This window comes from Poromitra crassiceps (genome assembly GCF_964638095.1).
Source record: "Poromitra crassiceps genome assembly, chromosome: 14".
Classification (NCBI taxonomy): domain Eukaryota; kingdom Metazoa; phylum Chordata; class Actinopteri; order Beryciformes; family Melamphaidae; genus Poromitra; species Poromitra crassiceps.
In genome coordinates, this window is record NC_139633.1 from 8,815,057 (window position 1) to 8,875,734 (window position 60,678).

The window sequence follows — 60,678 nt, forward strand, 5'->3', positions numbered from 1 at the left end:
GCGTTTGGTTCTGCACTTTGGGTCTATGAACCTTCTTCCAGAGAGAAGAAGAAGCTGAAATTCACTGTGCAGAGGGAGGGAAGCATCCTTTAAAATAGAGCCAGTTAGCCGCTGTAGCTGTCTGGTGCACAGAGACTCTGGAGTGAGCTGCAACTCCACAATCAGCTTACTGGACCATGTCTCAAGATGGTCCAGTAGATGAAGGCCGTCCAGTAGATGAGGCCACAACTATTCCATTGTATGTGTGCATGCCAATAGAGCAGGCGATGCTGCACAATACTGCATTGTAATACATGACTGCAACGCTGTAAACACCATGGGAAGAGGAGGAGGTAGCAGCAACACTATGTAGTGTTGCCCCCCTGGAAAGTGCTACAACTGCATTGTCTAAATTGCACAGTTAGTGTGTTAGATTAAGGGTGTTAAGAAGGTGGACAGCTTCAGGCTATGTGCTGTTCTGAAACCTGGATGTTTTGGTCTTAACACTTCTGAATCTTGTCTGAGAGGGCAGGAGGTTAAAGAGGTTGTTTGCTGGGTGAGACGGGTCCCTTAACATTTTCAGGGCCTTCTTTTTAAGCCTAGCCTTGTATAGTTCTACTAGGGGAGAGATTGCATCTGATGATCTTGTATGCACGGTGCACCTCTCTATCTAACTGTCTCCTGTTGTCCTCAGCAGACAAGTTTCCAAACCAAACCATTATATAGCAGTATGTGAGGATGCTCTCCACTGCTGCTCTATAGAACTGGCATTCACAGAAACACCAAACTTCCTCAATTGTCTCAGAAAGAAAAGTCTCTGGTGGGCTTTCTTCAAAATATTACTGGTGTTGTCTCCCCAGTTCAGAGTGGAGGAGACTTCCTGCTCTCTGATAGAAAAGGGTGGAGTAACAGACACAGATACATCAACAGATACATCCACAATGTAATGTTGTTGTTGTTGTTGTTGTTGTTGTTGTTGTTGTTGTTGTTGTTGTTGTTGTTGTTGTTGTTGTTGTTGTTGTTGTTGTTGTTGTTGTGGGTTTGGTATTGAACTCATCAGGCAGGCTGGGATCAGCATCAAGACTGACAGGTTTTGATTTATAGTTAGTTATGAGTTGAAAGGCCTGCCCTCACCCTCTGCTGTCTTTGGAGTTACGTTTATTTTCTAGCTTATCTTTATAAAGTGCTTTAGCTTTCTTTACTGCCTTTTCAAATTCATATTTGGATGTCCTATAGAGATTCTTGTTACCCGATTTGGAAGTTGTGTTCCAAACACCACATAACATTTCAAAGATAAAAGTGGGTAAACATTAACAAGAGCATATTGGGGCCCCAAAGGTGCTACTTAGCAGCATATAATGTTAAAGAGTGTCAGGAGAAAGACCAGGAGGTTAGCCCTGCCATCCTCTTACCATTAGTTCAGACAATCATCATAAAAGAAAGATAGATCTGAAAAGAAACGGAGCCGCATCTGTCAAACAATGAGAAACAATACACTTTATTTGTTCCTCTGAATAATGGCTGCTGGAACAAAGCTATCCTTATAGCGTTAGGTTCTGCACTTTGGGACTATGATCCTTCTTCCAGAGAGAAGAAGAAGCTGAAATTCACTGTGCAGAGGGAGGGAAGCATCCTTTAAAATGGAGCCAGTTAGCTGCTGTACCATCAGCTGGGAGTCCCAGCTGATGGGGACAGTCACCACTGTCCCAGCCTGGGACAGTGGTGTAGTCACAGTAGTTGTCAACTGGGACACAGGTGTGTCAACCAGGACAGTTTGTAATGGTTGTGTTGTTGTCGTCATCCGGGACAGTAGTTGTCTTGTCAACCGGGTCAATGGGGAATCTAAGTCCTCTCACTCCTCCTCAGCCTGGGGAAAGCAAGAAAGCAGGGCCTTCCTGACAACTGTAGTAGTTGACATCTTGTCAACCAGGACAGTGGGAATGGAAGTGGTGCCAGCTGGGACAGTGGTGTAGTCAGTCAAGTAGGCTATAATATCTAAAACTCATTTTTAGCTCTTACAAACTGATATTCCTTAATCTGTATCAAGAGCTCTGTCAGACTCAGAGCTAAAAGATACTTTTAAAATGTAAGAAAAAATTAACGAATAAAAACATTTGTTTACATTTGAAGGACCCTAAAACAGTTGCATAGTAGCCTATACCTTTAAACCCGACTCAACGGGTTTAAGCTGCAGTTTGGTTGTCAAATAATAGTGTTAGTTGTTCAAATGTAATGCCGTGGTTTTGTCTCACTGTCCATTTCAGGTGAGGAACCACATTCTCACCTACTCACAAACACACACACAGACACACACACACACACACACACACACACACACACACACACACACACACACACACACACACACACACACACACACACACACACCACACCCCACACCCCACACACACACACACACACACACACACACACACACACACACACACACACACACACACACACACACACACACACACACACACACACACACACACACACACACACACACACACACACACACACGCATGCACAAAACACACACACGCATGCACAAAACACACACACACACACACACACACACACACACGTCACACACACACACACACACACGCATGCACAAAACACACACAAACACACACACACAAACACACACACACACACACACACACACACACCACACCCCACACACACACACACACACACACACACACACACACACACACACACACACACACACACTGGCTATACGATGTGCAGCTACTTGTAAGGACATGTAATGTCAACTCGGCTGTGGCAGTGTGTAAAATAGGCTTATAGGAGCCTCTGGCAGCGTGTTCACACAAACCTCTGAGCACGCACTGCTAGATTGGACTTTTATAACTCCTGTAATAACTCTCTCTCTCTCACACACACACACACACACACCACACACACACACACACACACACACACACACACACACACACACACACACACACACACTACATTTTCAGGGAAATCCCCCCCCCCCACCCCCAAATAAATACTGTGTACACAGCATTTCAGAAGGAAACACTTTTGTTGCTTGTGGTTCAACCTGACTCAATATCTCAGTCTGAAGTGGCTGATGGATTCCTGCCAGTTTGCTGCCTCTTCTGTGTCAGTGAGAAAATGACACCTGTCCAACAGGTTCAGCTCACCCCCCCCCCCCCCCCCCTCTCTCTCTCTCTCTCTCTCTCTCCGAGTTCATCATTTCCTTGTTCGGTGTGGCGCAGATTATTTTATCCAGCTAAAGGTATTGTAACAGCACTTTACTGACAAAGTTACTCTACTGACTCTTTAATGTTATTAACTTATTTAGACTAAAAAGAAGAACTCTCATATTGATGTGGAAAATTGAAGTTCCATTGATTGGCATTTAATAATCAATAAGCTATAATTGCATTATGCATAATTAATGGTATGAGTTATTAGTCATAATGATGTATCTTATAGTATGAATATGAAATAGCTGTTTACTTTTTGTATGTTTAATTGGGAATTTAACATGGGAATTAAAAAAAAAAAAAAAAAACTTCATTTCACACATATTGAGCTTTACCAGTTACAATTGGTTCTGCTACAATTTTGGTCTTGTTACAATGTGCCTAACATGGACGCAGACTTGGCCAGTTACAATGCGTCTAACTTGTCCTGCTGCAAAAGTGGTATAGCTTTACCAGTTACAATCGGCTAACTTGGTTCTGCTACACATTTGACCAGTGATTATATACAATGTCATTTTGAGAAACCCACAACATGCAAACCATTTCAGATTATTTTAATATCAGACGACAGCTTGGTAATGAATTATGAAATCAATTCAGACTTAGCTGCTCTGTCATAGATATCCTGTATCGTGACGCCAGTTGTGGTGAAAATTCCATTTTATATCACATATGCTCTATGCTCTCAAAGTTTTGTCTGTGTGAAAACCCCAGATTATCAAAACAACTCAATGCTCTTTTCCAACATGATAGTTTTAGTGGTGTTAATGTTCAAAACGTCTAAAAGTATAAGTAGTTAGTAATTAGTTGTGTTGCTTTCTGCCTCCAGGTTTGAGGGGAAAACTGCAACAATTCCATTCAGGAGTGTTGTGTATGTGGCCTAACTACACAACTAGACATTAATCAAAAGACTTGAGAAGGGCACTCAGTTTAACGACGTTTTAATGGTCGATACTCAGGGTGAACAGGCAGAGAGAGAGATCAATCCGCGCCTCATTGCGCATGCAACAGGATGTTACTACACAACATAAAGTAGTCCCTTATTATGTAGGCTAGACAGACACTACAAGGAGCTATGCCTTACTAGGATGCTTTGTTTTGACAATTTATGAGCAAAAACACAAGTTCAACATTAAATATGCTTCATCAACAATATTGTGGAAACTATATTTTAATAGTCAAATGGAAGAGTTAACTTCTGTCACATGTTTCTCTTCAGTCATGCAGAAACCTTTTTGATATTGCAGACTGTGACGTCAGACAGATTTTAGATGTAGACTCTCATTCTCACTCTGTCATTGAATTTTAAAGCCATATAAATTACTCCTCCATGCATTACATCTGATTACATCTGTGTGAGTGCTGATCTGCTGTTTACTTCACTGTAGATGATGTGGTTATTGTCTCTATCTAGTGGACAGATGGTAGTACTCCACTCCATCACCTGAACTGTGGTTACTCTGCCTCAGACCTTCAGGCAGAGCCAGATTAACACCCCCAGGGGCCCCGGGGCACTGAAGCTCCCAGGAGCCCCCCTACCCATCGTCCGGATGTTTGGATGTTTTTTCGCCATATTTAGAGGAATATCTAATTTTAAATTAACATTAGTATTATACTGTTATGTTATTATTCCGTTTCTGAGATTCAGTTTCTCACTCACTCATAGGCGATTCTAGGCTTTGCAAAGAGGTAGCACCAGCAGGATAAAGATATTAGCCTGACTGGGGGGTTTCTAGGGGGGGCACCCCCCTGGACAATTTTTTTTTGTACATTTTAAAGTAAAATGCATGAATCTGATGCACTCTGAGAGCAAAAGGAAGAGGCTAATCTTCACATTAATATCCTCTTCACTGTGCTGTGGCTTTACAATGATGAAAAAATAATTGACATTACATTTCCAATACAAGACAGCAGAGGGTGCCGCAGCACCACAAGCACCCCCACTTCCCGCACCCCTGGTCACCACTTGCCCATAGGCATCCAATGAGACTAAATCATCAGACTTAATCTTCTTGGAAACACATTTTATTTGTCCTGATTGGTCTTAGATTTGTGTCATAGTTCTGTGGAGCTCAACATGAGCCCGACCAAACAAAAAACAAAAAACAAAAAAAAAATTTTTTTTTTTTGGAGGGCCCCTTCACCCCGAGGGCCCCGGTTGCTCTATGGTTAATCCGGCCTTGCCTTCAGGTTAGACCGCCTTGATGTCAGACTAGAATAGACTTGCTTACCATGAAGTTATGAGGCTGCACCCTCATATCAAATGAACACTCCCAGAACTGAGAGAGGAAAATAAGCAGCATCGGTCTTCTCTCTCTCTCTCTCTCTCTGTCTCTCTCTCTGAAGGCAAGAAAATCTCTGACTTGATCTGGATGGTTTGAATTTACCAGGAAGAATACATCTTCGAAGGTAATGGTGACTACATTTGTCTTTGATTGTTTGTTGTCTGTCAACGCGTGAATGAACTTCTGTCTTTATATACCTGTTGTTCTGTTCAAGTCAAGTCAAGTCAAGTTTATTTGTACAGCCCTAATTCACAAGCATGTCCCAGTCGGCTTCACAGAAAATATGTTGAAGTTAGCTGTGTATGTTTTTGTAGATCTATCCTGTAATAAAAGCTTGTAGTAATGACTGAGTCCAGCTAACAGCATGTTGGTGTGTTTGTGTGAAGGTGTTGTTGGCTCCACTATGAGTCAGCGTGAGGAGAGAGAGGAGGGGCTCTCTCTGTCTGGAGAACATGACAGCCGGACCAAAGCTAAGAGGTAAGATGATGATTTCTTAACTGTCCATGACTGTTCTCTATCTCACAGCTCAGCAGTGACATCATTATAGCTCAGCAGTGACATAATTACAGATCAGCATCAGCAGTGACATCATTACAGCTCAACAGTGACATAATTACAGATCAGCAGTGACATCATTACAGCTCAGCAGTGACATCATTACAGCTCAGCACTGAGCACTTACATTACAGCTCAGCAGTGACATCATTACAGCTCAGCAGTGACATCATTACAGCTCAGCAGTGACATCATTACAGCTCAGCAGCATAATTAACCCTTCATTATCCAGAGTCAAAGCTCTGTCTCTGTTGTGTTGAAGCCCAGGCCAGCAGGAGAGAGCAGAGTCCCCTGTAGCCAGCTGTGCGTTCATGAAGAGTACCTGGTCTATCGATCATCCTCCTGATATCAAAGATGAACAGCAGTCTACTGAGCAAAGGTAAGAACGGAAAACAGATGAGTTTATTATTTGATTCTACTGGACAGAGAAATAAGTCATGATACTCTGTTGATTTATTTTCTTCTTTTATTACAATTATAGTGTCCTCTAGAAAGAGAGTGGCGTCAGCGGAGGACCAAAATGTGTGACTCATTAGCCAATGAACAGCCAGGAAGGGGTCTCGCGCTACTTTTGAATGCTAAAATAAAGCTGATAATGTACAATTTGATTTAAAAAAAAATCAAAGTACAACACAAACTGTCCATTTTGCTGCAACTCGACAGTGCTGCTTAATCCAGGACCTTACTTCCTGGAACTCTTGAGTAAAAAACTGGTCCATTGGAGTGGAGATGTCGCGACTTTTCTATATACACGGCTCTGCAATTAACTATCCAGATTGCAGAAGGGTTTTGCTTAACATATTTTCTTTTGCAGCATTGCTCTGCCTCACATCCATGGAGTTAATAATAATTGATTGGATTTATATAGCGCCTTTCTAGACACTCAAAGCGCTTCACATATCAGGGGGAGGGAGGGGGGGGGAACTCAACTCAACCACCACCGATGTGCAGCACCCACCTGGGTGATGCACGGCAGCTGGTTTGTGCCAGAACGCTCACCACACATCAGCTATCACGGTGGAGAGTTGAGGGGCGGCTTTAGCTCAGGAGGTAGAGCGGGTCGGCCAATGACGCAAGGGTTGGCGGTTCGATCCCCGCTCCCTCCCAGCTGCTGTCGCTGCGTCCTTGGGCAAGACACTTAACCCTCCTTGCTCCCGATGGTGTGTAGGCACCCTGCGTGGCAGCCTGCCGCCATCGGTGTATGAATGGGTGAATGTAGACTACCTACTGATTGTAAAGCGCTTTGGATAAAAGCGCTATATAAATGCAGGCCATTTACCATTTAGGACTGAATGTGCCAATTAAGTAATGAGGGATGATTAGGTGGCCATGATTGAAGGAAGGCCTGTTTGAGAATTCAGCCAGGGCACCGGGGTGACACCCCTACTCTTGCGAAGAGTGCCGATGGGATCTTTAATGACCACAGAGAGTCAGGACCTCGGTTTAACGTCTCATCCGAAGGATGGTGCTCACTCACAGGACAGAGTCCCTGTCTCTGCCCTGGGGCATTGGGGAGATTATTCATCAGATCAGATTATTCATCAGACCATTCGGACCAGAGGGGAAGAGCACCTCCTACTGGTCCTCCAACACCACTTCCAGCACCAGTCTCCCATCCCAGGAGTATCCTAGGCCAGGTCTGCTTAGCTTCCCAAGGAAAGCCAGTAATGTAATGCAGGAGCCACTGGTGCTGACATTAGTGACATGAGTTGCAGATATTCATACCAGAGCTGCTCAGTACAACCACAGCCTTCTGCTGTTGGTCACTGAGCAGCTAACAGAACAGTCTGGGGGTTGAGATCTTTGTTCAAGGTCTAATTGGTGGTAGTTGCACAGGGTGGAGAAATAATTATTCACTCTGACTTTCAAAGTTGGTACTGGGATTCAAACTGGCAACCCGCTGGTCAAAACCCTGCTTCTCTAACATGTTTACTGCCACCACCCTGTTTTATCAATCCATAGCAGGATTCAGCAGGAGAGAGCAAACTCCCCTGTACCCAGCTGTGCGTCCATGAAGAGTGACCGGTCTATGCATCATCCTATGAGTTTCAAAGATGGACAGCAGTCTACTGAGCAAAGGTAAGAACTGAAAACAGATGAGTTTGTTATTTGATTCTACTGAACAGAGGAAAGAAGTCATGATACTCAGTTGATTTAGTTTATTCTTTCAAAACATCACATCCAATAATCATAGCAGCATTTACAGTAGGGATGTACGATATTTAAGGGACCGATAAATGATCATCCGATATGGCCATTTTGCGTGTGCTCGTGACGTCACAGCTGCACCTGGTGCCAGGCGCACTGAGCAAAACATGGCTGCTGCCGGCAGTGTGTCTGTTTTCCACAGTTTCAGATGATAACAACACTATTGCAATTTGCAATCCATGTCCTGCACGGGTTCTGAGAGGAGGGGAAACATCTGAGCTGACATTACGTTAAACCAAACCTGACAAGGATGCAACTGATTTGTTTAGTGTTCATGTTAGCTGCTGTGGCTAGCGAACGCTAGTTCAACTGGCGTGGCCTGCTCTGAGGCACTCAGGCTGATCAAACATCCCGTATTCAAAGCACTTCATACTCCCAGAGTTGGCGTAAATAGAATCCTCTTTACCCGAAATGAAACCTCCAGAGATTGTGTGTTTAACTCCCAAAAACAATCCACTAATGTTATTAACCCCTTGTAGACGATTGTCACAAATTTGCCTCAAACTGCTTAAGGGCTTAAGCTAGCTGGGAGTCCCACTATGAATCAAATAGGGACTTTGGAGTTGAGCTATATGCAGACCTGGACAGAGCCATCATCTGCTTGGAGACCAATAATAAGGAAAAGAAACACACACATTACATAAAAAAAAATCTGTCAACATTCCATACTGTATTTTCTTTAATCTTTAATCTTTCCATATCTGCCCCATTCACTTCAATAACTGCCCCCAATGCAAATTTTGAACAGATCAGTAACATGACAATAAAAGTCTAAGGGCCCTAATTGTGGGCGTGTCGGCCCGCTGCGCTTCACATCATCTCAGCGCAAACCTCCATAGGCCTGTTTATGCCCATATAGGATTGACAAGGTGAGATCACTCCCACCAGTTTCTTTCTTGCTGAGAGCAAGCAGAGAAACATAGAAAGAGAGAGGGGGGGGGGGGACGAGAGAGGGAAAAGAGAGAGGGCCGCCGCGCAATTACGCAGTGATGTCCCAAAGCGTGCGCTTACTGTGATTAGACGTTTCGTTCATATAGGTTATAACATAGGCCTACACATCTAAAAATATTTGTTTTACTTCGTTTCGAACTCAAGCTCTCACTAGTGCCTACTTCGCTGCGTACGCAGCATTATGGAAGACTGTCATTTTTGCTCCAAAAATTACTTTACATTAAAACCTGACCACGCCCCTTTAGGTGACGTGGTGCCCCCCTGGGCTGACTGGGCCTCCCACCTCGCCCCCGTGACTACGTCACGGCCAGTCACCCCAGGGGCCGCCACTCTTCGCTTCTTCCAGCCAGCGTGAGGACGTCGTTTTCTTAAGCTCCGCAGTTAGCTCTAAAGTCAGTGCTCTTCATAGCTTGGACAAATAGACTCGCTTCGGTTCATTTGCCCACCTTCGAGAGGTTCGCGTGGACGAGATAAATCAGGATTCGGGGACCCGTTCCTGTGCTCTTCACCAGCGGCATCGGATCAAGTCATCCAAAGCTAAGAGTATCTTCTTTGCTAACTGTTATATTACTGCCGCTGCGCAGTGCATGTATTTCTGCCGCCGCGCAGTGCATGTTTTAACGTTTCCCCGGCTGGGTTAACGTTGTTAGGCTCGAGCGCAAGACTCAGGTCTGCACTCATAACTTTTAGCTAGGTTGCACACGTGCAGAATAGCTTGTACCGTTAAGCACTAGAACAACAGGCTAATTAGCACAGTTGTCACAGTTAGCTGGCTTGCATCCGTGCGGTTTACTTCTGTTGCTAGGTACTGTAGGCGCCAGCTACTAGCGTTAGCGCGCGCACGTTCCTCCGGCTGGAGTAACGTTAGATAGATAGCTAGCTAGTCGTCTCGTGCAGCTAGCAGCTAGCTTAGCACTCCAGCATCTTCACCGTTGCAAGCGACTGTAGACAGTCAGCTTACACGGTTAACTCCCGCTAATTCTGGTACAGTCGGCGGGGCTTGTTGGCCGGTTAGCTTCTGCTCACTCGCACAATGAACCGGGCGGCTGACATGAGACAGAGGGAGACAGCCAAGAGCTGTGTTAGCTGTGAGGCTACTTTGGCGATCCAGGACCGCCACAGCCAGTGTGTGTTTTGCCTCGGGCACAACCATGCTAGCGACGCCCTGTTGAAGTCAGACTTCTGCCGGGCATGCGAAGGCTTTACCCTGGCCGTTTTACGGGAGAGAGCGATGCTCTTTGTCCAGGTGGGCCCGCGGCTTAGCCACGCACCTCCCGACGGAGGCGCGTGCGGTGGGCCTGACCGCTCGGAGGAAGAGGAGTTACCTGAAGAGCAGGGCTCCCCGGTCCTACCCGAACGGCAGAGTTTGAACTGGGGGGACGAGCCCATCGACCCTGTGTTAGAACAGGGGGGGTTTTTCCCCTATGACCCCTTCATTCCCCCCCAGGACGCCCCCCAAGAGGAGTTGTCTGGCGGGGAGGAATGGGACCGCGCGACCGCGGCCACCTCTCTGTTAGGGACCCGTTCGGAGGCTAGCCTCAACGAGCCCTATCAGAAGCAGTTTCTGGGGGTAATGTCTAGGGCTGCAGCTAAGCTTGGCATCGCTCGGGCCGAAACACCTCCGCCCCTCGATTCAGTGCTGCGGGGTTGCTATTACCAGCCACTCCAGGCACCACAGACACCCCTCCCGAAGCCACGGCTGCCCGTCTGTATAGACGTGGTTCGCGCGGTGCAGTCAGGATGGGAAAGGCCTCAGGAGGCCAAGCCGCTCTGCGCGGGCATGGCTCCATGGTCGGCCGTAGAGGGGGCGGATAAACTCGCGTTAGCCGCGATGCCTCCTATCGAGGACATGGTGGCCAGACACCTGGCCCCTAACTCCGTGAGGCCTACTTTGCCCTCTAAAGCATGCCAACTTACAGCCAAGTTGGCCGAAAAGGCGTACTTGGCGGCGGGGCAGTCCGCCGCCATGACCAACAACCTGGCCATTCTGCAGGGCTACCAGGCGGTGCTCCTGCGGGACATGCAAGGTGACCCTGCCCCCGAGCTGTTTACAGAGCTCAGGATGGCCACGGATTACGCCATGCGTATGGTAGACTGCCTGGCGCAGAACAGTGGGAAGGTCATGGCCTTCTCCGTTCTCACCCACCGCCACCTGTGGCTAAATCTTACCCAGCTCCCTGAGCAGGATAAGAGGAGGCTGCTGGGGGCTCAGATCTCCCCGGGGGGCCTGTTCGGCTCCTCCGTGGAAGACTTGGCCCAGCGGTTGGAGACGCGTCAGAGGAACGCGGCGGCGGTCAGCTCCTTCTTGCCCAAGCGGGCTGAGGGGGAGGACCGCCGGTTCCAGGTCCAAGCGCGCGCGCGCAGAGTCGTCCTCCGGGGCCTCCGCCGCCGCGGGCCTTCTCACCGGCTAGGGCGCCCCCAGTGGATGCGCCCCACCCAGCTGCGGTGGGCCCATCATTCGTCCCACGGCAGGCCAGGGTACGCGGCCCCCGCCCCCCAAAACGAGGAGGTGCGCGGGGAGCGGGTAACCAGTCCCATACTTAGTCACCTCCCTGGGAAAGGGGGGGGGCTATGAGCCCACTGTCGTTGGAGCTCAGCGCTCAACTTCGGTCTGGGACTCAGCAGGGGCCTACCCAACCCAGCTCGCCGGGGCTTGGCTTCAGGGCCAGCCTTCGGCTTGTAGCTTTAGGGACAAGCCCACCGTCCTCGGTGCCCAGCGCCCGAGTCCAGTCGGGAGCTCTCCCTGGATCGCTTATCCGCCGTCAGGAGGCCCCCGGGACAAGCCCACCATCGATGGTGCCATGGGCCCATCGTTGGTCGGGAGCTCTCCTGGGGACCGCGCGAGCGGACGAGTCTGCATCCGGCGGTCAAAAGAGAGGCTTGCCTCCTTACTCCCCCCAGCCGGCGAAAGCCGCACGGCTGGGGGGTTTCGCCGGTTCAACACGCTCACAGGGCACGTCAGTAGGCGGAGCCCGCGTAAGAAACCGGCAGGGGGGCTTAGCCTCGTTTGTCCCGCCCCCCCCCCCCCCTTTTTTTTCTTCCCCAACCAAAGCACCGGGTCCCCCGGTGCCCAACATGCCTCGCCCCAGAACAGACGGCGATCTTCCTGGGGCTCGAGTTGAACTCCCGGGCTATGCGAGCCCGCCTTTCGCGGGAGCGACAGGCGCGCACGGTGCGGACAGCGAGGACATTAAGTCGATGCTCCTCGGTGTCAGTGCTTCAGTGCACAGTCATGTTGGGCCTGATGGCCTCGGCACTGCATGTGCTCCCCCTGGGAGGCTACACATGCGTCCGTTCCAGATCTGGTTCCTTGCGTTGCGCTTGGATCCAGCCACGGACCGTCATCGCAGGGTGCCTATGACAGGTCAGGCCCGCCTGGCTTCGGCCATGTGGGCAGACCCCCGTTACCTATCGAGGGGCACTCGATTGGGCCCGGGCCCGCTCAGGCTAGTGATTCGCACCGACGCCTCCCTCTGGGGCTGGGGTGCGGTGTGCGGGCTTCTGTCGGCGAACGGCCGGTGGGAAGCTCAGGAGCATCGCCACATAAACGTCTTGGAGCTGGAGGCGATCCGCCTCGCTCTGCTTCATTTCCAGCGAGTCATACATGGATGCCATGTGCTGATTCGCTCGGACAATATGGCGGCGATCGCCCACCTGAACAAACAGGGCGGTGTGCGGTCGAAGACTTTGAACCGGTTAGCGGCGGAGATTCACCTGTGGGCGTATCCCCGTCTCCTGTCAGTGTCGGCGGTCTATCTGCCGGGACGGCTGAATTACGGCGCCGACCTGCTGTCTCGAGGCTACCCCCGTCACACGGAGTGGTGCCTCCACCCTCAGGTGGTGGAACAGATTTGGGCCAGGTTCGGTCGTGCCCGCGTCGATCTCTTCGCATCGCGGCGCGCGACGCACTGCCCATTGTGGTTCTCAATCCAGGAGGACAGCCCCCCGTTGGGACACGACGCGTTGGCGAACGCATGGCCACGGGAGGGGCTCTATGCGTTTCCACCGATCCCCCTGATCCGTCAGGTGTTGGACAGGGTGAGGGAACAGCGTCTCCGGCTCGTTCTAGTGGCCCCGTTCTGGCCCAGGCAGACGTGGTTTGCGGACCTGGTCTCCCTGGCGCAGGGCCCGCCGTGGGCATTGCCGGTGCGGCCGATCTCCTGTCCCAGGCGGAGGGGGAGGTGTTCCACCCCTCCCCAGGCAGGTGGAAGCTAGCAGTTTGGCTCCTGAACGGGACCAGTTGCTAGCACAGGGCTTGCCTGACAATGTGGTGCGCACTATTCAGAGTGCTAGGGCCGCTTCGACCTGCACTCAGTATGCGTACAAGTCGGGGCAGTCCCCGCAGTCGCTTAAGGTGTACGTAGCCGTGATTTCGGCTTGCCACATGGGGATCGAAGGGACCCCCGTGGGGGTTTGCCCTTTGGTCTCGCGCTTCATGAAGGGGGCGCGTAAACTGCGCCCGCCGTTGCGGTGCGTTTTTCCCAAATGGGACCTGGTTACGGTGCTGGACGGGCTAACGGGTCATCTGTTGAGCCCTTGGACTCCGCCGATTTAAAGGTTCTGTCCTTAAAGACTGCGCTGCTGCTGGCCTTATCGTCAGGGAAGAGAGTCAGTGACCTGATTGCCCTCTCGGTACAGCAGGCCTGTATGGTTTTTGGGGACGATGGGCGCAGGGTTACGTTGCGACCTAACCCGGCGTACCAGCCCAAGAATATTAATGCCAGCTATAGGTCTATGGTAATAGACTTATCGGCATTCTGTCCCCCGCCGTTCAGTTCGGGTGAGGAGAGACGTTTGCACATGCTGTGCCCCGTGAGGGCGCTCTCGGCCTATGTGGCTAGGACGCGCTCATCACGCATTACAGATCAGCTGTTGGTTTGCTTTGGGCAAAGGGCTCAGGGCGGACCCCTTTCCAAGGATCGCTTATCACACTGGATAGTGGAGGCGATCGCGTTGGCATACTCTGCCGTGGGCAAGGTTCCCCCGGAGGGTATCAAGGCGCATTCTACGCGAGGTGTTGCGACATCCTCTGCGTTATTGCGTGGTGTGTCGGTGGAGGACATGTGTGCCGCGGCCTCATGGTCCTCTCATCACACTTTCGTCAGGTACTACAGTCTCGACGTGTCCGGTTCGCAGTTTGCGCACGCGGTGCTGTCGGTGGCAAGAAAGTAGTATCGATCGTTGCCACTCTAATATGTCAGACGGTTAGGCATAAACGTTGCCATATGGCCGTGGTTCACCGGTGCCTTTCGGGTCGCCCTGTCGGGTACTCCCGGCAGCAAGGTCGGTTGAATGGAGGCACTAGTGAGAGCTTGAGTTCGAAACGAAGTAAAACGTTAGGGTTGTGCTACAACCCAGGTTTTACGAGTGAGAACGAGAGCTCTCACTACCCAGCCTTGCTGCGTCGATGCGTCTCTGGGTGCGTCGGATCTCAGCTGGCTGGAAGAAATGAGTGGCGGCCCCTGGGGTGACTGGCCGTGACGTAGTCACGGGGGCGAGGTGGGAGGCCCAGTCAGCCCAGGGGGGCACCACGTCACCTAAAGGGGCGTGGTCAGGTTTTAATGTAAAGTAATTTTTGGAGCAAAAATGACAGTCTTCCATAATGCTGCGTACGCAGCGAAGTAGGCACTAGTGAGAGCTCTCGTTCTCACTCGTAAAACCTGGGTTGTAGCACAACCCTAACGTTTCTTTGATAGGGTAGGAATGTGTGAGATTTTACTTCTAGCCTATTTCAATAGCCTATGTCAGAATTGTCCACTCTGGTTAAGCCATTGACTGCGGTCACGCCATCCGCGCTGTGGAGAAGCTGGTCTTGCATGCGTGCAATTGCAGGGAAAGAGGTTACTCTACTGGCCAGACACTACAGGTGTTGTGCCAAAAAGTGGGTCAGTGCCCTGGGTGTTTTGGGGCGGTCGGCCAGCGTGGGGAGAGGCAGCTTGGCCGTCACAACTTTCTCAAAAACAATCTACTGTTACCTCACTGCACCACAAACCTGTATGTTCGGGAATTATGTAGCCTAATAAAACCATGACAAACAAATTCTCATTTTTAAATCAAGGAGTGTTTTTTCTGCATTGTAGGCTATAGTTGAGAATCAACGTGGCATTCCGAGGAGAGAAGAGTGTGGGCAGTAATGAGGGATGATTAGGTGGCCATGATTGGAGGAAGGCCTGTTTTGGGGAATTTAGCCAGGGCACCGGGGTTACACCCCCCAGGGCACCGGGGTTACACCCCTACTCTTGCGAAGAGTGCCGATGGGATCTTTAATGACCACAGAGAGTCAGGACCTCGGTTTAACGTCTCATCCGAAGGACGGTGCTCACTCACAGGACAGAGTCCCTTTATCTGCCCTGGGGCATTGGGGAGATTATTCATCAGATCAGATTATTCATCAGACCATTCAGACCAGAGGGGAAGAGCACCTCCTACTGGTCCTCCAACACCACTTCCAGCACCAGTCTCCCATCCAAGGAGTATCCTAGGCCAGACCTGCTTAGCTTCCCAAGGAAAGCCAGTAATGTAATGCAGGAGCCACTGGTGCTGACATTAGTGACATGAGTTGCAGATATTCATACCAGAGCTGCTCAGTACAACCACAGCCTTCTGCTGTTGATCACTGAGCAGCTAACAGAACAGTCTGGGGGTTGAGATCTTTGTTCAAGGTCTAAGTGGTGGTAGTTTCACAGGGTGGAGAAAGAATTATTCACTCTGACTTTCAAAGTTGGTACTGGGATTCAAACTGGCAACCTGCTGGTCAAAACCCTGCTTCTCTAACATGTTTAGTGCCACCACCCTGTTTTATCAATCCTTAGCCAGCTCCAGCAGGAGAGAGCAGAATCCCCTGTATCCAGCTGTGAGTCCACGGACAGTGACCGGTCTATAGATCATCCTATTAGTTTCAAAGATGAACAGCAGTCTACTGAGCAAAGGTAAGAACTGAAAACAGATGAGTTTGTTATTTGATTCTACTGAACAGAGGAAAGAAGTCATGATACTCAGTTGATTTAGTTTCTTCTCTCAAAACATCACATCCAATAATCATAGCAGCATTTACAGTAGGGATGTACGATATTTAAGGGACCGATAAATTATCATCCGATATGACCATTTTGTGTGCACTCATGACGTCACAGCTGCACCTGGTGCCAGGCGCACTGAGCAAAACATGGCTGCTGCCGGCAGGGTCTCTGTTTTCCACAGTTTCAGATGATAACAACACTATTGCAATTTGCAATCCATGTCCCGCATGGGTTCTGAGAGGAGGGGAAACATCTGAGCTGACATTACGTTAAACCAAACCTGACGAGAATGCAGCTGATTTGTTTAGTGTTCATGTTAGCTGCTGTGGCTAGCGAACGCTAGTTCAACTGTCATGGCCTGCTCTGAGGCACTCAGGCTGATCAAACATCCCGTATTGAAAGCACTTCATACTCCCAGAGTTGGCGTAAATAGAATCCTCTTTACCCGAAATGAAACCTCCAGGGATTTTGTGTTTAACTCCCAAAAACAATCCACTAACGTTATTAACCCCTTGTAGACGATTGTCACAAATTCGCCTCAAACTGCTTAAGGGCTTAAGCTAGCTGGGAGTCCCACTATGAATCAAATAGGGACCTTGGAGTTGAGCTATATGCAGAGCTGGACAGAGCCATCATCTGTTTGGAGACCAATAATAAGGAAAACAAACGCACACATTACATTAAAAAAAAATCTGTCAACATCACATAGTGTCTTTTCGTTCATCTTTAATCTTCTTATGTCTTCCCCATTCACTTCAATAGAACTGGCCCCAATGCAAAATTCGGACAGATCAGTAACATGACAATAAAAATCTAAATTACTAGGCTATGCCTTTTGTCATTGTGTTTCATCTGCAGACTAAGCGGTTCAGTTTGATAAAAGCCTTTATTTTTTGTATTGATTAATTGAGTGATACACTAAAACAATCATATCATATTATATCAGAAGTGTTCTTTGTTTTGTGGTCTGTCAGTTAGATTTGGTTAGGTCAGAGCTATGGAACAGTCTTTTAAATAATAATAATAATAACAATAATGGTAATAATAATAATAATAATAGTAATTTATTTCGGTCATTTGTCAGTTTTACATAAATGCACTGCAGTAATAATGTACATTAAACAATAAGGGGACCGAAAAGGTGTAGGCTGAAGCCGTAGCTTATGTATACCTACCCGTTTCACATTTCAATACATCAAACACAAAATAAGACATTTGCAAGAATCAATTAACAATGAAAAGCAATATTTACATTAAATCGTAGAATCATTAAGATAGTTTTATATACCGTACTTGGTTATACTAAGGTTTTGTATATATAAAGCGCTCTAAGTTTAAACATTTTTCTGGCAACCTGCTGGTCAAAACCCTGCTTCTCTAACATGTTTACTGCCACCACCCTGTTTTATCAATCCATAGCAGGATCCAGCAGGAGAGAGCAGACTCCCCTGTACCTGCGTCCATGAAGAGTACCTGCTCTATGGATCCTCCTCCTGATATCAAAGATGGACAGCAGTCTACTGAGCAAAGGTAAGAACTGAAAACAGATGAGTTTATTTGATTCTACTGGACAGAGAAAGAAGTCATGATACTCTGTTGATTTAGTTTATTCTTTTATTACTATTAACTAGTGTCCTCTAGAGAGAGCGTGGCGTCAGCGGAGGACCAAAATGTGTGACTCATTAGCCAATGAACAGCCAGGAAGGGGTATCACGCTACTTTTGAATGCTAAAATAAAGCTGATAATGTACAATTTGATTTAAAAAAAATAAAAAATAAAAAACTTTCAAAGTACAACACAAACTGGGGAAGAAAAAAAAATCAATTTTGCTGCAACTCGACAGTGCTGCTTAATCCAGGACCTTACTTCCTGGAACTCTTGAGAGTAAAAAACTGGTCCATTGGAGTGAAGATGTCGCGACTCTTCTATATACACGGCTCTGCAATTAACTATCCAGATTCCAGAAGGGTTTTGCTTAACATATTTTCTTTTGCAGCATTGCTCTGCCTCACATCCATAGAGTTAATAATAATTGATTGGATTTATATAGCGCCTTTCTAGATACTCAGAGCGCTTCACATATCAGAGGAGGGAGGGGGGGGGATACTCAACTCATCCACCACCAATGTGTAGCACCCACCTGGGTGATGCACGGCAGCCAGTTTGCACCAGAACGCTCACCACACATCAGCTATCACGGTGGAGAGTTGAGGACTCAATGTGCCAATTAAGTAATGAGGGATGATTAGGTGGCCATGATTGAAGGAAGGCCTGTTTTGGGGAATTTAGCCAGGGCACCGGGGTTACACCCCCCAGGGCACCGGGGTTACACCCCTACTCTTGTGAACAGTGCCGATGGGATCTTTAATGACCACAGAGAGTCAGGACCTCGGTTTAACGTCTCATCCGAAGGACTGTGCTCACTCACAGGACAGAGTCCCTGTCTCTGCCCTGGGGCATTGGGGAGATTATTCATCAGATCAGATTATTCATCAGACCATTCGGACCAGAGGGGAAGAGCACCTCCTACTGGTCCTCCAACACCACTTCCAGCACCAGTCTCCCATCCAAGGAGTATCCTAGGCCAGACCTGCTTAGCTTCCCAAGGAAAGCCTGTTACGCTGTGTGTGTGGACCCAAGTGCAGAGACGACGGAGGCCAAAAGCAGTTTAAGATTTTACTTTGAAACAGAGCAAAACAAACAGAAAAGCACAATGTGCTAGCAAACAGGCCTGACCTACACAAAGTCGAGCGGCCGACAAACTAAACTAAAAAGTCTCTCTGGAGCAGGAATAGTCCAACGGCAGCTTATACATCACCAGAGTCTCCAGAGTGGCCAGGAACACAGGAACAGTGAATTTACGATCAGCAGTGAGCCTGACATTCACGCACAGTTAAATACTCTCAACACAGGTGGCCGTGATTCCTGCTGATTACTAGGCGAGGGAGACTCTCACAGGTGAAGATAATCAGGGCATTTAGAGACAGGCCAAAGCCTGGGTGTTACAAAGCCAGTAATGTAACGCAGGAGCCACTGGTGCTGACATTAGTGACATGAGTTACAGATATTCATACCAGAGCTGCTCAATACAACCACAGCCTTCTGCTGTTGATCACTGAGCAGCTACCAGAACAGTCTGGGGGTTGAGATCTTTGTTCAAGGTCTAAGTGGTGGTAGTTTCACAGGGTGGAGAAAGAATTATTCACTCTGACTTCAAAGTTGGTACTTGGATTCAAACTGGCAACCTGCTGGTCAAAACCCTGCTTCTCTAACATGTTTAGTGCCACCACCCTGTTTTATCAATCCATAGCCAGCTCCAGCAGGAGAGAGCAGAATCCCCTGTATCCAGCTGTGTGTCCATGAAGAGTGACCGGTCTATAGATCATCCTATTAGTTTCAAAGATGAACAGCAGTCTACTGAGCAAAGGTAAGAACTGAAAACAGATGAGTTTGTTATTTGATTCTACTGAACAGAGGAAATAAGTCATGATACTCTGTTGATTTAGTTTCTTCTTTTAAAACATCACATCCAATAATCATAGCAGCATTTACAGTAGGGATGTACGATATTTAAGGGACCGATAAATGATCATCCGATATGGCCATTTTGCGTGTGCTCGTGACGTCACAGCTGCACCTGGTGCCAGGCGCACTGAGCAAAACATGGCTGCTGCCGGCAGTGTGTCTGTTTTCCACAGTTTCAGATGATAACAACACTATTGCAATTTGCAATCCATGTCCTGCACGGGTTCTGAGAGGAGGGGAAACATCTGAGCTGACATTACGTTAAACCAAACCTGACGAGGATGCAACTGATTTGTTTAGTGTTCATGTTAGCTGCTGTGGCTAGCGAACGCTAGCTCAACTGTCGTGGCCTGCTCTGAGGCACTCAGGCTGATCAAACATCCCGTATTGAAAGCACTTCATACTCCCAGAGTTGGCGTAAATAGAATCCTCTTTACCCGAAATGAAACCTCCAGGGATTTTGTGTTTAACTCCCAAAAACAATCCACTAACGTTATTAACCCCTTGTAGACGATTGTCACAAATTCGCCTCAAACTGCTTAAGGGCTTAAGCTAGCTGGGAGTCCCACTATGAATCAAATAGGGACCTTGGAGTTGAGCTATATGCAGAGCTGGACAGAGCCATCATCTGTTTGGAGACCAATAATAAGGAAAACAAACGCACACATTACATTAAAAAAAAATCTGTCAACATCACATAGTGTCTTTTCGTTCATCTTTAATCTTCTTATGTCTTCCCCATTCACTTCAATAGAACTGGCCCCAATGCAAAATTCGGACAGATCAGTAACATGACAATAAAAATCTAAATTACTAGGCTATGCCTTTTGTCATTGTGTTTCATCTGCAGACTAAGCGGTTCAGTTTGATAAAAGCCTTTATTTTTTGTATTGATTAATTGAGTGATACACTAAAACAATCATATCATATTATATCAGAAGTGTTCTTTGTTTTGTGGTCTGTCAGTTAGATTTGGTTAGGTCAGAGCTATGGAACAGTCTTTTAAATAATAATAATAATAATAATAACAATAAAGGTAATAATAATAATAATAATAGTAATTTATTTCGGTCATTTGTCAGTTTTACATAAATGCACTGCAGTAATAATGTACATTAAACAATAAGGGGACCGAAAAGGTGTAGGCTGAAGCCGTAGCTTATGTATACCTACCCGTTTCACATTTCAATACATCAAACACAAAATAAGACATTTGCAAGAATCAATTAACAATGAAAAGCAATATTTACATTAAATCGTAGAATCATTAAGATAGTTTTATATACCGTACTTGGTTATACTAAGGTTTTGTATATATAAAGCGCTCTAAGTTTAAACATTTTTCTGGCAACCTGCTGGTCAAAACCCTGCTTCTCTAACATGTTTACTGCCACCACCCTGTTTTATCAATCCATAGCAGGATCCAGCAGGAGAGAGCAGACTCCCCTGTACCTGCGTCCATGAAGAGTACCTGCTCTATGGATCCTCCTCCTGATATCAAAGATGGACAGCAGTCTACTGAGCAAAGGTAAGAACTGAAAACAGATGAGTTTATTTGATTCTACTGGACAGAGAAAGAAGTCATGATACTCTGTTGATTTAGTTTATTCTTTTATTACTATTAACTAGTGTCCTCTAGAGAGAGCGTGGCGTCAGCGGAGGACCAAAATGTGTGACTCATTAGCCAATGAACAGCCAGGAAGGGGTATCACGCTACTTTTGAATGCTAAAATAAAGCTGATAATGTACAATTTGATTTAAAAAAAATAAAAAATAAAAAACTTTCAAAGTACAACACAAACTGGGGAAGAAAAAAAAATCAATTTTGCTGCAACTCGACAGTGCTGCTTAATCCAGGACCTTACTTCCTGGAACTCTTGAGAGTAAAAAACTGGTCCATTGGAGTGAAGATGTCGCGACTCTTCTATATACACGGCTCTGCAATTAACTATCCAGATTCCAGAAGGGTTTTGCTTAACATATTTTCTTTTGCAGCATTGCTCTGCCTCACATCCATAGAGTTAATAATAATTGATTGGATTTATATAGCGCCTTTCTAGATACTCAGAGCGCTTCACATATCAGAGGAGGGAGGGGGGGGGGATACTCAACTCATCCACCACCAATGTGTAGCACCCACCTGGGTGATGCACGGCAGCCAGTTTGCACCAGAACGCTCACCACACATCAGCTATCACGGTGGAGAGTTGAGGACTCAATGTGCCAATTAAGTAATGAGGGATGATTAGGTGGCCATGATTGAAGGAAGGCCTGTTTTGGGGAATTTAGCCAGGGCACCGGGGTTACACCCCCCAGGGCACCGGGGTTACACCCCTACTCTTGTGAACAGTGCCGATGGGATCTTTAATGACCACAGAGAGTCAGGACCTCGGTTTAACGTCTCATCCGAAGGACTGTGCTCACTCACAGGACAGAGTCCCTGTCTCTGCCCTGGGGCATTGGGGAGATTATTCATCAGATCAGATTATTCATCAGACCATTCGGACCAGAGGGGAAGAGCACCTCCTACTGGTCCTCCAACACCACTTCCAGCACCAGTCTCCCATCCAAGGAGTATCCTAGGCCAGACCTGCTTAGCTTCCCAAGGAAAGCCTGTTACGCTGTGTGTGTGGACCCAAGTGCAGAGACGACGGAGGCCAAAAGCAGTTTAAGATTTTACTTTGAAACAGAGCAAAACAAACAGAAAAGCACAATGTGCTAGCAAACAGGCCTGACCTACACAAAGTCGAGCGGCCGACAAACTAAACTAAAAAGTCTCTCTGGAGCAGGAATAGTCCAACGGCAGCTTATACATCACCAGAGTCTCCAGAGTGGCCAGGAACACAGGAACAGTGAATTTACGATCAGCAGTGAGCCTGACATTCACGCACAGTTAAATACTCTCAACACAGGTGGTCGTGATCCCTGCTGATTACTAGGCGAGGGAGACTCTCACAGGTGAAGATAATCAGGGCATTTAGAGACAGGCCAAAGCCTGGGTGTTACAAAGCCAGTAATGTAATGCAGGAGCCACTGGTGCTGACATTAGTGACATGAGTTACAGATATTCATACCAGAGCTGCTCAGTACAACCACAGCCTTCTGCTGTTGATCACTGAGCAGCTACCAGAACAGTCTGGGGGTTGAGATCTTTGTTCAAGGTCTAAGTGGTGGTAGTTTCACAGGGTGGAGAAAGAATTATTCACTCTGACTTCAAAGTTGGTACTTGGATTCAAACTGGCAACCTGCTGGTCAAAACCCTGCTTCTCTAACATGTTTAGTGCCACCACCCTGTTTTATCAATCCATAGCCAGCTCCAGCAGGAGAGAGCAGAATCCCCTGTATCCAGCTGTGTGTCCATGAAGAGTGACCGGTCTATAGATCATCCTATTAGTTTCAAAGATGAACAGCAGTCTACTGAGCAAAGGTAAGAACTGAAAACAGATGAGTTTGTTATTTGATTATACTGAACAGAGGAAATAAGTCATGATACTCTGTTGATTTAGTTTCTTCTTTTAAAACATCACATCCAATAATCATAGCAGCATTTACAGTAGGGATGTACGATATTTAAGGGACCGATAAATGATCATCCGATATGACCATTTTGTGTGCACTCGTGACGTCACAGCTGCACCTGGTGCCAGGCGCACTGAGCAAAACATGGCTGCTGCCGGCAGTGTGTCTGTTTTCCACAGTTTCAGATGATAACAACACTATTGCAATTTGCAATCCATGTCCCGCATGGGTTCTGAGAGGAGGGGAAACATCTGAGCTGACATTACGTTAAACCAAACCTGACAAGGATGCAACTGATTTGTTTAGTGTTCATGTTAGCTGCTGTGGCTAGCGAACGCTAGCTCAACTGTCGTGGCCTGCTCTGAGGCACTGAGGCTGATCAAACATCCCGTATTCAAAGCACTTCATACTCCCAGAGTTGGCGTAAATAGAATCCTCTTTACCCGAAATGAAACCTCCAGGGATTTTGTGTTTAACTCCCAAAAACAATCCACTAACGTTATTAACCCCTTGTAGACGATTGTCACAAATTCGCCTCAAACTGCTTAAGGGCTTAAGCTAGCTGGGAGTCCCACTATGAATCAAATAGGGACCTTGGAGTTGAGCTATATGCAGAGCTGGACAGAGCCATCATCCGTTTGGAGACCAATAATAAGGAAAACAAACGCACACATTACATTAAAAAAAAATCTGTCAACATCACATAGTGTCTTTTATTCGTTCATCTTTAATCTTCTTATGTCTTCCCCATTCACTTCAATAGAACTGGCCCCAATGCAAAATTCGGACAGATCAGTAACATGGCAATACAAATCTATATTACTAGGCCATGCCTTTTGTCATTGTGTTTTATCTGCAGACTAAGCGGTTCAGTTTGATAAAAGCCTTTATTTTTTGTATTGATTAATTGAGTGATACACTAAAACAATCATATCAGAAGTGTTCTTTGTTTTGTGTTCACAGTAGTGATGTCAGTTAGATTTGGTTAGGTCAGAGCTATGGAATAGTCTTTTAAATAATAATAATAATAATAATAATAATTTATTTCGGTCATTTGTCAGTGTCACATAAATGCACTGCAGTAATAATGACAATAAGGGGACCGAAAACATGTAGGCTGAAGCTGTAGCTTATACCTACCCGTTTCACATTTCAATACATCAAACACAAAATAAGACGGTTGCAAGAATCAATTAACAACGAAAAGCAATATTTACATTAGATCGTAGAATCATTAAGATAGTTTTATATACTTGGTTATACTAAGGTTTTGTATTTATAAAGCACTCTAAGTTTAAACATTTTTCTGGCAACCTGCTGGTCAAAACCCTGCTTCTCTAACATGTTTACTGCCACCACCCTGTTTTATCAATCCATAGCAGGATCCAGCAGGAGAGAGCAGACTCCCCTGTACCTGCGTCCATGAAGAGTACCTGCTCTATGGATCCTCCTCCTGATATCAAAGATGGACAGCAGTCTACTGAGCAAAGGTAAGAACGGAAAACAGATGAGTTCATTATTTGATTCTACTGGACAGAGAAAGAAGTCATGATACTCTGTTGATTTAGTTTATTCTTTTATTACTATTAACTAGTGTCCTCTAGAAAGAGAGTGGCGTCAGCGGAGGACCAAAATGTGTGACTCATTAGCCAATTAACAGCCCGGAAGGGGTCTTTGCGCTACTTTTGAATGCTAAAATAAAGCTGATAATGTACAATTTGATATAAAAAAAAAAAAAAAAACTTTCAAAGTACAACACAAACTGTCCATTTTGCTGCAACTCGACCGTGCTGCTCAATCCAGGACCTTACTTCCTGGAACTCTTGAGTAAAAAACTGGTCCATTGGAGTGGAGATGTCACGACTCTTCTATATAGACGGCTCTGCAATTAACTATCCAGATTGCAGAAGGGTTTTGCTTAACATATTTTCTTTTGCAGCATTGCTCTGCCTCACATCCATAGAGTTAATAATAATTGATTGGATTTATATAGCGCCTTTCTAGATACTCAAAGCGCTTCACATATCAGGGGAGGGAGGGGGGGGGATACTCAACTCATCCACCACCAATGTGTAGCACCCACCTGGGTGATGCACGGCAGCCAGTTTGCACCAGAACGCTCACCACACATCAGCTATCACGGTGGAGAGTTGAGGACTCAATGTGCCAATTAAGTAATGAGGGATGATTAGGTGGCCATGATTGAAGGAAGGCCTGTTTTGGGGAATTTAGCCAGGGCACCGGGGTTACACCCCCCAGGGCACCGGGGTTACACCCCTACTCTTGTGAACAGTGCCGATGGGATCTTTAATGACCACAGAGAGTCAGGACCTCGGTTTAACGTCTCATCCGAAGGACTGTGCTCACTCACAGGACAGAGTCCCTGTCTCTGCCCTGGGGCATTGGGGAGATTATTCATCAGATCAGATTATTCATCAGACCATTCGGACCAGAGGGGAAGAGCACCTCCTACTGGTCCTCCAACACCACTTCCAGCACCAGTCTCCCATCCAAGGAGTATCCTAGGCCAGACCTGCTTAGCTTCCCAAGGAAAGCCTGTTACGCTGTGTGTGTGGACCCAAGTGCAGAGACGACGGAGGCCAAAAGCAGTTTAAGATTTTACTTTGAAACAGAGCAAAACAAACAGAAAAGCACAATGTGCTAGCAAACAGGCCTGACCTACACAAAGTCGAGCGGCCGACAAACTAAACTAAAAAGTCTCTCTGGAGCAGGAATAGTCCAACGGCAGCTTATACATCACCAGAGTCTCCAGAGTGGCCAGGAACACAGGAACAGTGAATTTACGATCAGCAGTGAGCCTGACATTCACGCACAGTTAAATACTCTCAACACAGGTGGTCGTGATCCCTGCTGATTACTAGGCGAGGGAGACTCTCACAGGTGAAGATAATCAGGGCATTTAGAGACAGGCCAAAGCCTGGGTGTTACAAAGCCAGTAATGTAATGCAGGAGCCACTGGTGCTGACATTAGTGACATGAGTTACAGATATTCATACCAGAGCTGCTCAGTACAACCACAGCCTTCTGCTGTTGATCACTGAGCAGCTACCAGAACAGTCTGGGGGTTGAGATCTTTGTTCAAGGTCTAAGTGGTGGTAGTTTCACAGGGTGGAGAAATAATTATTCACTCTGACTTCAAAGTTGGTACTTGGATTCAAACTGGCAACCTGCTGGTCAAAACCCTGCTTCTCTAACATGTTTAGTGCCACCACCCTGTTTTATCAATCCATAGCCAGCTCCAGCAGGAGAGAGCAGAATCCCCTGTATCCAGCTGTGTGTCCATGAAGAGTGACCGGTCTATAGATCATCCTATTAGTTTCAAAGATGAACAGCAGTCTACTGAGCAAAGGTAAGAACTGAAAACAGATGAGTTTGTTATTTGATTATACTGAACAGAGGAAAGAAGTCATGATACTCTGTTGATTTAGTTTCTTCTTTTAAAACATCACATCCAATAATCATAGCAGCATTTACAGTAGGGATGTACGACATTTAACGGACCGATAAATTATCATCCGATATGACCATTTTGTGTGCACTCGTGACGTCACAGCTGCACCTGGTGCCAGGCGCACTGAGCAAAACATGGCTGCTGCCGGCAGTGTGTCTGTTTTCCACAGTTTCAGATGATAACAACACTATTGCAATTTGCAATCCATGTCCCGCACGGGTTCTGAGAGGAGGGGAAACATCTGAGCTGACATTACGTTAAACCAAACCTGACGAGGATGCAACTGATTTGTTTAGTGTTCATGTTAGCTGCTGTGGCTAGCGAACGCTAGCTCAACTGTCGTGGCCTGCTCTGAGGCACTGAGGCTGATCAAACATCCCGTATTGAAAGCACTTCATACTCCCAGAGTTGGCGTAAATAGAATCCTCTTTACCCGAAATGAAACCTCCAGGGATTTTGTGTTTAACTCCCAAAAACAATCCACTAACGTTATTAACCCCTTGTAGACGATTGTCACAAATTTGCCTCAAACTGCTTAAAGGCCGGGTTTACCGTGGGGAACATGAATATATATTAATTCTTAAAAAATCTTAAATTTCGAATCCGTTGAAATTTTTGAAATTGCTTGTTCACAGCCAGAGAAAAAAAAAAATGGGCCAGGTGACGCGTTTCGACGCGAAACGCGTCACCTGGCCCAATTTTTTTTTTTTTTTTTTCATTTTTTTTTTCATTTTTTTTTTCATTTTTTTTTCATTTTTTTTTTCTCTGGCTGTGAACAAGCAATTTCAAAAATTTCAACGGATTCAAAATTTAAGATTTTTTAAGAATTAATATATATTCATGTTCCCCACGGTAAACCCGGCCTTTAAGGGCTTAAGCTAGCTGGGAGTCCCACTATGAATCAAATAGGGACCTTGGAGTTGAGCTATATGCAGAGCTGGACAGAGCCATCATCTGTTTGGAGACCAATAATAAGGAAAACAAACGCACACATTACATTAAAAAAAAATCTGTCAACATCACATAGTGTCTTTTCGTTCATCTTTAATCTTCTTATGTCTTCCCCATTCACTTCAATAGAACTGGCCCCAATGCAAAATTCGGACAGATCAGTAACATTGCAATACAAATCTATATTACTAGGCCATGCCTTTTGTCATTGTGTTTTATCTGCAGACTAAGCGGTTCAGTTTGATAAAAGCCTTTATTTTTTGTATTGATTAATTGAGTGATACACTAAAACAATCATATCATATTATATCAGAAGTGTTCTTTGTTTTGTGTTCACAGTAGTGATGTCAGTTAGATTTGGTTAGGTAGCTATGGAATAGTATTTTAAATAATAATAATAATAATAATAATAATAATAATAATAATTCATTTCGGTAATTTGTCAGTTTCACATAAATGAACTGCAGTAATAATGTACATTAAAGCAGCTACGAGCAACTTTTTCGATTGTTATTAAACAGTATAATTACAATATTGATGCATCACATCTTACCTATAATAGTAGCTGAGACCAAAGCCGTGTGAATCGGAGATTGCTCCCTTAGATGATTATTAAGCCTGTGTCTGTCTAAACTCGCGTCAACAGGGGGCTCTCTCTCTCTCTCTCCTTACCGCCGGACCGGCTAAACCCGGAAGTGAAACCTGGAAGTGAAACGCAGCTGCCTGCCTTCACCCGTTTGCGCTGCCTAGCAACATAGCATAAACAATGTGAACGCCACGCATACTCTCGCGAACATCTCTCGTTATATTCTAACAGGTTTTTGGAAGTTATTTTGTGGTTATATGGCCGAAGTGGCTGCTGCAAACCGTTTCATTTCACTTCCTGATCTTCCATGGCCACAGACAGACTAACACTGGCCGATTCACTCGGGCTTCAAGCGAGACTACTCTGCGTTCGTCTCGTCAACTATTAGAGGTAAGATGTGATGCATTGATATTAAATTTATACTGTTTAATAACAATCGAAAAAGTTGCTCGTAGCTCCTTTAAACAATAAGGGGACCGAAAAGGTGTAGGCTGAAGCCGTAGCTTATGTATACATACCCTTTTCACATTTCCAGGGCCGGTTCGTCCATATAGGCGACATAGGCGACCGCATATGGCGTCACCTTGTGGGGGCAGCAAGATGAGGCAGAAAAAACAAACAAACCCACACAATAAAACCAAAATAAAATAATGTGGTTAGTGGTTGCTGGTTGGTTGGTCACATTTTCTGCCGTATAGTCATTTGCTGAGGAATGGGTCAATGTGGCGCTGCACCAATGACTGGGCTTCATGCACCTGCAGCACCCGCCTACCTGCTCCCGCGGTGGCCGCCCTCACCCCAACAACTCCACAACGAAGACAAAGCGGAAAAAAGCGCCAGTTAAACAGCATGTCTAACCCTAAGTGACTAAAATTGTCTGGTGCCCAGTTTAATAAGAAGCGAGTGCAAAAGGAGCAAGCACTGGAACAGCAGAGGGGTTCCTTGTTAAGGTTTATTGAACCCAGGTCTGCCGCGGCTTGTAGTGACAAGTCTGACAACAACGCCATCGGAGACGGGAGGGATCCACCAAGTCCACCGGCACCACCGGAGATGGAGGCCGCTGCCAGCAGCAGCAGCAGCAGCAGCAGCACATCGACTACTACTGCTACCGTCCATGCTGCTGCTAGTGCTAACACCATCGCTGTCGCTGCTGGCCTGGCCCTCGCCCGACCTGATGCACCTTCAAGTTCGCTGGCGCCGGAGACAGCTAGCAGCACTGTGCTAGCTGCTATTGCTAGTAGCACTAGCAATACCGCTGTTGCTAGTACTAGTAGCGACGCTGCACCAGCACCGGGGAGTAGCAGGGAAGAAGACGCCCCTTCTTCTTCACATCCACCGCCACTGGCGGAGCCTGTCAGATGCGCTGCCTGACCCGCCGTGATCGTGAGGAAAGCCCCTCCGGCTCCACCGGAGACCGTGACCGGGAGTAGCAGGGAAGACGCCCCTTCATCACCGCCACCGGAGCCTGCCAGGTGCGCTGCCTGGGACGCGGCCGCCATTATCGTGAGGGAGGAAGCCCCTCCACCGGAGACTGTGGCCGGGAGTAGCAACGAAAACGAGGATATAACTGGACAACAAGATGATGATATTTTGAACGTTACTGATTCTGAGCATGAGGATAATGTCACAGAGTGATATGTGACTGTTATGTATTGTCAATTCTACAACAGCATGAGTGAATACTGGATTCTGATTGGCTAGCAACAGTGGTAAATAGGCCAACAATCTACAGTTCGGCTCCAACCGCAGTATCACTCCGCTCCCTGATGAATGAAGAACACCTGTGCTGACTCCGCCCACTGTTAGCCTGTCAGTCTACAAATCTCTAACAAGGAAATGTCCGATTTCGTAGTAACGTTTGATTTACTGGGTGGATTGAGTTTTGAGCAGTGGTTAGATGAAGATGAAGGTGAAGTGAACAAAGAACGACATGGTGAAATTGGGGAGAGAGAACTGGCTGAGCTTGAGTTGTCACGGAGTGAACCTGGGACTGTCAAACAAACAAATTGGGCAATGCGATGTTTCCAGACCTGGTGTGCTCAAAAGAATCTTGCACCTGACTTCGAGAACAACAGCAAGGAAGAATTCAACCTGGTTGTGTATGGAACTATATTCTGTGGCGGAAGGATAAATGTATTCTGAAACCAGTAATGATTGTAAATAAATGAATTGAATGTTACAATTGTGTATTTTTTATATTATGTGGTAGCTATTGTAGAAAAGAAATTTACCACTCGAGGAAGGGGGTTGTGGCCACATTTACCACTGGTACAGGGTTTATGGCATGTGGCCACAACCCCCTTCCTCTCGTGGTAAATTTCTTAAACACCCCCTTGGGTAATTATGATATGTTAATATTACGTCTTTGCATCAGAGGTCAAAGCAGGAAGCGGGAGTGGCTTAGAGATTATAATCATTGATTTCAGGTGCGCAAGCTCTCTGCCACCTCTCTGCCATTTTGCTGCTAGTCTGATCAGGAAGCATGTAGTGCTCCTGTGGTCCAATTTTCTCTAGTTTTCCTCTCTGTTTCCATGTGTATGGGTGTGAGTGTGTGTGTCAGACTATCCTTTATTTAGCATCCCTAATCTACTGAACGGGAGCTGCCGATGGCCAGCTCCACACTATCGATTGGGTTGGCCCTACAGACCGGACTGTTGAGATGTCATCGCCCAAGCAGTGAAGGTAGGCCGCTCCCATCACTTTTGAGACTTCTGGCTTGAGGTATCTGAGCAAAGACGTATTGTGTTGATGTGACAAGGTGTGGATTGTATTAGACAATAGCTTGATTATATTTTGGGACGAGACGCTTTGTCACAATAATATAATGGTACAAGGTGAAGAGGATTTTGATGACCCCAGCAAATGGCCAGAAATAATAATGAAAGGACTTCGTAAAGGAAATCTTGATTGAGAGGGGAACGTATCAAATCAAAGGAATGAATTGATTTCCCCAGGGACAGTGCAAACAGAAAGTTTTCTGAGTATGATTATAGTCGCAGTTTGGCAAATGGAGAGAGACTGGAAAGGCCCTGGCTCGTTTATTCAGCAAGCAAGGATGTCACATTTTGTTTCTGCTGTAAGCTTTTCTGTGGAAATGATAGAAAGTCAGCTCTGGCGAGAGATGGTGTTAAAGACTGGAAAAATATGTCTACCATCCTTAGCGGTCATGAAAAGTCAAATGACCACATATAGAGTTTTCATAAATGGAGAGAGCTAAATATAAGATTGGCTACACAAAAAACCATTGATGCACATCATCAGAGGAAGCTGGCTGCCGATACACTGCACTGGCGAAATGTATTGCAGCGGTTGATCAGTTTGATCAGGGTAATGGCTGCGCAAAACCTGGCATTCCATGGTGTAGCACAGATACATTGTTTGAGCATAACAATGGCAATTTCCTCAAACTAGTGGAGACAATCAGCCTTTTTGACAGCGTTATGGCTGAACACATTAGGAGAATAACTTCAAAGAAAACACACTTTCACTACTTAGGCAAAGACATTAAAAACAAAATAACAATAATGTTAGCCTCACAGATTAAAAAGGAAATTAAAACGATGCTGAAGACAGCTAAATACTACTCTATAATTTTAGACTGTACACCTGATGTGAGTAACAGAACAGATGACTGTGATTGTCCGTTTTGTTACAACAGAGAGAAGTGTGGAGATCAGAGAGAACTTTCTGGAATTTACAGAGCTAAATGATTGTACAGATGTGGGGATGACTGAGCTTCTTATTGATAAACTTAGGGAGCTAGATATTAACGTCATGGACATGAGAGGTCAAGGCTACGATAATGGATCAAATATGAAAGGCAAACACAGTGGCGTTCAAAAAAGAATGAGACACATTAACCCAATGGCTTTTTTTGTGCCTTGCAGTGCGCACTCGCTTAACTTAGTAGTTAATGATGCAGCCTCATGTTGTCTGCCAGCAGTAGACTTCTTTTCAACGATCCAGGAGATTTATAACTTCTTCTCTGCTTCCACCTCTCGGTGGCAGGTGTTAGGACAGCACATAGGTGAGCGTGGCCTCACAGTCAAGCGCTTAAGTGACACTAGATGCGCAAGTCGGGTTGATGCGCTCAAACCCATCCGACACCAGCTAGGTGATGTATATGATGCGCTGCTGTCACTAGCAGAAGATGAAAGTCTAATGGCTCATTTCCACCACATTTTACAGCCCTGCACAGCCCGTCACCACTCGGCTCTACTTGTTTCAACCCGATGGACGTTTTGCTTCCACCGCTGGTCATCTGCCCCCGCCCACACCTGGTCGTCATAGCGACCGCATATCTGCCCTCCGCCCATATTCCGAAGTAGGCTATAACATATAACGTTACAATTAAATCCATACACAGAACTTTTAAACTGTTTATGAAATACTGGTGCCTCTAAATGACCTACAGTGTACATGGGCAAATGTGACAATCGGCCAGGAGAATGGATATCACTTTGTTGTTAGTCAAAACTCACATGCGCTGCTCGAGGGACGGGGGTTGCGCTAGAGTGAAGCCTGTACCCCGGCGGCCTCTCACCAGGCAAGACCGCGGCTTCACCAGAGCCCCGCCTGCGGCCTAGCGGAGCCGACGCAGCACTCAACTACAAGCGCTTCCTGAGCAGCGGACTTTTGGACGATTGAAACCACCGCCACGATTTTATTTCAACAGAGGCGAAGGCAGCAACACAAAAGACTGATGGAAAAGCATAACAGAAGAGAAGGTAAGCCCACTAAACTGGTATGCAGCATTGCATTGACAGTCAGTAGGATAGACAGAGTAAACACGATTCTGCCTGACCAATCAGTCGTCTACAATGTTTTCACGTCACCGTATGGTACCGGGTCCACAGAATAGAACCCCGACGAGGCAGTTACGAAAAGTAGCACGACTCAACCCCAACTCAACTCGGACTGTCCCCGTTTTTGATCGGTGGAATGAGACAAAAAAGCGAGACGAGCTGGACGGGGCCGCGTTGATACCAGCGGTGGAAATGGGCCATAACTGGCACCTGTGGAGCTAAAACCAGATGTGAAGCCAGAGGCCTTGCATCCAAGATCAAAACCTACCCATTCATGTGCTCATTGATAACGTGGTATGATATTTTAAATGAGCTAAATATCACCAGCAAAACACTACAGGCAGTTAATCTTGATCTACCTCGAGCAGTGGCACAGCTGAACACGACAAAACAGTTTATAGTTGACTCTCGCACAGACGACAACTTTGAGAGAGTGCTGATGCGAGATCACTGGCGGAGGATTTGGAAACAGAGGCCGCTTCCCCCCACTATCTGCAGTGCGCCCACGAAAGAAGAAAAAAACGTTTGACTACGAAGGAGATGATGACCCAGTGATAGATCCACAAAAGGAGTACAAAGTGTCTTTCTTTAACAAAATACTGGACTGCGCTACCAATGCTGTGGAAGAACGGTTTTCTCAGCTCCAGGAGCACGGGGATATATTTGGGGTGTTATATGATATTGCATCCATCAAGGATAAAAATGTTCTACAAAAATGAACAACACTGGAAAAAGCCCTGACACACAGCAACTCCAGAGATATTGACAGACAGGAACTTTTTGCGGAGTTGAGGGGCTTGAGCAGATGTCTATCAGCTGGAACTAAACCACTAGATGCACTGAAGTTCATCTGTGAAAATGACATGGCATCCGTTTTTCCAAATACTTTTATAGCATTACGAGTGCTTCTCACCCTCCCCGTTTCAGTTGCCTCGGGAGAACGCAGTTTTTCCAAGTTTAAACTACCGTAAATTCCGGACTATAAGCCGCGGCTTTTTTCCCGTTTTTTGGCCCCTGCGGCTTATATAACGGTGCGTCTTATCTATGGATTTTTTCAGAAAAAAAAAAAAAAATACAAATAAAATCTCTCTTTTTTAGCACTCTTTCTAACTATAAATCCACTTCTGTTTTAATTTCCTCTCTTGCCCTCTTTTCACCACACCGCGGACACTGTGTGCACTGTAAAAATAAACAACGGTGGTGTTGTGTTATGTTGTTTTGTTGAAATGTTACGGTAATACGGTAAATGGGAGCTTCCTCAAACAGCCATTCTCTTTCCCGACAATCCCCTCTGTGCCTGACCACTTACATATGGTAATTACGGTAAGCAAACGGCCACTCGGCCATCAACTCCCTCCCCCGACTACCAGGAGAAAATCACAAACTTCGGCGAATTCACACAAAGGAAGATCAAGGAATATTCCATCGAACCGGAGCAGATCATAAATATGGATGAAGTGCCTTTGACGTTCGACCTGCCACTCACTCGGACTGTTAACAAGAAGCGCCCTGGAGGATTCTTTCACCAAAAAAAAGCTTTGCTCGTTCTCGACAGCATGAGAACGAGCAGTAGAAGCAACACTCTCACTTACCATGGGGAAGGTACGACGCAGCTTTCAAGTTGAAAGCAGTCAATCTCGCATTAAAAGAGGGAAACAGCAGCCGCGCGTAACCTGGGCATCGATGAGTCAATGGTGAGGCGTTGGACGGTGCAGCAGGAGGAACTGTCTCAGCACGGAATATTATAGGAGTGTGAAAACATCCACAATCACCAACGGGTTCCAAAACGCTGGACTGCTGCGGGATGAAGAGGATGACGACGCCACAGCTGGCGCTGAGGGCCGTCAGAGGCTTCAGAGGCTGTTCGATGCCGACAGTGACGAAGAGGAGTTCGTTGGTTTTGAGTGACAATGAAGGAGAGAGGAGAGTGGTTGACGAAGCCACCCTGAACCTGTTCGTTTCCGACACTGAAGATGAGGACTTTGGTGGTTTCAGTACGCAGGAAGAAGAGGAAGACGAGGATTAGTGACTTGACTTCTCTGGTTACAGGTTTGCTGCACATATAGCCTATTGTTGTGTGATTTTGTCTGGGGATTAGTGACCTGACTTTTGTTTTGTTTTGTTGAAATGTTAATAAATGGGAGCTTCCCCAAACAGCGATCTCTTTCCCGACATTCCTCTCTGTGCACGAACCCTTTCATATGGTAATTAAACATCAAAACACCCGCGGCTTATAGACCGGTGCGGCTTATAGAAGAAAAAAATAGTCAATTTTGGTCCCGCGGCTTATAGACCGGTGCGTCTTATAGTCCGGAATTTACGGTAATAAAGAATTACCTTCGGAGCACAATGAAACAAGATAGACTGAATGGACTGGCCACCATTTCCATTGAACATGATTTGGCACAGAAAATCGACATGGAGGAGGCAGTTAGGACCTTTGCTGCGATGAAGGCATGCCGTGTACACTTCTGAAAGGTAAGAATATTAGGCTATTCGCTCTCTCTAGTTGTAATACAGAAATCTGCTGTTTATATAACAATATCATGCTTGCTGCGCATGCGCACATTGTGTGTGTGTGCACACAGTGTGTGTGTGCACACAGTGTGCGCGCACATGAGAAAGTTATGTGCTATTGTGAAGCTGTGTTATTGTGAAGCGTTAAATAACTTGCGCCGCCGTGCGCACCTTGTGTGTGTGTGTGTGTGTGTGTGTGTGTGTGTGTGCTTGCTTTACGCACAAGGGTGGGTGCATAGGAGAGATTTATTTGCTCTGACTATATTATATTGAGGAGCTGAAATCAGATGATTTTGACTTGGGAAATATCTGTGCTGTGTTGACTGCTGTTGGAGACAGGTTATTGAGCTAGGCTGTTTGTTGCGGTGCCTTAACTCATTGAGTGCCATGGACGAGTATGTTTGTCATTTCGTTTAGTACCGTAGAGCAGTGGTTCTCAAATGGGGGTCCGCGGACCCCCAGGGGTCCGTGGCACTTTGCCAGGGGGTCCGCGAAAAGTTTGCAAGTAAAAAAAAAAAAAAAAAAAAACTTTTTTTTTTTTTTTTTTTTTTTAATTAAAAAATAAAATGCTACATGTTACTTATTCCTTCTCAAACTACTTCCTACATGGTGCTAGTCTATCAAAATATCTTGGCTGTCATTGATTGTGTTGCATAGTGGTTTTCTGTACTGTTGACAAATTGTGATATTGTAAGTCGCTTTGGACAAAACAAAAGTGTCTGCTAAATGACGTAATGTAAATGTAATGTAATAAAAAAAAATATATATATATTTTTTTTTTGCAAAATCTTCATAGTTCAACGAAAATAGTTTATGCTTTAAATCTAAAATGGTTCATGGATTACATTCTAATAACAAACCTATCAAATTAAAAGTCAAGCACGTTACCGTGGAAACAATTAAGCTTAGCCCAAAATCACAAATCAGAATGAGGGGGTCCCCGGTATATTTTCTATCTTGTAAGGGGTCCTTGGCTGATAAACATTTGAGAACCTCTGCCGTAGAGTGCCAAGGACGAGTATGTTCGTCAATTGCGTTTTTTGACAGTGGGACGTGGATCAAAGCATCAGACATCTCCTGTACAAATATGGGAGCTATTGAAGGTGTATAACCTATTTTACGGACTCATCAGGTGGCGACAGTGCTCTCCAGATTAGAGAAATGTCCGAAATATAGCCTGAAAAAGCCCCCTGATCAAAGAGAAAGCGCTCATGCTGCAGCCCAGAGCCATGTAGATTGCTCTGGCTGCAACTGACGGTGCCTGGCAACAGCAGTCAATCCGCGCAACTGAGTCAACTGAGCTCCTCTGCCTCTGTCTGTCTGTCTGCATAGTTTCTTCACACGATTAGCCGCCAGAAAGGCAGCACCCGACGCCGAAGTGCCAACCCTTTCCCTGCAGTCCGGCTTGGCATTTCCTTGTCGCGCTGCCTGGGAGGCGGCGCACAAAAAGCACTCCGAAAATAGACGCTGGGTGCGTGAGGCTGTGTGTTACTAGTGTGGGGAGGAGTTTGTAGCTGAGGGGGGGAGAGGGGGGTGGGGCACCCAGGGCAGCACACAACTACACCACGTCACTACATCAGAAAATATTAGCTAGAGTCAGTGAATGTGCTTGAAATGCTGCATTTCACAAAAGGCTGAATATCTCAGCTTCTAGATAGAAATGCCTGTATTTGCTGTTTTTGACCTATCTTCTCCGGCTGATAACTAAAGAACGGAAAATGGTATCAATAAACTTTTTTTTTTGCTGATGATACAATAGAGTCTCCTTGTTCTTTTTGCGTGTTCGGTGTTTACATAGTAATATCACACAATATTCTGTGGGCCTCGAGAAATCACTGAAAACGCTCTGAAACTCTGGCACTGGGAGCGTCCGTTCTCCAAAAGTGGCTGGCACTCAATGAGTTAATTGAATATTTCTGCACGCACGCAAAAATGCGCATATTGTGGTATGGCACGTTGCAAAATAGGGCGGCATTATTTGTTCTCGCCTTAGGCGGCAGAAATGCACGCGCCGGCCCTGCACATTTCAATACATCAAACACAAAATAAGACAGTTGCTAAATCAATTAACAACAAAAAGCAATATTTACATTAGATCATAGAATAATTAAAGGGGGACTTACCCCCCCAGGATATGTGACAAAACGGCATGCTGCTTATTTGAAACAAGGCCAGGTCGAAACCTGGCATAGCCCCGGTGCATGGTATCGTCACGCATTTTTTCCAAAGGTGGGTTGTATCATTTTAGATAGTTATTGTCATGCTAATGCCTGTGCAAGTGGTCATTTTTCGGATCAGTTTGTTTTTAAGTACTTATTTGACATATAAAAAGGGATGATTGACAGCTGTTGCAGCCAGTCTCAAGCCATCATCTACAGGCTACAGGCTCTTCACCTTATAGATCTGTTTTAGATAGAGAAGACACTGCTTGGTAAAACAAAAGGAAGACACTGCTTGATGTGTCTACCAGACTGTATATCGATGGACCGCAATAAAAAGGACATTGTTTTGAGAAAGCTGCGCGAAGTTGGTTGGGGACTTAAGTAAGTTCAGAAAATAATGTGTTTTATTAGTTACTCCAGCTACGTTATCGTTTATTTTAATACACAATGGTTTTAATGGAAGCAGACTAGCATTAACCGCTTGTCTGTTTTGCCGGTTTTTGTCGGCTTCATATTACTCTAACCTAACAACCGATAACGATAGCTGGAATAACACAATAATAGACACATATTTTCAGAACTTACCAGGTTTTCCAACTACCTGCATATGCCAGGAAATGTGTTTTATAATGTTAACTCCCGGGTCTAACCATAACATGGGGCCTACACAAGTGTAGACAACAACCAGCCAATAGCTAATCGCTAACGCGTTAGCGTTAGCTTAACAGACACTGGAGGTTTTATTTTTGGTATTAAAGCAATAAACGTTTTTATATAGATATCTCAGGGAAGTGCTTTGACTGTGGGGATGTTCGTTCAATCTTCACAAGCTCCTCTCTTAGCTGTTGTAAGGATATACAGAGAAGAGACCAGGCAGGCTGGCTAACATTGTGTAAAACAGAAGGAACACACTGCTTTATCTGTCTACCAGACTGTATATCGATGGACCGCGTTAGCTAGCTAATTAGCCATGTTAGCTGCCTCAGTAGGTAACGTTAGCCTATAGAGAGTATTTATCTGACGTTTATGTTAGCTACTCCTCAAACCTGCGGGTGGAAATGGTTTATGTGATGCGATGTATGTTGAAGCAAGACAGCGTTTTAATGTACCTTGAATTTGACAAATTACGACGGGTCGTGCTCACGCAGATCTAAGCCCTGGCCATCCTAGGCTCAACGCGAGACTCATCAGTCATTCGGATGAGTCTTGCGTTGAGGCTATGGCCATCTGTATTTTTACAAACGCCGAAATATTCCCATACAGCCGACGTTTTTAGATGGGGGAAAGTTCAGGGGGGTCCTTGCGTTCTCCTGCTTTATCACACACATGATTGTAAACACACAGGGACAACTCCTCACAGCTCCTCTCTACTGTGCGTCTGGCATGCAGCAAGGGGGAGGGGCTGCATTCTGCAAAGCGACCTGGGCACGTTGTTTTGGGGAAACAGCTGATACCGTGAGGAAGGTATGACGGCAAATCTTAGTGGGGCAGCGGCGCCCTCTAGTGGCCGGCTGCCATTTAGTTGCCTAAAAAGGTGCATAATTTGTCTGGCGACATGCGGGAATGTAAGGCCCCTGGTGCATTACCAGCACCGGGGCCAAAAACCTATGGTAACAAGGCCAGGTCGAAACCTGGCATAGGGCCGGTGTGCTCAGTAAAGTGCAGAACTCTGCCAAGCTGTATTGAGTCATTTGTGTAGTGTGCCTGTGCTGTAGTGTAGCCTATGTGGGTTAATAATCCTGGGTTTAAGCTTCATTAACATGAAGTGCCAGATTTATGGTTAATCTAGTAATATATATTATTTTCACACATAAATGTAGGCTATTGAAATGTAGGCTTATTATGTGGTGTATTCCCAGCCTCCCCCCCCCCATACGTGTAGGCTAGGTGTTTTCTTTACAATGAATTCGTATATCATTAATAATTGGGATTATTGTAAATATTAGGATAGGTGAGATCAGATGACTGCTTACCATGTAAAAGCTTTAATAACACTGGAATTGAGGGCCATAGACTATGGCCCAAAATTCAAATATAACACTATGGCCCATAGTGTTATTAAATATTGTACATGGTATGCAGTCATCTGATGTCCCCTCCCCTAAACGTTACATGTCATGACTTGCTCCTTCCTTGGCAGAGATCTGTGCTCGAGCACATTGCCTCGTGTTTCACTGTAAACGAGTAGGATATTGTGACAAGCAAACTTTTTCAGTGAAACAAGTTCGCTTGTCACACAATACTCGTTTGACTTATTTGAGGGCATGTATGTTTATCGTTCACGTTCGCTAACCTGTCGGTCTTTAAACTCTTTGAACAGGTCGGGGTGCCTGTCGGCAAGATGTTTAGCCAGGTTCGATGTGTTTGAGCCTTTCGCTTTGGTCGCGTTGAAGCACCTTTTACTTCAGGAGCAACTGCACGGCCGGGCGTCAAGTCAGCCAGAATGTTCTAGTACGTCATCCGCTTTGTTGCTTTCAAAATAAAACGCTTATTGTAACCTTATTTATTTTGAGTAATGCGTTACAGCCACAGTTTCACGCCATATAACGTCACAACGAGTATTTTGATACAAGGTTTGCTGCTTCATTCATTGAAATACCTTTTCTCCTCCAACGTGCATCAATAAGCTATTTACTTTTGTTTAAGTAACATTATTTTGAAAGTTTTAACCGGAAGTTTTGCAGCTCTTCCCGAAAAAAGCTGCCTGGAGATATTCTCCCGAATGAGAAGCACGCTTCTTCATAGCGCACGCCCGATAAAACTCATTCAAAACGTTGCACTAGTTTACTGACTACACTGTCGTTTCCCATAACGTTAGGCACAAGAAATGTGGAGAAAGAATCACTTTTTGGGAGACAATGGCATCATGGTGATCACTATTCAGCAACAATGGACATGTATTGGAAATGAAATGCCTTCCCTTGTTTCACAACTTGTCTGCTCCAAAGCGCTACTCCAACTGGAGATACTGTCTAAAGGTAGGCTTTAGAATGATGTTAGCTTAGTGTCACCTAATATCATCACAGTCAGTCCCTCTCCTGACAAAAAAATGCTCCAGGTAGCGCTTTTTCCATGCAAAAATGCAAACGTTATGTGTGAACAGCCCCAGGCCTGCGGGAAGTAGGGGTGCTGCAGGTGCTACAGCACCCCCTAGATTTTTTCAAATTTTTTCAATTTTTTTTTTTTTTTTTTTTTTTTACAAATGTAATTTTGCAGTGCACTATGTTCCTTTCTTGTTTAAGAATGTTTCTGGAAATGAAAATGTAGCCTATTTAAATAGAATTATCAACAATAACAATCAAGGAAGTTACATGCTTGTAGGCTAGAGAAGAAGAAGAAGCGCGCATGCACGCACATGTTGTGTTGAACCAACCAACAACCAATACGAATTGTTTAAAGAAATGTGAACTTGACATGCTATTTTTATAGCCTACTCAAAAATGCACCTCCCACTATACAGCAAAGAGAGGAGTCAATGTTTCTTGATATATGCCATTCAGATCAGAATAATTAGTCTAGTCATTAAGTTTGCTGATAATATTTCTATCATGTTAAGTCTGTGTCATGTTAACTGGTGTATTCAGAGCAAATAGGGAGATATAGAGCATTATCATCATGCTATATATCTCCCTCTTTGCTCTGAATGAGTGAGAAAAGGAGAAAATACTGAATAATTACATCACAACAGTATCCTAATGGTAATTTAAAATGAGATATTCCTCTAAATATGGCAAAAAAATGTAAAAAAAAACGTAATTTTTTTTTGCGGCGGGGCCCTTGCGGGCCCCACCGAGAGTCCCTTCCTCCCAGCACCCCCTGCTTAAAATGACTTCCAGCGGCCCTGAACAGCCCCATACACAGCAGATTACCCCTGCTCAGACATTACCATAGTAATCACACAGCCCGCGCCCCCCGCGCGAGTGCTCGAGCACTCGTTCATAATAGACTATTTAAATTGCTTAAAATGCCCATCCCTAGAAGCCGCTGCCATTTTCGCTGTGTCTGTCCTCCTGTGTGTCGGGAGTCGGCACGCCCACACATGAAGCAGACAGAGTCAGAGAGAGCTTTTTTCACTTTTCAGCAGTCACCATTGGTTCAAGGCAACGATGTGTTTATTAGCCAGAGGTGCATTACCGCCACCTACCGGACTGGAAAGACATTTACTCGGCCAGGATCCGTGCGCAAATGCAGCGACAGAGTCGAATGTATGGGCCCTGCTGTGCATGCACACCGGCCCCAAAAACCAATAAATGAACGTCTCCTCTTTTCTCACTATACTCTTTGGCTGTGCTCAGGTCAGGATTATTTTTCCGGAAATCGACGCCATGACAGTTTCCCCGCAGTTTCCCCAAAACATCACAAGACAAAGTTATGAGAGCTACAAAATCTTTATAAATATCAACAACTAGCCAACGCTGGTGGCCTGTATGGAAACAGCGTTGCTCAAAATGGTTGAAAGTTATATCAATTTGGTCATTCAGTGGCGAACTAGAAATTGACTCCATTGACTCCCATGTATGTGTATGTAGTGTATGTAAGTATCGTTAAAAGAGCCTGGTGATGCGAGCCTCGTTATCGCAGCACAGCACAACAGTCAGGACAAACCCCCCGCTCTCAACACGCTCATGTAATCTATCTACGTTATTCCCTTGTCCAACTTGTCATATACACCGCCATGAAGTCCCTTTTTAATTTTCGTTTCTCCCTTTTTCGTGATTCTTGTCAAAAGGTGTAGTGCACCTCTGCTTTTCCTCTCGAGCGCAGAGCTGCAGCGGGGCGCAGAACATTCTCCCCCTCCCTCCTCCTCAGACCCCGGCTGCTCACCCTATACAGTACAGGCGAAACAGCCTCCTGCCTGGGGTGCTCTGTAGGCCTCACAAAACAACAAACAACAAACACAAACAACAATCGCTGGTGTGCGATTTTTCAGCACACTTTTTTCAGCACAATCAGTGTCTGAAATTCGGTACAGGATTGCGGGAATCCCGCATCTGTTTTGGCGAACCGCTGCATACGACTGGACAAGCTGCTTGTCACAGACAGGGGCAGAGCATCAGTGCAGCGTCAGTGCAGCAGCAGGAGCTGAGTAGCCTATAAGTCGGAGGTGAATGTCACTTCACCTGCCTTCTCCTCCGCGTCAAATGTGAACCAGGAAAATACATTTTAGGTTGTAGGCTGCTTTTGTGAAAAAGGGGCACAGAAGAGTCCTCCTCTCTCTCTTCTCTCTGCACAATCAAAGTGGTTGAGTGGTTCTCAATGTGGGGTCCGGTGACCACCAGTGGTCCTCGAGAGGATTCCAGGATTCTCTGTTATCTCTCAACCTAATATATATGGAATTCTGGACAAAATCATATCTAGGCTACATAAAAATAAATAAAAAAAATAAGATTTGCATCTGAGAGACCAAATCTCATCATATGGGGGTCCATTGCCCCAATGTGAACTAAATTAGGGCTCCTTAGTATGAAAAAGGTTGTGAATGATTTACAGCAACACAATGCCATTTCCTTCCTTTTATGATAGTGGCGTTTATTGATAGTATTGTGTTACATAGACATAACCCTCCATTGTACGTGCAAGAATTAAGGAAGAAACATCCACTTTTGTTTGTTGTATTGATTTCCAGAAATAATTTGATTGGATTAATAGAGATCTTCTTCAGTAGAGGCTGCTAGATTCTGGAGTCAATGGGAAATTCTACCATGCCATTAAGTCGCTCTATCAAGCACCTGTTGCCCATGTCCAGGTTAATGAATACTCTACTGGATGGTCCCCTCAACAATTTTGGGTGAAGCAAGGAGATGTTATGTCTCCATCTTTATTTTCTATTTTTGTCAACGATTTAGGTCTTCAAATTAAAGCATAAGGTAAGAGAATCAAGGTGGATGAGCAGACCGTGGGAATATTACCGACATTGTCTTTCTTGCTGAGCATGAAAATGATTTACAGTCCATGTTGTCCATTGTTGTTGAATGGTGCTGGAAATGGAGGCTGAGGGTGAATCAAGACAAAACACAAATTGTGCACTTTAGACCCGCACCAAGGGACTGTTCGTTATTTATGAGAGGGGGGGTATGGTGCAGAAAGGGGGAGGGATATCAAATATTTTTTTGAGTACTGGGGAGGGACTTGTGTTTTTTATTTTGGCTTTAGGGAGGGCTATACAACATTCATTTTTTGTATTTTGTATATATTTTAAATGCGTTTTTTCGTTCCAAAATTCGTGTTTACTCCCCTATTTATATCTATGGTTTACCTGTATGGTGACTGGACTTGGTATCTCCCATTCCTTCCTTTCACGTAAACCGCTGCTCCTATGCACTGTGTACAGGCCCTCACTCGGTCCTGCTGTTTGCTTGGTGCATTGACTGGAAACGTATTATCATCGCTTTATATTGTTTCAGAGCTGGAATTGTTGACACATATGCAGTTGGCTAGGCTCAGGGCCGGTTCGAACATATAGGCGACATAGGCGACCGCCTAGGGCGGCACTTGTGCGCCTTCACTTGCAGCTCTCCAAATATTCTCCAGCGCTCTGCCTCTCATGCTCTTCCCCGCTAGATCCATTCTCTCGCCGCTGTCCGCGGCACGAACCGCCCGCCCTACTGTGCATCTGATTGGCCTACCCTGATATTCTTACCCTAACCCAACCAATCATCACTCCTCATGCCTAAACAAGCACTACTACTAGCCAATCAGAGGCAGAGGAGGGCGGGTCATCATGTCTTCTCCATCCCGCTTGAATGAGGAAAAGGGACACAGAGTAAATTAAATGACATAGCCTACAAGTAGACTAATTTACATCATTAACTTTGGGTTAAGGTAGCCTAGGCCATGTGCTCATATGTGTGTACCAGTAGGCTATTAGTGTAATCAGTAAATAAGCGCGATATTTCTAACGTTGTTTCTGGGTTCCAAAACAATCTGTTTCCCTGTGCAGCGCGCAGTGCGCACTTTGCCTGCCCATTCATTGGAGAGACCAAAATTGCAAGATACAATATCTGAAGTTTCTCAAAGTTGAAACTACCTCTGCAGTAGTAGCCTACAATGAAACAAGACAGACTTAATGGACTGGCAACAATCTCCATATAAAATGAACTGGCAGAGAGAATCCTAATAGAGGATGATTGGATTTATTTAAAGACCTTTGCTGACGCAGCCCCCGCTGGTGTCCACTTCTGAAAGGTAAACAAGCTTTATTTGCCAACAGCTCGTAACAACAACTTGCCTTTGTTAAGTTGTGAATCTGCTGATGATATAGGCTATAGGCTAAATACATTGTGAGTCTTATATTACTGTGGTTGCGCCGCCGTGCGCACATTCCGTGTTTTATGCACATGAGAAAGTGGTAGATAGCGTTGTACAGTGGGTGGTACCAAATACAAGATAGCGGGAAAAAACAACACAGAAACTGAAAGTGAGGATTTATCCTTCAAGATGAAAAACGTACACCAGGATTTGGTACAGAAAACCTATAGGCTACTTTCCCCCCAACTCCAGGGATTTCGTTGTCATGCGACCATCAAATGGTAAGTGTTATATGGCCGCCGTGCCAATATTGTGGACGCTGCTCCTACAGTATGCACTGTGTACAGGCCTATTCAGTACATTTGGGAGAACGGTCATTAATATGCACGTGTCGGTATGTTTTGTGTGTGTGTGTGTGTGTGTGTGTGTGTGTGTGTGTGTGCAGAATAGGTTGTTTTGGTCCTGCAGTTTGCTTGGTGCATTGACTGGAAACGTTTATCATCGCTTTAGCCTATATTGTTTCAGAGCTGGAATTGTTGACACATATGCAGTTGGCTAGGCTACTGTAGGCTTTATAACTAGGAGATGAGGCCATATTGGGCTTTGTAGCCTACTATTAACGTTATATGCCCCCCGCCCCCTCTCCCCCCCGATGTCGGGCGCTATCAAACGTAGCGTTCTTCAGTAGGCTACTACCTTTGGTGTGAATATGATAAAGTGTGGTTATTTATGGTGGAGGGAGGGTGATGCATTTATCTCCAGTCACTCAGGGAGGGACATGGGAAAATATTTATAGATCTGGGGAGGGTGAAGGAACAAAACGAAAACAAAGTCGCCCCTGCACCATACCCCCCCCTCTCATAAATAAAGAACAGTCCCCAAGGCCTAGGAGTTATTTTGTATTTAATTTTGGATCAATAGTATTAGCATATAAAGATCAGTATACATATCTGGGGTTGACATGGATGAGCATATGACATTTAAGGAGGGAGTTAATGTTTTAGCAGCTAAAATGTAAAAATGTTTTAGCGGATTGAGCTAAATTAGCTCAATCCGTGGGCAGAGCCCTGGGATCTGTGTTGAACAAGGTTAAATATTGTGGTAATCTTGGTTTTCATACTTACACGCAACTGTATAATTCATGTGTTTGTCCTGTGTCGGATTATGCTTCTGGTGTTTGGGGTTCCCGGGAACACCTAAGCTGTAATACTGTGCATTATAGAGCTATCCGTTATTTTTTAGGAGTTCATAAATGCACATCAGTTCTGGCCATCAGTGGGGGTATGGGATGGGAATCTCCAAACATCAGACATCACGGTCAAATGCTGCGATTATGGAACAGACTTGTGAGGATGTCTGATCAGAGACTGACCAAACAGATATTTGACTGGGACATTGCCCATAGCCATCCCTGGACAACTGAACTGAAGTCTTTATTCTATGAGAATGATTTATCATTTATTTTCCATAATAGATTAGTTTGTGACATCCGGGAGATAAATGGTCCGTTGACTTATGGTCTAAGCCTAAGTTAAGAACCTACCGTCTTATAAAAGACAGTTATTCTGTAGAGCCTTATGTCAAGTTCCATCTGGACAGAAGGAAAAGGTCCTTGTGTGCACAGTTACAATCTGGAACTTTGCCCTTGGCACTGGAGACTGGTAGGTTTAATGCTACCCCTGAAGAAGACAGACTTTGTTCGCTCTGTGACCTGGGTGAAATTGATAATGAGATTCATTTTCTATTCTATTGTACTGTCTATGATGAGGTAAGGGAGATACTGTTCTGTAAAATGTCCTCTATTTATGATGATTTTTTTTAGATGGACAATTATGAAAAACTTGAGTTGTGTTTTAAGAAACGCACTTTCTTTATTGGAAACTTTATTTCCCAGGCATGGGAGCTAAGGCAGAATGTTCTGTTCAGGAAATGATGTAATCATTTTTGTTCTTTGCTGCTGTGGTGTATGTTATGCTGTGATTTAGTTTTATTACTGCTGCGTTGGCATATGTTGTACTGTATAATGTATACTTTGTGTGCCTTGTAAGCCCATGAGGGCTGGGCACTGTCAAGTGCATGACACATTGAATTAAAAAAAAAATCATCAAATCATCATCATGTAGCAAGCTACTGCCCAACACTAGAAACAATTAAGCTTAGCCCAAAATCACAAATCAGAATGATCAGAAAAATCTTGTAAGGGGTCCTTGGCTGAAAAACATTTGACAACCTCTGGCTTAAGGGCTTAAGCTAACTGGGAGTCCCACTATAAATCAAATAGGGATTTTGGAGTTGAGCTATAGACCTTATTCACAGCGCGGCCATCTTGGATTACGTCATCGCACAGGGTGGCAACGCGTCTGAGACTGCGTTACAACCCATGTAAACAATGGAGCGGTGGTCCCAAAACCTGAGTTCTGTTCCACCAATTTCTTTTGACAAAATTGATAAATGGGCAGATGACAATGTCAACATCCCCAAAAGGATTCAAAAGAAGGGCTACAGTAACTGGATTGAAGGGTACATCCACGATATTCAAGGTAAATTAGGGTGCAACGTTACTGTGTACAAAGACTTGCTATCTGTGCAGTGCTTGCTCCGCCATCATATTAACTTCACTTATCGTGATTTTTGCATGTTAAAGGGATAGTTCGGTTTGTTTGAAGTTGGGTCCCATCAGCTAGTCAGATACACTAACGTAATTAGGTACAGTGTTCTGGACGCTGAGCGCAGTGTCTAACGAGATCCGACACCCAGAGGAGCAGCCTCGCGCAGCCTCACCAGCTTTTTCTCTCTCAGTACTGGGGGTCAACAACTAAAACGTAATTTAGCCACCTAAAACACCTAAAACAACGCCCACCTAAACAAATCGATATCTGTGTACATGCACGCTCTATTTTGACAATTTTCAGCGCTTTACTTTTCCGCAAAACAGCAGTTTCATTCGGCACTGCTTTTTCTCCCAGCCGTACAACCACCGTATTCCTCCGCTAAAGCCAGAACAGAGCACAGAGCCGCGGTTTACAAAACAGGAAGAAGAGAGATAAAACACTGACTTACTTTAGAGACAACAAGTCACCTGGCCTCTCTGGTCTGGGTCGTTTTCCACAATTTATCCTGGGAATGGTGAATAAGGTTTGCAGCCAGGGCACCCAGGCATTTAGACAGCAGGCGCATCTCTCTGCCTGTTCACTCTCTGCAAAAGTTCCTCTTCTGTATTCTCTCTGGTTCATAATTGTATCCTCTTGTCACCAAGGTGAATGGCATATCATCCTCGCTATCAAAATCACTCATATTTTCGTCCGTGTATTCTATTTGTTGTGTCTTCAAACCGGGAGAAATAAAATAGCCTACCCCCAAATAACTGCGGAGTAATCCAGTGCTGCGGCTCTGACCTGGCTTTTAGTGGAGGAATACGGTAGTTGTACGGTTTGGAGAAAAAGCAGTGCCGAATGAAACTGCTGTTTTGCGGAAAAGTAAAGCGCTGAAAATTGTCAAAATAGAGCGTGCATGTACACGGATATCGATTTGTTTAGGTGGGCGTTGTTTTAGGTGGCTAAATTACAGTTATAGTTTTAGTTGTTGACCCCCAGTACTGAGAGAGAAAAAGCTGGTGAGGCTGCGCGAGGCTGCTCCTCTGGGTGCCGGATCTCGTTAGACACTGCGCTCAGCGTCCAGAACACTGTACCTAATTACGTTAGTGTATCTGACTAGCTGATGGGACCCAACTTCAAACAAACCGAACTATCCCTTTAATCATGAATCAATCTAACACGATTAATTTGTAATCTGACAACTTTAGTAGCGCTAACATTGCTGACATCGTCAGTTAGCTGTAAGTAGATATTGGCCACTTGTAGGTGCTATGACGTTTCCATGCTAACATTGTTTTATTAAATGGATGAATGAGCGTTATTCTATCATTAGTAGGCTACTTTTCAGATAGGTTTAACGTTGAAGGATACGTTCATATCAAATTACATAGCCTGGAAGCAAGCTCCCAGGCTATGTAATTTGAAGCAAGCTATGTAATTTGAAGCAAGCTTCCAGGCTATGTAATTTGATATGAACGTATCCTTCAACGTTAAACCTATCTGAAAAGTAGGATACTAATGATAGAATAACGCTCATTCATCCATTTAATAAAACAATGTTAGCATGGAAACGTCAAGTGGCCAATATCTACTTACAGCTAACTGACGATGTCAGCAATGTTAGCGCTACTAAAGTTGTCAGATTACAAATTAATCGTGTGAGATTGATTCATGACATGCAAAAATCACGATAAGTGAAGTTAATATGACGGCGGAGCAAGCACTGCACAGATAGCAAGTCTTTGTACACAGTAACGTTGCACCCTAATTTACCTTGAATATCGTGGATGTACCCTTCAATCCAGTTACTGTAGCCCTTCTTTTGAATCCTTTTGGGGATGTTGACGTTGTCATCTGCCCATTTATCAATTTGGTCAAAAGAAATTGGTGGAACAGAACTCAGGTTTTGGGACCACCGTTCCATTGTTTACAATGGGTTGTAACGCAGGCTCAGATGCGTTGCCACCCTGTGCGATGACGTAATCCAAGATGGCCGCGCTGTGAATAAGGTCTATATGCAGAGCTCGACAGAGCCATCATCTGCTTGGAGACCAATAATAAGGAAAACAAACACACACATTACATTAACAAAATCTGTCAACATCACATAGTATCTTTTCTTTAATCTTTAATCTTCTTATGTCTTCCTCATTCACTTCAATAGAACTGGCCCCAATGCAAAATTCGGACAGATCAGTAACATGACAATACAAATCTAAATTTAAATTGTGACAGACCGGTCGGTAAGGTTTTACAAGAGACTTTATTTAGCAAGTGGCATGCATGGCAAGTACTTTGGCGTATGACTCCATTGTAAGATGGCGCTCCTCTTTATGCGAGAGGGCGGCATATTTGGGCTAGAGAGAATCCCCCCAAAAGGAAGATCTAATTTCCAGAAGTTAATTGGCCCTTAACTTGGCGTCTTACAGCGACTCCAACAGCTTCCCAACTTGGCCTGGCCTTCAGCCTTGGTGACTTAGTGACTTATGGCGTCTTAACTTAACTTGGCGCTTCCGGACTTGGGTGACTTAGGGGTTTATACGGCGACTTAGTGACTTATGGCGTCTTACAGCAACTCACGGCTGGCGCTTCCCGACTTGGCCTGGGTGATTTAAGCCGCTTTCAGACATGCCTTGGAATTCGGGAGTCATCTAGAGGGCATCCGGATGGTGGTGTATGTGCGAACACGTTTTGGTGAGCTATGCGCGCTCCCGCAATCCTCCTCCTATCCGCAGGTAAGTGTACCTCGAGCCCTAGTGGCAGGAGCGGATTGCTCCCCCCCCCCCCCCAGGGCTCCGTGAAGTAGCCAGCTTAGTGAGTGCATGAGGACAGAGACAGAAAGCCAGCGTGACAGATTATTATTATTATTATTATTATTATTATTATACAAATAGTCCATGTGAATGAGCAAGCAAAAAAAACATGCTGTTTCAGTTTTTCCAAATGAAGCTCAAACCTGCTCCGTGTGTGTCGGCCAACAGGCTACATGTTGCTGGATTGAAAGGCTCATGGCTCTGATCTCATTTCATTTCTGCATAGCTTCGCACAGCACACACATTTAATTCGCATTTTTGGACGCGAGGGTCTCCTGCTTCCCAGTATTGACATCGCTAGGTAGGATATCTGCCATCTGGATGTGGTTGCGTTCATGCCTTTGATTTAACGTTTACACAGCATTTGTGAAGATTCAATTCCAAGAAGCGTCAAGTCAGGCAGTATAAAAACGAAAACTTCCAGGTATAACCTTCGCAATAATGGCAATTAAATAAAGTAAATGCACGTGTAATGTTTTTTTGTGTGCGTTTCGAAAGATACAGAACAGAGATAAACTGGAAACTTCGAAAAGTCAATTTTAACCCCTAGTGAGTCGACCGTTCTGATTTTTTGTTACTAAGTAATACATTTATTTTATTTTGAAGGTAAAAACGTCTATAGCTTCCTGTATTCTGTATAATTCTAGTAGGTTTGATGCATTTTAGGACTGAACATAGCAAAGACCTGTTTTGTTTGTAGTGCTTGAGCCTCGAGGAAATCGATGCATCTGGGCGTGAGTTGTAGGGTTGTTTAATTAATTACTAACGTTATGCGCAAACGATTATATGCCGTGAACGTTAGGCAGTTATCGCCCATTATGTATTTTTAGCAACTTGTTTTCAGACTGCATGTCATGATAGTTTGTTGAATGTCAATGCGATTCACTTAAGGCTACGCTCAGACAGTGAAGTACACCTGTGTGGTTAGTTTTCACAACTCCCCATTGTGTGGTCATGCCCAAATTTCCCCCGCCCCCGCCCCCTCTCTACTTTACAAACTCTGCGGAGGTGCTACTCATGTGTGAAAGCAACATGCCTCATGTCTGAAAGGGTACACTTCACCTATCATCTGGGGCAGGCTCAGTGGGAAGAAACCCTCCCCTGACCCGGAGTTCATATCTGAAAGTGGCTTTAGTGCAGTGGCGGCTGGTGAGATTGGAAACAGGGGAAAAAATGTGAGCGTTTTTTTTTCTCTTTTGCCCAAAACGCCCAAATCTCATTTTAAATTAGCATTAGGATTAGACTGTTGTGATGTCATTATTCAGTTTTAACCATCAATAATTGTTCCTTTTCTCATTATTTCATTTCTCAGAGTAAATACTGTATATTTATTTCGAGATTTTTGTCAATTATTTGTGCTGTTATGGTTATAATTAGCCTAGTTACTCACTTCTACACTATCTTAGATTGTGTTACTGTTGGGGATATTTTACCAGATGAAGCGCTTGGTTGTAAGACAAGCTTCCCCAGGCTCTTTTACCAAGATCGTAACCCACTCAGACTCAAAGATAGACAGACTCGAGTTCTCAGTTTTACTTGCTGAGCAAGGAGACAGTGTCGAGCGGCACCTCTGCCCGTCTCCAAAACACTTCTGCTATCCACCCTCCGTGCTCAGTCTTTTATTTACTATAACTCGTGGTTACACATGAAGCAACATGAAGAAATGGTCCTCCCAGTTCCTGTTTATCAGATAGTACACGTATGCATATTTTCAGCACACATCAACAACGGTTGGACTGAACGCTGACTGCGCGAGCTGTTATTCTGCAACTGCAGATGAAGACTTCCTCATTCTAAAGCACAGCAAGCACAATTGAACATCTGTTTTGCATAGGTCGTCTTATTTTGTAAAGACACACACATATGACTGTTCCATTCCTGCACAAGCTGCAAAATATATAGGTCACAGTGCAGTAAAACGTTCAGTCAGCAGAGTGGCAGAAAACAGGCCAACAGATAACACATGTTTAAGCAAATATGAAAACACTTTCTTCAAACCCTAACAATCCCTACTTTTTTCATTTTTACCTTATACATTTGTTTCTCTCATATTCAGATGCAGGTTAACTTGTTATTCACATTTTCTAACCTCATTGTCATTATAAAACATAAGTACTTGGCTTTACAGTTTGGTTTGATCGTTGGGACGTGTGTAATCTTCTTGTACTGCTTCCACTTGCTGCAACATGACATATTGTACAAATGCATTTGACACCAGCCGGGTTGTCAACACTTTAACACCTGAAATGCAACAAGCCATAAATATGCATATCACTTTTATCAAAGCTCTTTGCTAATTTATGCACATAAGCATACCACTTATTTCTAAATCTTGGTTGTGCGTTTTCTTCTTCGTCCGGGCTCTCTTGTCTCTGTCCGGTAGTGGACTGTCACTTGTCAGTCTGATCGTTATCAGTACCACTGTGACTGTGAACAGTCCGATTGACACCTTCCCAACCATCTCTAAATGCTAGTGGCTTCTGTTGTTTTCTTCACCGGGTTGAGACCAGCACTTCACTAGAAGCGCCACCCTTTGTAACCAGACTTCCTTGCCACTAACCGTCGGCTGGAGGGAAAGGTATCACCTTTTTGCAATGTGTCTGATGAATCCAAGTGTCTCTTTCAGCGATCTTCAGGGCAGTCGGAGTGGTCAGCAGGACTTTGTAGGGGCCGATCCAACGTGGACTGAACCAGCTCTTTCGCTTGATCTCTTTGATGAGGACTTCGTCACCTGGGTCCACACGAGTGTCCTGTAGGGCAGAAGAAATCTCTGGCAATTTATTTGTTCGAGCCACTTCAGTGTTTTTAAAGAGTTTGCACATCCAGTCTGCCAATGTGTTCTCAGACTCCGCCTCATCTGTTTCTCTGACGTCATCTACTATAGGCAGTCTAAACTGTCTTCGTTTTACGATTTCAAACGGTGACAAGCCCTGTTGTGTGGGTGTGATTCTCATGTACATTTCCACTAAGGAAATACAGTCTACCCATGGTCTTCCTGTCTGTTCCATGGCTTTCCTAAGTCTTAGCTTTATTGTACCGTTAGTCCTCTCGACCAATCCGGCGCTCTGGGGGTGGTAAGCACAATGGTGTTTCAGTTGGATGTCTAAATGTTTTGACATCTGTGAAACTATCTCATTCACAAAATGTGTCCCATTGTCGCTGTATATTTTCTCTGGGATTCCATGGTTTGGTATTATGACTTTGCATATAGCTTTTGCTACTGTGATGGCGTCTGCATGTTTGGCTGGGATTATTTCAACCCATTTAGAGAAAGGACATATCAGGACTAAACAATACTTATATCCTTGGCATGGATTTAGTTGAATAAAATCCATATGTAAATATTGCCAAGGAAATGATGCTGCAGGGAACTTTCCTCTCGCAGGTCTCTCATTTCCCTGTGAATTATGTCTACAACATATCATACACGATCTACAAAATTGTTTTGAAAATTTTGTGTAGTTATATGTGTAGTAGTGTTTTCCTATTAGGAAGTGTTGTCCTATTATCTCATTCCCCCTGTTGAGACATGGCTCAGGTGTGAGGCTATTTTATAGAGACTTTTCTCGCCCATTGTGCAGCGAACACGTGAATAGTGGAGTGAGCATATTGACTGTCTGTCCATATTGTAATATCTCTCCCTTGGGCCTGTTTGCATGCTTCAGTAAGAGCTATTAGTGTGTGAGGGAGCCTTCCTGCTTTCACAACCTCTTTTTCTGAGCACAAACTGCCTGTACACAGAGGGGAAGTGCCATTGACACGGGATCAAGTCGCGTTGTTTGGTTCCGTGTTTTTGGGTAAGGACAGATGTCATAAATCCATTTTTGCCATCCACCATTTGTACAAACATTTTGCCATAATCAGGTAAAGCTAATACGCACGAGCTCACTAGGCAATGTTTTGTTGTTGCAAATGCTTCGTTGGCTACGAAGGTCCACTCAATTTCATTGTTCATGGTCAGATCGTTATCTCCATAGATTAGATCCAACAATGGTTGTGTCATCTCTGCATAATCAGAGATCCAAGCTCTGCAGTAGTTCATTAATCCTAAGAATTGCATCATTTGTCTTTTAGTGCGAGGCCTAGGTGCATCGAGCACTATCTGTTTTCTGGTGTCATGTATCTTCCTGCCGTCTCTATTTAGACTGTGGCCTAGAAAGATCACTCGAGCATTAAGGTGTATTTCAGAAATAACATATTTAAAACATAATGAAAGATATAATTGAATTAGCATAATATATTTCAAGAAGGAAATAAGTTTAATTGAAATCATTTAAAGTAACATCATTTTCTTTTTTTTACACCTCACCTAGAGGTGTAAAACCTCTACAGCAACCCACTGATTTTCCTCTCACTCTGTAACCTAGCATGTACTCCAATAGCACTGTAATTTAAACATAACTGTTACAATGTCTATCCTGGACCCCCACCTCTACATTAAAATATCTATTTTATTGTCTCGCATTTTGGTCACAAAAGCTAATTTTACTTTGAAAATCAGTTCAGTTAAAAACGGAAACAGTTGCATTCTTAGTACTGGCTAACTTCACCCCGCAAACTAAAAACATGCTGCTGCATGCATCCTGCTGGACATCAATCGGAGCCAGGAACGGAATATGATTATCCAGCAACAATTTGAAACACATTCGGGACATATTTTACGGAAGACGTTAATCAGAGGAACCGCGTCAGAAACAGCATATCATTTAACCGAGCGCTCTCACTCTATCCAACTCTTTTCCTCCGACTTGGGTTGATGGGTTCATATGGTAAAGCCGTCTCCATTTCCGCGTCGCAGATTATCTCTTATCAAATCAACCGTTACTATTATTACCACCATATCACAGTGATGATGTTCAGACTCGCTTTCATGTATAGCGTGACGTATCTCATGCAATAATAATCCCGGCTTCATGGTCGTTTTACTGTAAGTGTGAGCTGACTTCACAACAGCCTATTTACGCCCATGTCGCAGGACGGCCTAGCCGCAAATTTAGGGTGCAGGGCGTAGGCCAGACCGAGGGAAAAAATCCCACGTTTTGGCCAAGAAACATGTCATTCACGCAGCCTGATCAAACATCGATTCCTCAGAATTTGCTTGCCAAAGGCTCTTATTTTAAAATAACATTACCTCAGTGATCCCGCGCATGCAGCCAAATATAATCAATAATATAATAGGCTATAATAGGCTACAGTAACAGCGAGCCTATTCATAATGCTCAGTGAAATAGCCACACCATCGCTTAATACTCGAATCGTTCTCCAATAAATTGCATAATTTGGAGGTCACATTCCATGACCAAATTTACCATTTATAACAATATCTATTTACAATTCTCCGCTCTGTAGCCCCATCTCCGCCAGACGGGCGGCGCTTCCTCACAGACTTCTCCTGCTTGAACGCCAAAGCTCACTCACACAGCAAAAGTGCCAGCACCATCACACCCCCATTTGTGCCAGACTGCTATTGATGTTAATAAAACTCCCAATCTTTTAATGATAACTATTAATACAGGCATATAAAGTCACTATACTCGCCTATCTTGATTAAATCACTATATTCCTGCGTATCACAGTTTCACTGTAAAATAGGGCGTCCCCCTACAATGAAACTCTGCTTCGCAGTATAATCCCACTCCCTTCACAAATGAAGGTGTGTGCCTAATAACACTATTTATTTCGCTCTCTGTTATATATATAAAATGTTCCTCTATAGGTGAGGATCATTTACATTCATTTTCCCCAAATAAAATAATTTTCTTTAGGACTTTTATTCCTCATTCACCCACTTTGTGTACTTCAATTCAAGTCCACTGGTGACATTCGTATCACTCGCACATACACACTATATTTCACTTCATTCACCACAAGTACTTTCACTTCTCTTATTTTAACCTCCTCTCCAGGGAGAACTATAGTTTCTTTCAAACCTCCTTCAGGCGGAGAAACCAAACCTCCTTATGGCGGAGAAACCAAACCTCCTTATGGCGGAGAAACCAGTTTCTTATCAAACCTCCTTATGGCGGAGAAACCAAACCTCCTTATGGCGGAGAAACCAATTTCCTTACCGTGTATCTTTGGTCTGTGGTTAGATCTGGATCCCGTCGATCGTTTTCCTGAAGAGAAGAAGGCTGGACAGGATAAAGGCACCGGCCTGGGCCCGAATTCACGCCCCAGGACTTTTCAGGGTCGGCTGTTGACCCCGGCTGTCGACAGACTTGCGGTGTGTCGTCCCCTCCCTCTCTCCTGGTCAACGATGTTGGGATCCGGCTCGCAGGACCAATAATGTTGGGGATATTTTACCAGATGAAGCGCTTGGTTGTAAGACAAGCTTCCCCAGGCTCTTTTACCAAGATCGTAACCCACTCAGACTCAAAGATAGACAGACTCGAGTTCTCAGTTCTATTTCATCCCTGCTGACCGCCAGAGGCGGTGCTTAAGCACTGAATATTCCCCTTCGCGCATGCGCAGTTCGAGTATTGTATACCAACAATGTCACCTGTGACCCCCTGGATGACCGGACAGAGGTTATATCTTCCGGTGTCATCAGGGATCATTTCCTTTTCAACTTCTCGCGTGCAGAGTGCTTTTGAAAGCATTACGAGATACTTCATATTAAACGTTAATTCCGTTGCTAGTAGTTCCGCGGCCGTTGTTGGTCGGAGCAGCGAATGTTCGCCCTCCAGGAGCTGCGACGGAAATATCTTCCTCGTATGAGAGGAGTTATTGTTTGTTCAGGTGGACGCTGCGGCGTTCTTTCGCCGAAGGCCGTGTTTTCCACTTCCCTCTCCGGACAAGGTGAGGTGACTTCATAATTGTTTGCAAAGCTGTATCTTCAACGATACCTACTGCTGCAGACTTGCCGGTGAGTGTTGCGTTGCGCAGCCTCCTCCTGGCATTACAAGTGTGGGGGTTGCATTAGCGCTTCCCGGTTGTTATTAGTTATCGTTATTGTTATGTAATTTGAATAAACCTCTGTTGGGGAAGGCTGCGTGCGCGCTCCCTCTTCCCAGCATATGGCCTCATTTTGTTCATTAACGTTATAGCTTCAGCTCTATGATTAGAGTTTTTTCGTTGTAAGAGTGGTTAAAAAAGAAGAAAAAAAAAAGAAATAGCCTCTGCTGGTGTAGGCAGCGTACGCGCTCCCTCCCCCCCAGTATATGGTCTCATTCTGTTCACTAACGTTATAGCGTCAGCGCTGTGAGTAGTGTTTTCATTTTGGATGAGTTTAGATGTTTTGTTTGGCTAACCACTGCCAGTGACAGTAATATTAATTAATATATATATTAATTAATTACATTGTGTGTATATATATATACTGTGTGAGTAAGCCTCTGCTGCCTGCTGGTATAGGCAGCGTACGCGCTCCCTCCCCCCAGCATACAGCATCTACAGTAGGGACCAGTTGCGTCCGCGCTCTGGGCTAACTGTAAAGGGTGTGCATTAGCCGGTGTGGCGGTGTTCCTAACTGGTGCCACCATGATGGATAATGCACATTATTGCACATCCTGTGAGGCTCCTCTGCAGCCAGAGGATGGCCATGATCTCTGCCCCGCGTGCCTTGGTCCTGTGCACCTGAGGGAGGCACTGTCGGACAATCCATGCATGAACTGCAGCTACATGCCTAGGGCAGTTAGGGCTGTCAGACTGGCAGAGCTGGAACACCCAATGGGCGAAGGTGACATCCCCCCATCGGGCCAAGTGTCTCCGCTCCAACGTAGGAGCTCTAGGCGTCTGGCTGAGGCCGCTGCGGTTGGACCCTCCAAGAAAAAGACGAAGTCTGACCGCAGTGGGCTGTCATCAAAGGTGGCTCAGCTGTCCGCTGAGCTGGCCCAGATGAGGTCCATGCTCATGGCTCACCAGCCTGGTGTCCTCTCAGAGGAGGCTGAGGTGCCCACTCCTCCAATGCCGGTGCTTGCCCCAGAGGAGGATACACTCTTCCTGGCAGCTTCTGCGACTCACTTTCGTGATTATGGGGAAGACTCATTGGATGGGGTCTCCCGGGCCTCAGGGCCGGGCTCCCATTCCTCCACTCACAGTTCGCTGACTGAGACGGAGGACCGCCCCATGCGTACGGTCATGCGCAGGGCGCTAGATCACCTACGCATGGAGATACCGCAGCAGGCGGAATCGGCTCCCGCAAGCGCCTTCTTCAGGCGCAGGCCAGCCTCCACTGCCTTTGAGGTCCCTCACTCAGTGGACTACATAAGGGAGTTGCAGGCCTGTTGGAGGGACACTGGAGCTTGCTCCCGTCTCTCTGCTGATGGTCGAACCCTGGCAGCCATGCACGACACGGCAAGAGTTGGCCTGGATCACATGCCAGCTATGGAGCCTGCCATCGCATCCCTCATTGTTTCCCCCGATGAGGCTCTGCGAAGGGATGCTAGGTGCCCCCGACCCCAGTGTCGGATGACTGACGACCTTCTCACAAGGGCTTATGGGGCGGGAGCTCAGGCCGGTCGTATAGGCAACTCCCTGTCACACCTCATGCTCGCCCTCTCTGCTTCACTACAGGAGGGCAATGTGAATGCTGACTCCGTGGCCTTCTGTGATGCGTCACTGGAGGCGTTCGGCCTTATGTCCAGGGAAATTGGACGGATGATGTCCGTACTGGTCCAAACTCGTCGCCAAGTCTGGCTTTCACAGTCTAATTTGACTGAGGCGTCGAGGAGGACTCTCCGTAGCCTCCCAGTGGAGCCAGGAGAGATGTTCGGGTCAGCGGCACAGGAAGCGCTGGAACGAACCATCCAGGCTGGGCAGACCAGGCAGCAGCTGGCAGGTCTTCGCCGTATGCCTCCGCCCACCAGGCCCAGGGGCCCCTTGGCTGCTCCCCGAGCCCGCTTTCCACCACCAGAGCACATCAGTAGCCGTCGTGAACCTCAGCAGTACACGCAGAGGCGGGGCCGTGACTTTCGGCCCTCCAATCGGCCTCGGGCCCCGGATCCTGTCCGTCCCCCCTTCAGGGCCCCTAGGGGCCGGCGGGGCGGACATTGAAGCCGCGGGGCCGGCTGTCGGATATTTTTTCCATCAGCAGCTCAGGTACTGGGCTGCTCATGCTTCAGACCCGTGGGTGGTTGCCACCTTAACCCACGGGTACAAGCTTCAATTCCGACGCCGGCCCCCAACATCCAGCCGGGTCAAAATTACCATCATAAACGACCCGGTGAAAGCCATAGCCTTAGACCAGGAGTTGGCTGCCCTCCTGGCCAAGGGCGCCATCGAGGCTGTAGACCCTCTGTCGCACCCCAGGGGGTTCTACTCAACATACTTCCTCGTGCCGAAAAAGACTGGCGGGTTTCGTCCAGTCTTGGACCTGAGGGGACTCAACAAGTTCATGAAGGTCATGCCCTTCCATATGTTGACCACGGCAGACGTTCTGCGAACTGTAGCCCGTGGAGAATGGTTCACATCCATAGACCTGAAAGACGCTTATTTTCATGTCCCCATTGCCCATCAACACCGGCAGTTTCTGCGCTTTGCCTATCGAGGCCACCACTGGCAGTTCAGGGTGCTGCCATTCGGGCTCTCTCTCTCCCCACGGGTGTTCACGAGATGTGTGGCAGCGGCGCTTGCACCTCTGCAGTCTCAGGGCATGAAGGTCCTTCCGTACCTAGACGACTGGCTGGTCTGCGCACCATCCCGAGCTCAAGTGGCCCAAGATACAGGGTGCCTCCTGTCCCACGTGTCCCACCTAGGACTCAAGGTAAATATGGAAAAGAGTTGTCTAGAACCATCTCAAACCACAACCTTCATTGGGTTAGCATTAAACACTGTTACTATGACAGCCTGTCCGTCCCCACACCGTGTGGACGACATCCTACGCCTTCTTCCCTTGTTCCAAAGGGGAAGACTGTTGCCCTATGTCACGTTTCTTCGGCTCTTGGGCAAACTGACATCCATTGCAGCTGTTGTTCCGCTGGGCTTGCTGTCGCTGCGCCCCCTGCAGAGGTGGCTGAACGGCTTCCGCTTGGACGCCAAGCGGCACAGACACAGAAAGGTCAGAGTGGCACAGCAGTGTCTCCTCGCCCTAGCCCCGTGGAGGGACGGGGCCTATATGGCAAGGGGGGTCCCTATGGGCTCCATCCCGTCCCGCAGGGAGACTGTCACCACAGATGCCTGCCCCGCAGGATGGGGTGCAGTGTGGCAGAGCAGGACGGCTCGCGGGCAGTGGTCTGGGGAAGACCGCGCCGGACACATCAATGTGCTGGAGCTGCGAGCAGTGCACCTAGCTCTCAAGAACTTC

The 60,678-nt window shown here is 45.7% G+C and overlaps 1 protein-coding gene across 1 annotated transcript; it reads left to right on the forward strand.

The window, feature by feature from the left end:
* Positions 1-5,573: 5,573 nt before the first annotated feature.
* On the forward strand, positions 5,574-23,424 carry LOC310788806 (uncharacterized protein; the record flags this gene model as incomplete). Its single annotated transcript, XM_083650380.1, has 10 exons — positions 5,574-5,633; positions 5,896-5,986; positions 6,327-6,443; positions 8,027-8,143; positions 16,036-16,152; positions 17,662-17,772; positions 19,554-19,670; positions 21,186-21,296; positions 23,079-23,195; positions 23,400-23,424. The coding sequence occupies exons 2-10, from the start codon at positions 5,913-5,915 to the stop codon at positions 23,422-23,424; spliced, it is 906 nt and encodes a 301-aa protein (XP_083506506.1). The 5' UTR covers positions 5,574-5,633; positions 5,896-5,912.
* Between the last annotated feature and the right edge of the window lie 37,254 nt (positions 23,425-60,678).